This window comes from Chelonia mydas, chromosome 24 (assembly GCF_015237465.2).
Source record: "Chelonia mydas isolate rCheMyd1 chromosome 24, rCheMyd1.pri.v2, whole genome shotgun sequence".
Classification (NCBI taxonomy): Eukaryota; Metazoa; Chordata; order Testudines; family Cheloniidae; genus Chelonia; species Chelonia mydas.
Window position 1 is genome coordinate 13992131 of NC_051264.2, and position 71545 is coordinate 14063675.

Consider the following 71545-nt stretch of genomic DNA (forward strand, 5'->3'; position numbering starts at 1 on the left):
AGTAATTCTTCCACTCTACTCCATGCTCATTAGGCCTCAACTGGAGTATTGTGTCCAGTTCTGGGCACCACATTTCAGGAAGGATGTGGACAAATTGGAAAAAGCCTAGAGAAGAGCAACAAAAATTATTAAATGTCTACAAAACATGACCTATGAGGGAAGATTGAAAAAACTGGGTTTGTTTAGTCTGGAAAAGAGACAACTGAGAGGGGACAAGATAACAGTTTTCAAGTACATAAAAGGTTGTTACAAGGAGGAGGGAGAAAAATTGTTCTTCTTAACCTCTGAGGATAGGACAAGAAGCAATGGGTGTAAATTGCAGCCAGGGAGGTTTAGGTTGGATATTAAGAAAAACTTCCTAACTGTCAGGGTGGTTAAGCGTTGGAATAAATTGCCTAGGGATATTGTGGAATCTCCATCACTGGAGATTTTTAAGAACAGGTTAGACAAACACCTGTCAGGGATGGCCTAGATAATACTTAGTCCTTCCATAAGTGCAAGGGACTGGACTAGATGACCTCTCGAGGTCCCTTCTAGCCCTATGATTCTATTGTTCTAATGGGTTAAGTGCTGGTCTGAGGGCCACAAACAAAGTCTAGGTTCTATCCTGCCTTTTGCTCCTGGCTCACTGTGTGGCCATGAGCAAGTGATTGCCCCTCGCTGTACCTCAGTTGCTCCATAACAAGCAAAGTGTGTTTAATCTTGCCTTTTTTGGAACTTTGGCCATTGAGTACTAGCAGAGCTGGGATGCGAGGTTGGATGGGCCAGTGCTCTGATCCATTATAGAAAACCCTATCCCTGACTAGTGTAGGATTTAAGACGTGTATAAAGCAAAAATTAAATCAGACCCAGACCACTTGAGGGTGTACCTTGTAGTATCTCCCCTGTTCGAAGCATCCGCAGCTCTCCTGAGTCACACAGCCCTGGCCGTCAAAGAAGAAGCCATCGTCACATTGGCAGCCTTCGGCACAGGTCTCCGGGCAGTCTATGATGTTTCCAGCACAGGTGACAGTGCAGAGGTCAGCACAGACCTCATAGTGGCTGTTGGCAGGGCAGCTCACAGCTTAAATGGAGAGAGGAATAATTATTGGCTGGACAAATCTCATACCACTGGCTGGACAGATCTCATACTACAGGCTAGAGGGAGGAGACATAAAGGAGAGGAGAACAGCACAGGAAGGAGAGGACAAGGACACCTGAGGTTGTTGGTTCACACTGAAAGAGTCTATGAAGAATCCCAGAAGTCTGGAATTTTGTTCCCATAAATGCTGTCTCCCTCTCCCCTTTTGTCCCGCACCCAGCGCACCTTGGTTCCCTGAGCTCCATCAGTATCATGGACTTACGGCAGAAGGAGGGGCTCCTCCAGGGCGGGATGGTGACCTTAGCCTCTTGGCAGGCTGTCACGTAGCTGTGGATGTTCTGGCACAGGACCTGGGAGTCCCCGTTTCCCAGGCACACATCATACAGGCAGTTGCTCAGATACACACTGGGGCTGACCGTGCCGTGGCAGGCAGTGAAGGGGCCATCGGGGTCTGTGAGCAACCCGCAGTAGTGGTGCTGTTTGAAGACGTCCTTCTTCCTCTCCTCACAAACTGGACAGCTGTTCCCAGCACATCTGTCTGCACATGATGCTTCTGGGACCTGGACTTCCCAAGCAGAGCCAAATGCTGCCACATCAGAGGCTGTCCTGCCATTGGGGAGCAGGAACTTGCTGTCCTGCCTTCCACTGTAGTTCCCGCACAGGCCACACGTGTGGCCCTGGTATCGCTGTGGAACGGTGACTCTGGCCTGGTAAACCAGGTCGTAACTCACAATGAGGCCAAAGTCAGTTTGCACCAGGATGTTAGTACCATGCTGATATGCTTGGAGCCGCCTGTTGGCCATGATCACCGGGAGGTTGTGGAACACCCCATCTACCTGTCCAAGACAGAGCATTCCCCTGTGAGAAGGGGGAGTGGACACTGGGCAGGGGCGGGGACAATGCGTTTTCAGATTCTGCTCTCGCTCACACCATGGAGTAAACCCAGAATGACCCATGACTCCAGATTTCACTTTGGAATGACTTATCCTCATCTTCCAAGCTCTTGACATTATTACCCTGGCCTACATCTCTTCTCTCACCTCCCTATCCACCCACCTGCCTCCCTCCTTATCCTCTCTCTTTTCCATCCCTATCTCCTCCACCCGTGTTTCATCCACACCTCCTTATCATGACAACTCCTGCACTCAAAATAGTTTCTCACTTCTTTTCCATCTCCCCCTCTCTCCTAAACCCCACTTTTCTCATGAATCCTTCTCCATTCACCATTTCCCTCCCTCTCCTGTCTGAACCAATTTCCTATATGTCAAGTTCTATTTGTTCCAAGGTAAACTACAGGCCTCTCAGGGGAATTGATCTTGAGACAGATTCTTCAACAGAGAGGCCAATGGAGTTCCCATAGGGAGGAATTTCATCCCATGTTTGCAAAATATAAGGTATGTAGAGGGGGTTCCCAAATAATTAATATTAATAAATATGCGGTATGAATCAAGAAGAGAGGCAGAGAAGATACATCTGAGCTGCAGGACACTCAGCTTGCCCAACAAAAGCTCTCACATAGCAACATCCATGAGTAATGCTTTCTACCATCTCCAGTTTACTTCTGGGGGAATTCTGCGCCACTCGCAATGCAGAATTTGTGCAGAAATTAATGTTGTGTGCACAGAATTTCCTTCCTCCCCCCGAAATGGGCTGCAGAGCTGCTGGCCGCCACTAGGGGCCACTGGACCCAGCAGAGCCCAGCTCACAAATAGAAGACCAGGAGGAGGGGGAGGGAGCTGCAGGCTTCCCCATTCTCAGCAGGCCCTGAAGGAAGGAGGTGTGCAGGAAACTCCATACAAGTCTGGAACCCAGCATCAGGCTGGTTCTCCCTCTGGATCCCTGGGCTCTGAGGGGTAGGAGGAGCCGGTGTCTGGCTTGGGGGTCGCCACACAGTGGGGCTCTGGGGGGAGGGGTGTGGGTGTCTGGGCTGGGGGGGGGCCCTGTGGCTGGGTTCTGGGGGAAGGGAGGGGGCAGGAAAACAGGATACTGGATTGTCGTAGGGGTTTCTTTAACTCTCTACACCTGGTGGAATTTTTGTGTGGGTGTATTGTTACAGACATACTTGCTGACAGGTATTTTGAAATAAATTCCCAAAACAATTGAAACTGGCATGAGTATATAGTGTTATTTTGACAAATAAAATATGCAGAATTTTGCAGGATTATAAAATATTGTGTTCAGAATTTTTAGTTTTTTGGCCATGTAGTGAGGTGGGATGGCCTCCCGAGGACCCAGAGTGGGAGCACCCCCGCACTGAGCCCTGGTGGGCCGAACCAGGGCCTAGTTGCCCCTCCTCCAGGAAGTGTATGCAAGGAACAGGAAGCATAAAAGGTGGCCCAGAAAGCTTAGTGGGGAGGCAACCACCAGAGAGACCAGATGCTTCCTGTGGCCTCCTGAGCTGGGAAGCAGCAGAGGGTGCCGAAGGAGCAGAGGACTGGCCTGGGCCACCGGGGCCGCTAGCTGATTCAGACTTGGAGGAAGCAGACAACTGCCCCGACCGCCCAGACCACTTTCAGCCCTGACCCCGGAAGGAGAGGACGACTGGCCCGGACCACCGATGGACCAGATCCCCGAGGACTTGCTCGTGGTCCCGGAAGCCGCCGTCGACCTCGACCCCTCCTCACAGCAACAGGTACACCAAGAAGGGGAGTGTGGAAGTGGCCCAGCAGTAGTAGACCCCTGTCTGGCCGCAACGCTGACAGAGGGTGAGCCAGCGTGTTGTGGCGTGGATCCTTGCTGACCCAGTGACAAGGCGCTTTGTCACTGTCAGGACCCTGGACCGGGACGCAGTGGAGCGGGTGGACCTGTGTCCCCCCTGCCACCCCAACCTGGGGGGTGGCAGTCTCCCCTTCCTCAGACCAAAAGTCTGAGCTTCAGACTCTTTGCTGCCCCGCCTTGATCCAGGGCCTGGGCTACCTGACTGTTTGTTTCTTGCCCAGCCTGAGCACAGGCCTGGGCCTCGGCTGCAAGTGGAGACCGCTTCATTCCCCACAGCAGCCAGCATATCAGTAAAGTAGTGAGGCGGGGTGGCCACCCGAGGACCCAGAGTGGGAGGACCCCCCGCACTGAGCCACTACACTGCAGAATTCGCCTGCAGTACCAGTTGGCTGTGAGATTCCATCCCATCTGGCAGAGGATGACCTGGCTTCAGTTATTTACGCCTTTGTCACCTCTTGGCTGGACTGCAACAAGTGATACAGCTGTGGAAAGAGCCTTCAGCTCTTACTCCAGCTGGTGAAGAATGCTGGAGTTTGTCTCCTCAGAAGCACTGTCCACTGTGAACACATCACACCTCTCCTCCATTGGCCCCCCACAGAACATCAAATCCCATTCAAGGTCTCAGTCCTTATCTTTAATATATTCAGCTGCCTTCCAACAAGGGGAGATACTACATAATTAATTGGATCAATTTCCATGATGAAGACCCTTGTTCCAAAGCTCCTCAAGGCTTGAGCATAACCTTTGCCACCATCACCATAGCCTGCCTGTGATGGGGTGCTCTTGCCACACCAGCCCCAAAAGGACGAAGGAAGCTGAGTAAGGAACCAGTTAGTGTGATAAGCCACACGTGAGAGGATTAAGCTGGAGGAGCAACCTCTGACTGGAGGATGAAATTCAGCTGAGTGGGTGTGACCTGGGCTAGTATAAAGCCAGGAACCTGGCAACAGAAAGGGTGGCAGTGAGAAAGTTTGTGTATTAGAGCGGGAAGGAGGGAACCCAGGGAAGGAGTTGGACCCTGGGAGCCTGGCCCTGAGGGAAGCGCATACTCAGAAGAGAGAAGGATGGAGAAGAAAGATTGTGGGAGGCAGAGGAGGAAGCAGCCCAGGGAGACAGCAGCAAGGCTGGGGACTGATTAGACTATGGCTGCATGTTGTAGAGTCCCTGAGCCAGAACCCAGAGTAGTGGGAAGGCCCAGGTTCTCCTACCAGCCACTGACAGAGTGGCATTGCCTGGACAGCGGGTCCAGGGAGACCCTATCCCCCGGAAGGAGAAACCACATAGTGACCTGGCCAGAGGATGAGTCACAAAGAGGAAGCTGCAGCTCCTGGAGCAAGAGAGGGGCCCCAGAGTGAGAGAGAGGGAGAGACCGCAAGGGGAGACATTAGACATGGAAGAGAGCTAATTCCCAGAACAGTCAGAAGGAGGAGCCACCTGCAGTGAGTAGAGCACCCTGTGACACTGCCACAATGGCCACTTCTCCAGCGATCATGACATCCGTGACAAGGTTAATGCCATCAATAGAAACTCTCAGCGGCCAAATATGAGTCAACAGTGTAACACTGTTGCAAAAAAAGCGAACATCATTCTGGGATGTATTAGCAGGAGTGTTGTAAGCAAGACATGAGAAGTAATTCTTACGCTCTATTGCATGCTGATAAGGCCTCAAGTGGCATATTGTGTCCAATTCTGGGGGGGGCCACATTTCGAGAAAAATGTGAATAACTGGAAAAAGCCCAGAGGAGAGCAACAACAATGAATATAGGTCTAGAAAACATGACCTATGAGGAAAGATTGAAAAAATTGGGTTTGTTTAGTCTGGAGAAGAGAAGACTGAGAGGGGACATGATAACAGTTTTCAAGTACATAAAAGGTTGTTACAAGGAGGAGGGTGAAAATTGTTCTCTTTAATCTCTGAGGATAGGACAAGAAGCAATGGGCTTAAATTGCAGTAAGGGAGGTTTAGGTTGGACATTAAGAAAAACTTCCTAACTCTCAGGGTGGTTAAGCACTAGAATAAATTGCCTAGGGAGGGAATGAAATCTCCAACACTGGAGGTTTTTAAGAACAGGTTAGACATACACTTGTCAGGAATGGTCTAGTTATTACATAGTCTGGCTTGAGTGCAGGGGACTGGACCAGATGACCTATTGAAGTCTCTTCCAGTCCCACACTTCTATGATTCTATGATTAAGGATAAGGCTTATCTGTGCAGGAAACAGAGCTCTCTTGGAGGCCAGCCCAAGCCTGGAGAATGAACACCCACAGGAATTAAGGACCACCACAGACACCACAACCTTCTGCTCAAAGTGCAAAGCACAAAAGTGCATTTCTATGACCTTGTGTGATGGGGTGCACTCACCCCGCACTGGACGGGGAAGGGTTAACTCCTCATTGTGGGCTAAAGAAACCAGGATCCCACATCCTTACTAGGCGTGCTCCAAGTGCAGCACTAGTATAAAAGGGAGCAGCTCAGTCGGGGCTGATCGCTGACGGGGAAGGACACACCTCTCAGGTTCCAGTCTGGGAGCAGCTGGAGCCCCTGACCGTGGAAGCCAGAGGCGCCAAGACCCGGACAGATGCCTGGATATCTACCAACGCTCAAGAGGGATCGGAGTCACTGAGAACTGCATGTGCCGAGAAGCCCAGAAACGCGGACGACACTCTGACTACTGCTCCGAGAGACACTGAAGGAAGTGGCCCGGGGGGACTAGCTGTAGTCCTGTGGGAAGTCGGCATGTTTCAGTTGAAGCACCGCTGACTCAGTGGCCCTGTTAGGACCCTGGGCCGGGACCCGGTGGAGCAGGGTGGGCCTGGGTCCTCCTACCCTGGTACTCCACCCCCCAGATGGTTGCCCATTGGCTCTGGCTGCTAGTCCTCACTGCCCTGTGAATAATAATAATAAGGCCCATTGGCTCTGGCCACAAGGCCTTACTGTCCTATGGGTAAGAACAACCCTACCGACTCTGGCCACAAGGCCTTATTGCCCCGCAAGTGAGGGCACCTCTCTGACTATGGCCATTGGGTGGCACAGCCCTGAGAGGCATGGCAGTCCTATTGACTCCGGCCATTGAGAGAGAGGGCATCCATATCAACCTTTACCATCAGGTCTTCTAGCCCTGAAGAAAAGGGCTGCCAAATTCACTCTGACCACTAGACCACACTGTCCCAGAGGCAAAGACAATTATGTCGACACTAGCCATTTGGCCTTACCACCATGAGGTAGAAGGCAGGATCTGGAGGCCTTACCATGATGAGTCCCTGTTTGTTCTGCAGCAGGGTGAGTGTGATCCCATACACCTGAATGGACACCAACGTGGCCATGGAGACATTCCCACTGCCCCAGGATTCTTTCTCTACGCTGATAGTGAATGGTGTCAAGTGGCTGGCATCGGTGCAGGTCTTGGCCAGGATGTAGGTGCAGGTGCCTTGGAAGTCAAAGGAGACCCCATCGAAAGAGAGGTAGTGGGGATGGCCAGAGGCAGAACAGGTCGCAGATCCAAATGGGTGGCATTTCTGGACACCGTCCACCACCCTGCATTGCTCACCAGCGCTGCAGGAGAATGCCTTACACACAATCTCCCCACCAGCCTGACACAAGCACTGCTCCTCGCATGAACCGCTCGGGTGGAAGATCTCCCCGGCCTGGTAGTAAAGTCCTCTGTGGAGGCATCCGCACTGGGAAATGGGGACGCAGAGGTCACCACTGAGAACAAAGCTCTCGTCACACATGCAGCCTTCCTTACACTGGGTCGTGCATTGCACCGGGGCATAGAGGTTGCTGCATGTCAGATCGCAGCTGCTGCTGCATAATTCGTAGTGACTGTTCGGGGAACAGGACGGATCTGTAATTAGAACAAAGAGTTAGCTCACATCGTGCATTAGCAATGTGCACAACGAACCATCACGAGAAGATGCAACTTCATTCCAGCTCCTAATATTCTATTTCCTTGGTTTAGTTAAATAATTGAAGGAACCATCTGCAGTCGAGCCCCAGGTCTGAAGGACTGGCTGCCTCCAAGAGATCAGATGATGGGATACAGACAATCTCTCTCCAAGGCCTAAGGTTCCAGTTTGGGTCTTGGATTCATGGTTTCACTACTAGCTTTTTGTTTTGAATCCAGGTCAGTAGTGGTTAAAATTCATTCCCAACAGATGGCTTGTGTGGGATGAGTTGGTGGGTTCCCAGCCCAGTTCCTAATGGAAAAAAATCACAATTCCAAGCCACCCAGTCCAGGCTCTTATGATATCCCAGTCTCAGCAGGGAAGCCCGGGACTAGACAGGCCATGAAGTACACTACATCACTAGACAGTATTTATCTGGCCTGAGGTACACCACACTGATGGCGCATGTAGTGGGGACAGCTCCAATGGCCACTACCTGTGTTGTACCCATCCTTTGCAGAGAGGACATCTTTAAAAAATGTTCTGCAGAACAGGATAAGCGAGTGTTTCAATCAACATTTACCAGCCAACAAGAATTAACAATCCCCATGGGGCAATCAGTAGTGAACACAGAGGACTCACAGCAGAATTTCGTAGTCCTCCAGGGATGCACTATAGCTCCAGCTTCCTGACATGCCTCAGCATACTCAGCAACAGCATGACAAACGTTACTCTCCCGCCCACTGAGGATGCAATAGCCGTACACGCAGTCTACGAAGTATCCATGGGGGTCCACTTTGCTGTGACATCCTCTGAAAGGGCCACTCTTGTCTAGGATCATCCCACACTGTCCTCTGCTACCTCGTTGTTGTTTTTCAATAGCCTCTACACTTGCGCATGGGGGTATCGTTACTGCAGAGCATCCTGGGAGGTCGCCCACCTTCCAGCTCTGGCCAAAGCTGATGGGGTTTGGTGCCAATGTGCCATCCCTCATAAGCATGTCGTCCTTCCTGTCCATGTTAAAATTGCCACACAGACCACACACGGCTCCCGTGTAGGTGACTGGCAGAGTGACCGTGATGCGTCCTGACCACCTGGCATAGGTAACGCTGAGGCCAAAGTCTGTCTGGATCACTGTGGCCCAGCCCTTTCTATACATAGTGATTTTCTTATCAAGGTTGAAGGGAAGATTAATCAGGAAACCATTCACCTGTAAAAGCAAGACACATGGGATATGCAAAATCGCTCGCCTGTGGTGGAACCTCTCGCCCCAGCACAGAGCTCCGGCCCATGGCTATAATAATAATCTACCTCTTGAAATCTTTGTCCCATCTGGCCTGCTCACTCCTCTACAGCCTGCCTGAATCCCTGCTCTCCAGACTAAGAAGTATCCTCCAACCAGACTTTCATTTCCTCTGGCATTGGCTATTGCAGTTCCCTCCTCTCTGTGCTACCTGAGCCCCAGCTCCCGAGGTTCCCACACATACTGGATGCTATTGACACTTTCTCACACAGATGAAGTGTAACCACATCACTGCAGCCCTCTAGCTTCTCCACTCGCTGTCCATTCACATCAGAATCCAGTTAATATTTCACCTGTTTTTCAAAATCCTTCTATGCTCTTTCTGCAACCAAGTTCTGATCACAAAGGCGACTTTCCAGAAATGTTTTAGAAACTAGATGTGATTTCTGAAACTCACCATGATTTTGCCAGGGAATTGATTGCTGACCCTGATGTCGGTCTCATAAACCTTGATCTGTACAGGAGTAGTACTGTTCTCCTGGAAATAGACTTCAAAGTCTACCAGTCCCTCTGCCTTCTTGCACAGGGCCGTGAGCTGGTAGCGGCAGGTGCCTTTGAAGTCGTATCTCTGTCCATCAAAGGTGGCATAGTGAAGATTTTGTGCCACAGAGCAGGTGGCATAGCTGGAGGGGTAACAACCCCGTATGTCATTCACTAGCTGACACCTCTCTGAATGTTTACACATAGCAGCCACGCATTCAACTTGCCTAGTGGCTGCATTGCACATGCACCGTGTCCCACATGCCTCGTTGACCCAGAAGCTCTCATTGGGGGCAAAGGGGCGGCCCTCAAACAAACACCCACAGCCACCCTTGGGGATGCATTTGCCCTGGCTCAGCACAAAACCATCCTTGCATTGGCAGCTTTCCATGCAGGGGTCTTGGCAGCTGCTGGTGGCTGACTGGTCCACACACGTGGCTGGGCAGGCTGTTCCACAGAGCTGGTACTGGCTGTTCTCCAGGGGGCACTCCATGGCTGGGGAGTGAAGGACCCACAGATTTAGTAGCAAACCCTCTCCATGAAAAAGCAGTATTTAAAATATATCCAATCCCACTCATGTCATAAATATAAAGGGAAGGGTAACAACCTTTATGTATGCAGTAACATCAAATCCCTCCTGGCCAGAGGTACAGAATCACTTACCTGTAAGGGGTTAATCAGTTCAATTAACCTAATTGACACCTGACCAGAAGGACCAATGGGGAAAGAAGATATTTTCAAATCTGCGGGGGTGGGAGGAGGTTTTGTTTGTGCTCTTTGTGTGTTCCCTCTTGAGACAAAGAGAGAGACCAAGGAAGTAAGAAACCAATTCCTACTGAAATGATACATCTAAAATTACAGAAATGGTAAGTAATAGCAAGGAAATGCGTTAGATTATCTTTTGTTTTAGCTTGTGAATTTTCCCTGTGCTAAGAGGGAGTTTTATTCCTGTTTTTTGTAACTGTAAAGTTAAGTCCAGAGGGGAGTCCTTTTGTTTTAAATCTTTTTATTATCCTCTAAATATTTATTATCTATCCTTCAATCCTGATTTTACAGAGGTGCTTCTTTTACTTTTTTTCTTTATAATAAAGTTCTGCTTTTAAAAACCTGATTGGTTTTTAGTGTCCTAAAAACCCAAGGGTCTGGTTTGTATTCACCTTGTTTACCTATTTGGTCGGTATATTATTCTCAAGCCTCCCCAGGAAAGGGGGTGAAGGGGCTTGAGGGGATATTTTTGGGGGGACAGAGCTCCAAGTGGCCCCTCCCTGAATGTTTGTTTAAATCACTTGGTGGTAACAGCAATACCATCCAAGGACAAGGAAAGGAATTTGTGCCTTGGGGAAGTTTTTAACCTAAGCTGGTGGAATATAAGCTTAGGGGGTCTTTCATGTGGGTCCCCACATCTGTACTCCAGAGTTCAGAGTGGAGAGGGAACCCTGACAACTCACCTCAAGAAGAGTCAATGATGATCATCACATTGCAGGAGGTGCCTGGCACCTTAAAGGATCAGGCCCATAAAGGGATCATTGACTTAACATTTGGCATCATCAGCAGATGTTATATATTCACAGTGAGAGCCTCCGTAGAAATACCATAGACAGATAGGCAGAGATACTGTAGGTACAGTACAACCAAGAGTCCTCATATCCCAACCACTGCTCAAAGCACTAGGCCACACTCCCGCCTAAGGAGAAGAATAGAATGTAGGAGTGCTGACCCTCAGACCCGTTTATATAATGTTGGTGTTCAAATCTGTACTCACGGCATCTGGCCAGCTGCCTCCATTCCCCAATCCTGACCCCCTCCAGCTGGCAGGCGTCCGCATAGGCCTTCAGGGCCTCACACAGGGCCTTCCTGTAGCCGTCGTTGTGGCACAGATCATACACGCAGTTGTCCAAGTAGACTGTAGGATCCACCTTGGTGTGGCACTGGCTGAAGGGCCCATCTGAGACCTTGGCTATCAGGCCACATGAGGCCTCTTCCTTGTACTTTCTGGCTATGCTGGCGGCACAGGGCCTGCAACCTCCAATGCAATCGTGCCAGCAAAACTGATCCTCATCTTCCACTGCCCAGCTTTGCTCCTGGAGAATGTCACTGGGATCCGGATCCTCGGCTGGGGTCCAGAAGTCATCGGAGGGGTCCCCATTATAGTTGCCGCACAGGCCGCACAGGCTGTCGGAGAAGTCATTAGGGACAGTGACCCTCAGGTGGTTGTTCCAGTCATAGGACACCCTGAGGTTGAAGTCGGTGCGGAGGACGAGGGAGGTGCCACTCTGATAGAGCCGAAGGGCCCCATTGTTCAGGGAGATGGGTAAGTGGGCCCTGGTGTTATTCACCTTCATGGTAAGAAAGAAAGGGCAAAGGTCACAATCGATGGCATTAGTCTGTCATTTACATTTCATTCTGACCTCTGCTCAGATTAGCAATGAGCCCCATCCAAAATTTTCAGGGAAATTGGTCCCAGATTAGAGCCAGAAATAGTTTATAGCATCATGTTGGATAGAACTGGCTGGAGAAAAGTAATTCTTTATGGTGCAGGATTTCAAAATTTTGAAAATTGGTTCCATCCCAATTTAGAATAAACCTAATCAATTGCAAAATTTTCTCTGAAGGGAAACGGAGACCCAGCTCTGAGGCAGTCCTCCTGGCAAGATGCCAAAGAGCCAGGTCAGCAATCTGGGAGAAGGCCAGGTGGGTTTTGGAATTTGCATGGTTTCCATCAGAACATCATTGAAATTGGACCATCTCTTCAAAGACTGTTGATTGTGACAAATTGGCAACTACTGAATAAAAACGATTTCATTGGGATTTCGAAAGGACTAAGCCTAGGAATTGGTGAGGCCAACCATGGGGGAGGGGGACAGCGCGGGTTAGAGCTGTTAGGGAGCCGCCCCTGTCGGGGAGGGGTCTACCGTATTGCCAATCTCAAGAGATCAAAAATCATGAGTCAGACCCTAAAACTCATGAGATCGGTCCCAAGACATAAAGAGCTTTTTGAAAAAGGACTACACTGTGATTTTCAGACTGTCTTTTGATGTTAGAACTCTCCCTGCCCATTTCAGTGAGTGTCTGTGACAAATCGTGCTGCCCACTCTCCTAAATTTATAGGGGAAGGGGATTTTGGTCCCTGTTGCAGAAGCTGTCACCCCCACATTTGCCTGTCCCCTGTGCAATAATTAATCCTGTCCCCCAGTCCCCCCTTCTGTTCTCTCTGCACCCATTCCCCACCCACCCCATCAGTTCAGCCACCTCAGTAACCCCCGCATTGCCCACCCTCCATCAGTCCAGCCCCCAGCCCACTCCCCCAGTTCAGCTCCCCATTCTCCACCCCATCAGTACAGCTCCCCTCAGTTCAGCACCCCAGCCCCACCTCCATCAATCAATCCCCCCTGAGTTCAGTCTCAGCCCCTGCCCCCACCCCATCAGTCCCAGACTCCCACCTGCTCAATTCAGCCCCCCGCAGCCTCTCCTCTGCTCCTCCTGGGATTCTTCACACACACACCCCAAGTCCCAGAGAGGCCTGCAACGGGATGGGGGCAGCTCCTGGGGCTCTTCACCCCCATTTGCCCCTTCCCAGGGTGCGTGCTGCAGGGCTGAAGGGCATAGGAGTTGTCCCATCCCGTTGCTCATGGGACAGGGGAAGGGAAGGAGCAGAGCCACCCTGGACAGCTGGGATCTTTGCTCCCCATGCCCCCCAAATCATAGTGGTGGGTGGAGAGGAGCGACTTTGCTGGCTACCAGTGGGGCTGGACTTCACCATGGGGTTGGAGCTTCTCGCACCATCACCAGATGAACCCCAGCCCCCGGCAAAACCCTGGCACTTGTGAAAAAGCCACAAGACTGGCAATGCTGGGCCTGTGTCAGCTAGAGCCATTAGGGACCAGCTCCTGTGGGGGAGGGGGCCGCATCATAGAATCATAGAATATCAGGGTTGGAAGGGACCTCAGGAGGTCATCTAGTCCAACCCCCTGCTCAAAGCAGGACCGATCCCTGACTAAATCATCCCAGCCAGGGCTTTGTCAAGCCTGACCTTAAAAACTTCTAGGGAAGGAGATTCCACCACCTCCCTAGGTAACACATTCCAGTGCTACACCACCCTCCTAGTGAAAAAGTTTTTCCTAATATCCAACCGAAATCTCCCCCACTGCAACTTGAGACCATTACTCCTTGTTCTGTCATCTGCTACCACTGAGAACAGTCTAGATCCTCTTTGGAACCCCCTTTAAGGTAGTTAAAAGCAGCTATCAAATCCCCTCTCATTCTTCTCTTCCGTAGACTAAACATCCCCAGTTCCTTCAGCCTCTCCTCATAAGTCATGTGTTCCAGACCCCTAATCATTTTTGTTGCCCTCCGCTGGACTCTTTCCAATTTTTCCAGATCCTTCTTGTAGTGTGGGGCCCAAAACTGGACACAGTACTCCAGATGAGGCCTCACCAATGTCGAATAGAGGGGAACGATCACGTCTCTCGATCTGCTGGCAGTGCCCCTACTTATACATCCCAAAATGCCATTGGCCTTCTTGACAACAAGGGCACACTGTTGACTCATATCCAACTTCTCGTCCACTGTAACCCCTAGGTCCTTTTCTGCAGAACTGCTGCCGAGCCATTCGGTCTCTAGTCTGTAGCAGTGCATGGGATTCTTCCGTCCTAAGTGCAGGACTCTGCACTTGTCCTTGTTGAACCTCATCAGATTTCTTTTGGCCCAATCCTCCAATTTGTCTACGGGCCTCTGTATCCTATCCCTACCCTCCAGCGTATCTACCACTCCTCCTAGTTTAGTGTCATCTGCAAACTTGCTGAGGGTGCAGTCCACACCACCCTCCAGATCATTTATGAAGATATTGAATAAAACCGGCCCCAGGACCGACCCCTGGGGCACTCCACTTGATACCGGCTGCCAACTAGACATGTGGGAGACCGTGTCAAAAGCTTTGCTAAAGTCAAGGAACAACACGTCCACAGCTTTCCCCTCATCCACAGAACCAGTTATCTCGTCCTAGAAGGCAATTAGATTAGTCAGGCATGACTTGCCCTTGGTGAATCCATGCTGACTGTTCCTGATCCTGAAAGGGGTGGTAAGGGACTATTTAGAAAAGCTGGACGTGCACAAGTCCATGGGGCCGGATGAGTTGCATCCGAGAGTGCTAAAGGAATTGGCGGATGTGATTGCAGAGCCGTTGGCCATTATCTTTGAAAACTCGTGGCGAACGGGGGAAGTCCCGGATGACTGGAAAAAGGCTAATGTAGTGCCCATCTTTAAAAAAGGGAAGAAGGAGGATCCTGGGAAGTACAGGCCAGTCAGCCTCACCTCAGTCCCCGGAAAAATCATGGAGCAGGTCCTCAAGGAATCAATCCTGAAGCACTTACACGAGAGGAAAGTGATCAGGAACAGTCAGCATGGATTCACCAAGGGAAGGTCATGCCTGACTAATCTAATCGCCTTCTATGATGAGATTACTGGTTCTGTGGATGAAGGGAAAGCAGTGGATGTATTGTTTCTTGACTTTAGCAAAGCTTTTCACACGGTCTCCCACAGTATTCTTGTCAGCAAGTTAAAGAAGTATGGGCTGGATGAATGCACTATAAGGTGGGTAGAAAGTTGGCTAGATTGTCGGGCTCAACGGGTAGTGATCAATGGCTCCATGTCTAGTTGGCAGCCGGTGTCAAGTGGAGTGCCCCAGGGGTTGGTCCTGGGGCCGGTTTTGTTCAATATCTTCATAAATGATCTGGAGGGTGGTGTGGATTGCACTCTCAGCAAATTTGCGGATGATACTAAACTGGGAGGAGTGGTAGATACGCTGGAGGGCAGGGATAGGATACAGAGGGACCTAGACAAATTGGAGGATTGAGCCAAAAGAAATCTGATGAGGTTCAATAAGGATAAGTGCAGGGTCCTGCACTTAGGATGGAAGAACCCAATGCACAGCTACAGACTAGGGACCGAATGGCTAGGCAGCAGTTCTGCGGAAAAGGACCTAGGGGTTACAGTGGATGAGAAGCTGGATATGAGTCAGCAGTGTGCCCTTGTTGCCAAGAAGGCCAATGGCATTTTGGGATGTATAAGTAGGGGCATAGCGAGCAGATCGAGAGACGTGATCGTTCCCCTCTATTCGACATTGGTGAGGCCTCATCTGGAGTACTGTGTCCAGTTTTGGGCCCCGCACTACAAGAAGGATGTGGATAAATTGGAGAGAGTCCAGCGAAGGGCAACAAAAATGATTAGGAATCTGGAACACATGACTTATGAGGAGAGGCTGAGGGAACTGGGATTGTTTAGTCTACAGAAGAGAAGAATGAGGGGGGATTTGATAGCTGCTTTCAACTACCTGAAAGGGGGTTCCAGAGAGGATGGTTCTAGACTATTCTCAGTGGTAGAAGAGGACAGGACAAGGAGTAATGGTCTCAAGTTGCAGTGGGGGAGGTTTAGGTTGGCTATTAGGAAAAACTTTTTCACTAGGAGGGTAGTGAAACACTGGAATGCGTTACCTAGGGAGGTGGTGGAATCTCCTTCCTTAGAAGTTTTTAAGGTCAGGCTTGACAAAGCCCTGGCTGGGATGATTTGATTGGGGATTGGTCCTGCTTTGAGCAGGGGGTTGGACTAGATGACCTCCTGAGGTCCCTTCCAACCCTGATATTCTATGATCACTTTCCTCTCCTCTAAGTGCTTCAGAATTGATTCCTTGAGGACCTGCTCCACGATTTTTCCAGGGACTGAGGTGAGGCTGACTGGCCTGTAGTTCCCAGGATCCTCCTTCTTCTCTTTTTTAAAGATGGGCAATACATTAGCCTTTTTCCATCAGTTAGAGCCGTTGGGGAACGGCCCCTGTCGGGGAGGGGGCTGTGTTGGACAGAGCTGTTAGGGAGCAGCTGCTGTGGGGGAGGGGGTCACGTCAGTTAGAGCCGTTAGGGAGCGACTCCTGTGGGGTCGGGGGCTGCGTCAGTTAGAGCCGTTGGGGAGTGGCTCCTGTGGGGCAAGAGGTCTCAAGGAGATATCTAGAATGTTCTGGGGCCCCTGAGGCACCTCAGTTAGAGCAGGCTCTGTAAAGCAGAGTCCCTGACCTGCCTAGATGTGCCTCAGTTTTCCTATATCTTACAGCTGAGTCAACATCCTCCTGGATCCAGGAGTGGGGATTCTCCTCAGGTGGGGTCTCAGAGGGATCCCTGTTACATTAGAAATTACCAGGGAACTTGCAGAAGGATGGACTCAGCAGAGAATTGGGATTTGCCCACAATAGGTGGGGTGCCGGCCCTGCTCCTGCATGATGCGCCAAGGGAGACGTAATGCCCAAAGTCCTCAGGTCTACAATTTATCTGGAGTAGTACAGCAGGTCCCGTGTGCTTCTGACAGAGCAGACAGCTCCCCACACCGAGTCGCCCACTCCTCTCCCCTCAGTGCAGCACCTTGAGGCGCCATACTGAGGAATTGGGCTCAGTGCAACTCTGAGGGGACAGCGCCCCCGACTGACCCCCCCCATGCCACTCCCTGCCACACAGCACCCACTAGCACCACACTGGGCAATTGTGAGTAGCAGCGGGGTGGAGATGTGCGCCCAGCACTTACCCTCACAAAGCCGACCTCTGCCCTGGCCACTGTGATGGTAATTCCATCCACCTGGATGGTCACCAACCCAATGTATGAGACCTGCATGTTCCCCCTGTTCCCACTCTCAGCTGTGATATCAAAGGAGTGCGGGCCGCAGTCACACCCGCAGGTCTTGGCCACGGTGTAGGTGCAGGTGCCATGGATGTCATACAGTCGGCCGTCGAAGGTGTGGTAATGCAAGTAACCCGCAGCCCAGCACGTGGCCGCAGAAACTGGCAAACACTCTGGCTCCCCATCTATCATCTTACAAACTGTTCCTTGCTCGCAGAGGCCCACACTGCAGGATGGCGTCGGAATATCTAGCCGGAAAGACAATTGAAAGACAAGAAACACCAGACTAATCAGTTATATTGAAAAGCAGAGAAGGGCTGAGGGACAGTGGAAAAAATTGGAATTAAATTGAGTCTCAACAGAATCCCACAGCCTGTCTGTGAAACGGTCGAGATGATCGATCATTCTTTCCTTTCCTTTTTTTAAATTAGTCATGGTTATTAGGGTAGTGTCTAAGGCCCAACTGAGAATGGGACCCCACTTTGCTAGGTGCTGCGCAAACCCAGAGCAGCACACAGTCCCTGCCCCAAAGGGCTTACAATTGAAATAGACAAGACAGACACTGGGTGGGGAACGAGGGATAATGTACAAGCAGAGTGAATAACAGCATGTCAGTGCCATGATTTTTATTATTGATATTAATTATTATTTTATTTGAGTGGGTTTATGTAGGAGGGATCAGCTGTATGAAAAGTGAAGAGAAAGTGATGAGGGGGACAGGGCTGGGATGAAGAGGGTAAGAGGGGTAGTTGTGGAGTGAAGATGCAATCTATCTGTCCCTCATAATCCCCTCTATACTGCCTATCTATCCCCACATCCTCCCTCTATATCTATGTATCTATTCCCCATCACACATCTATCTATCCCCCCACACCTATCTATCTGAATATCTAGTGTCCCCTCTATAGCTATCTGTCCATCTGTCCCCCCACATCACTTACTATATCTTTCTGTCACCCTCTCTGTATCTGTCCATCTATATCTATCTGCCAACTGCCTTTATATCTGTCTATCCACCTATCACCTACCACACCCTCTATACTGATCTATCAACACACAAACATCTATCTAGTCCCATACATATGCCCTTTGCACCATTCATAGAATCATAGAATTATAGGACTGGAAAGGACCTCGAGAAGTCTTCTAGTCCAGCCCCCTGCACTCAAGACAGGACTACATATTATCTAGACCATCCCTCATGGGTGGCACAAAGGAAACAGAAACCTCTGACTAGTCCCCCGCTAGGAAATCACTGGCTTGGGTGGGACAATAGCAGGCTTACAGCCAGCAGAACAAGTTCCTACATCTCTGTCCCCGCAACATCCAATGCAGGTGGTGGAGCAGAGAGGGGCATGTCATGGGCAGCACAGAGCAGGCAAGGAGAGTGCCTGGGATGTGATGGGCTCTGACAGTGCTCAGCAGACTTATGACCCATAGGGGACCACAGTCAGTGGACTCAATTTAGAGCAGCCCCAGGCTACACCCAGGGAGAAGATCTCAGAGTGTGATCAGCTCCCTGAAAGCTGCCCACCTTATTCAGCTATACCTGAAGCTCAACAGCGCCGAGACTCTGGCCCAACAAGTCTTTCCATCTTTCAAGCTGAGATTCTGTAATATTATGGGTTGGGGTTTAAGACTAAATAAAGGTGGCAAGAGGTGAGAAGTGGGAAAAGACATAACAAAAACTACTTTACTTACTGCTTGCACCAATAGCCGGTGAGCCATACCCAGATTTGGATGCAATCCCAATGCTCAGAAGCCCAAAAGGAGATCTGGAGTGCTCCATGGTTTCTCTCTTAAACCCTTTGCCAAGGTTGTATTCAGCCCAAGAGAACCCTGTGCCTGGAATTGGCCTCCATGCAATGTTTTCCAAGGGTTCCTTATCAATGGTGATGCCACCAGATTCTGATGTTTTGGCTGTTATCATTGCGTAGTTCTCAAACCGGTCCTGTCCATGGATGTTATAGGTCTGGCAATAGCCAGAGACATCTGGGATCATCAGGAAGAAGGGATCGTACACGATTTTCCCTTTGCTTCCACCAGCACAGAAGAAGGCGACTTGGACCCCAGCACTAGCAGAGATATACAAGGGACTAGGGAATTTGACTTCAAATGTCACAACCTGCCCAGCAACCAGGTCCTTAGAGGCTCTCGCCCTCCCAGACTGATAATCAATGTGAGTGTATTGGGAAGCAGCCACATACACCAGGTCAAATTTGGGCTGGAAGGATAAGGGTGGTACAATGAATGTGGTGCCCCAGCCAGACACCGGCAGGAGCTGCTCACTCACGTAGTCACATTTGGTGTGCTTTGCAACACATATGTGTCCGCTATAGACGGCCACGGGATTCTGGGACACGATCCTGGTGCCGGATAAGTCATCACGGCTTTGCAGCTGGACGGCCTGGTAAGCTCCAAGTGGGATGACCAGTTTTGTCCCTGCTCTGTAGGCTTTTCTTTGGAAAGTGACAGCCCCTTTGAGGTAAACTTCAACAATGGTGGGATCCTTCCAGGCTACTACAGCAAATTGCTTATCGAGACCATCTGGCTTCCCCAGTGGAGTCACCACATAGTACTCTGTCCCGAGCCTCTGCACAGGGTACACTACAGTGGTATCAGCCGTATAGGTCTTATAGTTCAGAGCGAGGATGGAGATCTCATGATCAGCCCGGATGATGACCGTGTGGTCAAATTTGTTGCTTCCAGCCAGCTCCACAAACACTGGGATCATCACAGATACTGTCTGTTCGGGATTTGCAGTGATAGTGACCAAAAACTCTGCTTTATTTACTGAGATGGTGACAAACGTCCCAGGGATGTAGCCAGTGATGAATAACTTGAAGTCTTTACTGCCATAACTTGGTAAGTGATTCTGCATGAAGACTGTGATAAATTCTGTCCCTTGGGGGCCTGAGCAAGAGGTACGGGGAAGATCTGGAGGTTGAATAGCAGGGGCAGCACTAGAAATGCCTACGTAGAGGAGACAAATACAAAAGAGCATCACAAACCAGGACAGCAACATTTTATGAGACCTGCTCTTGTCGTTTGGTGCCAGCCTTCCTAGGGCTGATAACAAGGAGCACAGACACAGGAATGGGAGTCGGGGCTCCTGGCTTCTAACCCTGGCTCTGGGAGTGAATGTCATTGGTACATTTTACAAGGCCAACTGTACCTCCATCTCTTCCTCTCGTCTCTCATATTCAGTCCCCAGACGATTATGAGACCTAGTGCTGTCTACACGGGGACTTAGGTCAGCTTACCTATGAGACTCAGGAGTGAGGATTTTTCACATCCCTGACTCACATAGTTAAACTGGCCTGACTCTCTAGCATAGACCAGGCCTGGGAATGTCTTACCTTTTGTCTCAGGGTCCATCCACATTTCTCCTGAGAAGTGCATTTCCCGCAACCTCAACTGATTTTCCAGGGCAGCCAAACTTCAGCCGAGTCTACACACAGTGGTTGTCCCAGTATAATTATTTTGGTTACGGGAGTGATTTTATACAAATAGAGTCATATGCACATAATCCCTGTTTGGAGCCAGTTATATTTATATAAAGATGCCTGAGGTCCTGTCTACATGAGAAAGTTTTACCAATTGTACAAGTATTATTTTACTGGTGTAACCCGCCAGTGTGGACACCTGTATTCCAAAATAAGTGTCTTCTTTCAGTTTCATTTACACCCCTTCCCAAGCGACATTAGATAATCCAAAAAAGGACACTCTATAAGGCCATGTCTACACTACAGATTTCAGCCTGCATAGCTGTGTTAGTCAGGAGTAGGAAGAGGTGTCATACTTGACGAATATAGCTATGCCAGAAAAAGCCTCTCGTGTAAATACAGTTTATGCCAACAAAACTGCACTTTTGCTGGTACAGGCTATTTCACTTGGGCCAGATTTACACTACCATGGTTGGTCTACACTAGAAAATTAGATTGACCCAGCTATGTCTCTCAGGAGTGTGAAAAATCCACACCCCTGAGCAACATACTTAAGCCAACCTAAGTCCCTGTGTAGACAGCGCTAGGTTGATAACAGTGGGAGAACCCCTCCCGTTGCTGTCGATCTACACTGTGCCACTGTTGTGTTTTAAGTGTAGACATAGCTGAGTGTAGTGTGGAGATCAGAGTTTAAAGTGTAGAGTTTTGCTGGCATAAGTGTATCAGCTTGAAGTGTACAAATATCACACCCCTAATTGATCTAGCGATGCCAGCAAAAACCCCGATGTAGACACACCTTGTACTGGCAAGACTCCTTTTGCCTGAATAGCTTATGTTGCTCAGGAAGGTGGTTTAACTAAACCAACAAAAGAACTCCTTTTGCCAGTATAAGCGGCATCACCACTAGGGGGGTTGCCAGTCTGGCTGTACTGGCAAAACTGCACCGGAAAAGCTTTTGTTGTCCAGTAGCCCGAAGGCTAGTCTGCAACAAGCTATGCTGGCAAAAGCACTGTTTTGTTGGTATAATCCGGGTCCATCCTCGGAGTTCTTCACTAGTATAGCACATTGGTACAGCTATACCAGCAAAGTGCCCCTAGTGTAGACCTTGCCTAAGAGTGTCCATTCAGGGGATTATATTGGTATAACTTTATTGGTTTATATTCAAACCTCAGGTTATACCAAAAAATCCTGTGTAGACAAATCCTGATGCTAGTAAAGCTTATTTTTTGCCCAGATACTTACACTAGCACAGCCCTTTGTGTGCGTCCCTGTTATAGCTGTAAAAAGTTGCTTCAGACCCGTATAGCGTATTCCCTTTCCTGTATAGAAATAGCGGAATACCACAGGCCAGAAATATCCACCCAATAATTTCTGCATCATGTGGCATCTTGTGGACGCCCTTAACTCTGCCCCCTTCATAGACTGGTCATTGAATGTTTTGATGATGAATGTACACTCCAGAATACCACTTTTCATCCAAGCCCTGGTCTACAAACAGATTTTGTACTGATATAACAATGTTGGTTAGGGCTGTTATGCCAATTTGTCATACCAACCCCTAACGTGGACACAGTTCTTTCAACATGAAGGTGTCTTACTCCTCGTCTACACTACAAAGTTTTGCCAGCATAGCTGTCAGTTAGAAGTGTGAAAAAAAAAATCATACCACTTAGCCGACCTATGCTAACAAAACACCTGGTGTAGATTTACAACTATGCCAATAGAGTGGTGCTTCTGTTTGCATAGCTAATGTTATTCAGAAAAGTGGTAAAGCAGATCTCTTTCTGCTGCGTTACCACTAGGGGGCTCTTCCAACACAGCTATACTCGTCAAGGCGCTGTAATGTAGACAAGTTTATGCACTTATTCCCTGTCCCTGACAAGACACTAGGATAAGCACCTTTACGCAGGGAGGGATAGCTCAGTGGTTTGAGCATTTGTTCTGCTAAACCCAGGGTTGTGAGTTCAATCCTTGAGGGGGCCATTTAGGGATCTGGGGCAAAAATTGGGGATTGGTCCTGCTTTGAGTAGGGGGTTGGACTAGATGACCTCCTGAGGTCCCTTCCAACCCTGATATTCTATGATACTGTATCTGCACTAGGGAGGTTGTGTTTCTTTAGCTATAGCAGTATAAAGTGGTACAACCAGTTTGGGCAATCTAGGTGAATGGTTGGGGCTACTGTCTGGGTGGTTCGGTCCATATCCTTTTAATGATTCTTATTTGTGATCCTTATTGATGTATCTCCATGGCAGAGAAGAGGGACCAGTTCCCTCCTGCTTCACAGGGAATTTGTTTACCAGACACCCCCTGCAGGTTCAAAATACACTTGGAGCAGAGGATAGAGAAATCATATTTCAGTTACGTAACAAAATATACATTTGGTATCTATTTTTTAGCGATCTCGTGCTCAGAGCATGAGGACTGAGAGGCAGGTCTCCTGGGTTCTGTCCTTTGACGCTGAGTGGGAGTGTTGTCCAATGGAGGGGTTGGGAAGGAAGGGAACAGGGAAAGATGGTGGAAGGGAGGCTGGAGGGTGAGAAAGACTATCAAATATATTGTACTTACCACCAATAGCTGCTGAGCCATATCCAGCCTTGTCTGTAATCCCAACACTCAGGACACCAAATGGGGAGCTGGGGTTCTCTATGGTGTGGTTGCTAAACCCACTTCTCAAGTTGTATGTAGTCCAAGAATATGCTGTGCCTGGAATAGGCCTCCACAGAGTAACACGTAGTGGTTCCGCATCAATAGTAACAGCAGCAGTCTCGGCCGTCTTGGCTACAATCACGGCATAGTTCTCAAACAGGTCCTGTCCATGGATGTTATAGGTCTGGCAATAGCCAGAGACATCTGGGATCATCAGGAAGAAGGGATCGTACACGATTTTCCCTTTGCTCCCACCAGTGCAGAAGAAGGCGACTTGGATCCCAGCACTAGCAGAGATGTACAAGGGACTAGAGAATTTGATTTCAAATGTCACAACCTGCCCAGCAACAAGGTCCTTAGAGGCTCTCGCCCTCCCAGACTGATAATCAATGCGAGTGTGTTGGGAAGCAGCCACATACACCAGGTCAAATTTTGGCTGGAAGGATAAGGGTGGTACAATGAACGAGGTGCCCCAGACAGACACCGGCAGGAGCTGCTCACTCACGTAGTCACATTTGGTGTGCTTTGCAACACATATGTGTCCGCTATAGACGGCAACAGGATTCTGGGACATGATCCTGGTGCCGGATAAATCATCACGGCTTTGCAGCTGGACAGCCTGGTAAGCTCCAAGTGGGATGACCAGTTTTGTCCCTGCTCTGTAGGTTTCTCCTTGGAAAGTGACAGCCCCTTTGAGGTAAACTTCAACAATGGTGGGATCCTTCCAGGCTACTACAGCAAATTGCTTATTGAGACCATCTCTGTTCCCCATTGGAGTCACCACGTAGTACTCTGTCCCGAGCTTCTCCACAGGGTACACTACAGTGGTATCGGCCGTGTAGGTCTTATAGTTCAGAGAGAGGATGGCGATCTCATGGTCAGCCCGGACGATGACTGTGTGGTCAAATATGTTGCTTCCTGCCAGCTCCACAAATTCTGGGATTTGTATCCATGTTGTCTCTCCCAGATTTGCCCTGACATTGAACCTAACACCTGCTTTGTTCACGGAAATGGTGACGAACGTTCCAGGGGTGTAGCCAGTGATGAACAACCGGAAGTCTTTACCGCCATAACTTGGTAAGTGGTTCTGCATGAAGACTGTGATAAATTCTGTCCCTTGGGGGCCTGAGCAAGAGGGATCTGGAATTTCTACAGATGATACTGTGATGGAGATATTAGCAACACCTGTAGAGACAGAAAGACGGAGGAGATAGGCATAAAACCCTGTCCCAATTCTGTCCACTCCCACCTTATGAGACACCCTGTTTTTATTCAGTATCAATTTTATGATGGAGACTTTATTACGGCAGTATTCCAACCCTAAACATGCAAAAATCCTGAGACAGCTGCCAAAAAATCATGAAATTTGGCTTCAAATCCTTAGCTGGTTTGTTTTTAAATAATTTTAGTGCTCTGTTTCTCTGCCTCCTGTTTTCTGACCCTGAGGTCACACTTTTTCCACTGTTTTATTCACAACCACTTTTTTTAAATGGAAGCTGTCATAAAAATAAAGGGAAGTGTAAACCCCTTTAAAATCCTTCCTGGCCAGAGGAAAAATCCTCTCACCTGTAAAGGGTTAAGAAGCTAAAGGTAACCTCGCTGGCATCTGACCAAAATGACCAATGAGGAGACAAGATACTTTCAAAAGCTGGGAGGAGGGAAAAAAACAAAGGGTCTGTGTCTGTCTGTATGACGCTTTTGCAGGGGACAGAACAAGAATGCAGTCTTAGAATTTAGTAAGTAATCTAGCTAGGTATGTGTTAGATTATGATTTCTTTAAATGGCTGAGAAAATAGCTGTGCTGAATAGAATGAATATTCCTGTCTGTGTGTCTTTTTTGTAACTTAAGGTTTTGCCTAGAGGGATTCTCTATGTTTTGAATCTAATTACCCTGTAAGGTATTTACCATCCTGATTTTACAGAGATGATTCTTTTTTACTTCTATTAAAAGTCTTCTTGTAAGGAAACTGAATGCTTTTTCATTGTTCTAAGATCCAAGGGTTTGGGTCTGTGGTCACCTATGCAAATTGGTGAGGATTTTTACCAAACCTTCCCCAGGAAGTGGGGTGCAAGGGTTGGGAGGATTTTGGGGGGAAAGACGTGTCCAAACTACGTTTTCTCAGGAATCCAGATAAAGTTTGATGGTGGCAGTGGAAGTCCAAGGGTAAAATAGTTTGTACCTTGGGGAAGTTTTAACCTAAGCTGGTAAAAGTAAGCTTAGGAGGTTTTCATGCAGGTCCCCACATCTGTACCCTAGAGTTCAGAGTGGGGAAGGAACCTTGACAGAAGCTGAGATTCTCCTATAATTCATTGATTTCAGTAGCTGGGTTTTAAGAAACCTGTCAAATACTCTTCTGCATGGGTGTGTCGATAGAGGCTCAAGCGGGTTGAAAATGAAACCATTTGACTCTTGGATATTTCCATGACTAAAAGTATCACATTCTCTCTGCCCTACTCAGTCCATTAACATTGTTCTTTTTCCTGAGTATTCAGACGACTGCCTCGCATTCATGAGAATGTTCACAAATTTCCAATGTCTCACAAAGTTGCGTAGAATAAGACTGGCCTAACATGCGTGCTCATTACCCTGTCTATTGTCTGTCTTGTGTCACAGAGGCTACAGGACCTGTTACTGTCTCACAGCTAAGGGAGTTCAAGTGGTACAGGCCTGTGATCTTGGTACGGAAGGTAAGCAGGCCATTTGTCTGGTTTTAAGCCAGACAGTTCTGTTTCTCTGGGGCTTGTCCTCTGTCCAATACTGAGGCAAAACTGGGTCTGGTTTTCTCCAGTATCACGGACTGGGGATGCCATTTTGAAGAGCACACCAGTCCATCCCTGCCAGCGTGAACTCGCATGCACCATGCATGACAGGTCACGGCAGCAGGGGCAGCCCATGTCATTCCTGGGGATGCTCATTGCCTACCCTAGCTGAAGGTCTAAGGTTTGACCCCCCTCCATCAACTACCTGCATATATGGCTGCTGTTATTTGTCCAAGTCCCATTCCCCTACCCCTCTGAGCCAGTCAGCCCCCTATACACACACACAAGGCTAGATTTGAAATCATGCCCAAGAAAGGTGAAAGGCCCTTTATTGAAGGGCCCATGTTTGGTCCATCCACCTGCAAACAGTCAGGGCACACCCTGACCGTTGTGAGGAGCAACACATTGCTCCGTCCAAGGACGAGGACCAGATATGAACCCTGGGAACTTGATTAAAGGTGGGAACTTGATTAAAGGACAGTAATCGTGGGAAGCTTCCTTGGCTTGGCCTTAAGGCCTGAGAATTAAGAATGTAGTAGATAGAAGCTGAAAAACAAGAATATTAATCAATGTCATGCATTCCTTTGCGGTGAAAGTAGGTAATGTGCAGGGGGGAGAAATATAATAAAGGAGAAGGTGGAAAGCTGACAGGCAGCAGCCCATTTCAGCTGACCAGCTTGCTTGCTTGAATAAATCTGTGTTCTGTCTCATCATTGAACCGCCACAACTGGCGCCCAAACGTGGGGCCCTCAGCACTCACCTCGCCCGGCAAGGGTTTCAGACGCGTCACTCATCCGCTTCGTGGATCCCGGTGAGTATTTTTCGTTGTGGTAAGTATGGGAAGTTCCCTCTCTGCTTTGCAAGTGCAACATCGCACTGAGCTACAGTATTTGCTGCGTAAGGCTCAGCATGTCTGCCCCACTCGAGAACTCACTCTCCTGTTACAGGAGGTGAGTGCCCAGTGCCCGTGGTACCCTGAAGCTGGAACCCTTAAGCTAGCGGACTGGGAGCGGTTGGGCCAGACATTGCATGAAGAGCCTCGGGCGCCCGTGCAGGCTTTACATGCCTGGCACCTCTGCCGCGATGCGATACAGCGTGTCGCCTCGGACAGGCCCTCCGTCGCGAGGCTGGTGATCTCGCCACGCCCGTCGGCTCCTGCAGTCACCCCCCCTCCTACCGATGCAACACAGTGTGTCGCCTCGGAAGAACCTTCTCTCGCGCCAATAGAGGGACTGCCAATTCCGCCACCGCCGTCGGCTCCTGCAGCCATCCCTCTCCCTGCTTCGCCCCCAGTGCCTTTTTTACCACCGCCTCCCTTACCTTCCCCGCCGGAGCCGGTGTGTGATTACCCTCCCCCCCTAGGACCCCATGCTTCGGGGCCCCCCACGGGGTCGTCTGCATCTGCTCAGAGGCTTTCGCTGGTGCAACAAATGGTTCACGCAGCGAAGACTCGCTCAGATCTTACAGCAGAGGAGCTGGCTGAGCTGGTCTCAGTTTGTCCGGTGACCTGGCAGAATGACGACCAGGGCAACCCGGTTGGAACCTGGGTTACATTGCCTTACTCGGTGGTTAGAGAGGTAAAGAAGGCGATTCGCGAGTTCGGTCTGACTAGCACGTTTGTGCGTGGTCTCATTGAAGGGCTAGGTAGTGGGTACTCCTTGATCCCTGAAGATTGGAAGGCGCTGTTGCGCATGATGTTGTCACCCAGTCAGTATGTTATTTGGGTCAGTGAGTATCGGCAGGAGGCGGACCGTCAGGCCCAGATTCATAGAGCAGCAGGTGTTAATGTTATTTATGAGCAATTGGCAGGGGAGGGACAGTTTGCTACCGTTGAGCAGCAGACCCAACTCCCTCAGGTCTTCTTCCCTATCATTTCCACCTGCGCCCAGCATGCTTTCCGGAGGGTCCCGGATTCAGGCAAGCCTACAAAAAGCTTTGTCAGTATCCGTCAGGGTGCATCAGAGTCCTTTCTGGATTTTACCAACAGATTGCAGGAGGCTATCCTCCGACAGGTGGATAATGCTGTGGCCGCTCAGGAGATCCTGTTAAAATTGGCGGTTGAGAATGCGAATGAGGATTGCCGCCGTGCTCTCCAGACGGCGCAAGTCTCTGGCATTTTAGAGCTCTCAGACATGCTACGGGCGTGCCAGAACATCGGCACACAAGCCCATACGGCTGGAGTTCTGGCTGCCGCCCTGAGAAAAACCGGGAGGGCAGGGAAGCGTTGTTACCGCTGTGGTAAGGAGGGTCACTTTCAGCGGGAGTGCCGCTCATCTAAGGCACCCGCTCGACCCTCAAAGAAGTGCCCCAAGTGTGGGAAGGGCTATCACTGGGCTAATCAGTGTCGTAGCGGGTCGGGAAACCGCGCAGCGGGTACCCCCCGAACCCAGGGCCAAACGGGGGTGTTTCCCACTCAGACAACCGTTCCTCTGCCTTAAAATCCATAGACTCTATGAGGGCGGCGACTGCTGGAAGTGCAGGGCTTGATTTGATCATGCAGGAGGACACTGATTTTCGGCTGCCAGGGGAGGTCTGCGCCATACCTACTCAGGTGACGGGACCTCTCCCTGCCGGCTTTGTGGGTCTCGTTCTCCCTCGCTCTCATGCTGGGAAACAGGGCTTTTTTGTCATCCCCGGGGTCATTGATGCCGACTACACCGGCATTATTAAGGTTCAGGTGTGGACTCATCTTCCACAGTCGCTCCCGCGTGGACGGTCAATTGCACAATTGATTTTAGTCCCCTATCAGGTGCCAGCTGCCGAGGATCGAACTCGGGGCGGAGGCGGCTTTGGATCAACGTTGTCTCACTCGCCGTCTCACAGCACGTCCTCTCCACTTGTTGCTCTGACAATGTCAGTCCGCCCCTCGAAACCTCAGTTAACACTTCTCTTAAATGATGTTCCCTTCACAGGGCTGGTGGACACTGGAGCTGACGTTACGGTGATTCGTGATCCGGAGTGGCCGGTTAGTTGGCCTACGGTTCCTTCTAAAGAGTTGTGGGGGATCGGGGGTAGTAAACCCGGGCGACAGAGTTTGTCTTGGGTCACGGTCTCTAAACCGGGAGGCCGTGCCCTTGCTACTATCCGCCCCTTTGTGCTCCCTGTCCACCTCAATATTTGGGGCCGTGATTTACTTACAAAGCTGGACACCACCCTCGATATTAATATCTGATGGCTCAAAACCCTCCCTCACCCACATTGCCCTCCGCATTACCCTTGGTATGGCAATCCTTAGAGCTCGTCTGGATTGACCAGTGGCCCCTCCCTCTAGAAAAGCTGAAAGCGCTTCATTCGCTTGTGCAGCAGCATTTGCAGGCACAGCGCTTGGAGTGCTCTACTAGTCCCTGGAACACCCCGGTGTTCGTTATTAAGAAAAAATCTGGTGCTTGGCGGCTGTTACATGATTTAAGGGAAATAAATAAACGCATCCAACCTATGGGCCCCTTGCAGTTTGGCTTACCAAATCCAAATTTAATTCCTCAAACCGATCAGCTTTGTGTGTTAGATTTAAAAGATTGTTTTTTCACCATCCCCCTTTGCCCGCAAGATCGCGAAAAATTCGCGTTTACGGTGCCACAATATAATAATCAGCAACCCTCTCAAAGGTATCAGTGGAAGGTCTTACCCCAGGGAATGCAAAATAGTCCAACCTTGTGTCAGCTTTTTGTGGATCGGGCCCTCACCCCTTTTCGTGCCCGGTACCCTACGCTAAAGGTCTACCATTATATGGATGACATTTTGCTTAGTGGTCCCCAGGTCACGGAACAACAGATTGAATCTTTGTCTCAAATTCTCGGCCAAAATGGCCTGTTGGTGGCACCAGAAAAAATCCAACGCTCTTATCCCTACCACTACCTCGGCCATAAGGTTTTACAAACCTATGCTGCTCCGGTTCGTCCGGCACTAACTCTACCTCAACCCCTAACCCTTGTTAAATTACAACAGATTTTGGGTCATTTAAATTGGATTCGGCCCTATTTTCGTCTCCCCACCTCAATGCTGCAGCCGTTGTTCGAGCTCCTACGTGGAGCCCGAGCACCGGGTGCAGTTATTGCCATCACTGAAGAGCACATTGCCTGCATTCGACAAATTAATGCAGCATTGAGTCAGCAGTTTGTGGACAGACCCCCTGAGGTCCGTCCCCTACGGTTGATTCTTCTTGCCACCCCTCATACGCCCACTGCGGCTTTGTTTGTACCCCGTACGAATACAGCCGTCTCTATCATAGAGTGGCTGTACCTCTCCTCCACTCCTCCTCGGAATATTTACCCCTATCTAGATGCCCTGTCTGATCTTGTTCGTAAAGCCCGCCACCGTGCAGTGCAACTCACTGGCACTGATTTAGTTGATATTGTGTTCCCCTTGTCCCGTAGTGAATTTGATTACTTGTGCCACACCTCTTTGGCTTGGCAGGTTGCTCTTTGTGATTATGTGGGAGAAATTTCTTATAACCCCCCAAAAGATCCTCGGTTGGTAATTACCCAAAAGGTGCCTCTAATTGTTTATCGCCTTAGCCACTCTCAACCCATTGTTTCTGCTGTTACTCTTTTTACTGATGGCTCTTCACATCGAGGTGTTGTCACCTATCAATCCGGTGACCCCCCTCGCTGGCATTCTCGTTTTACACTGCCTCAGCGTTCCGCGCAGCGCTCGGAACTGGCTGCTGTTATTTTGGCCTTTCAACTTTTTGCTGATTGTCCCTTTAATTTAATTGTGGACACCCATTATGTTTATCAAGTGATTGATCATTTGCCCCTTGCCCTCATTACCCCTCAGGTCGATGCGGACCTCCTTCGCCTATTTTTGTCTTTGCAATATCTTATCTCCACTCGTAATTTTCCTTATTTTGTTGCTCACATTCGCAGTCATACCCCTTTGCCTGGGTCACTCACTGAGGGCAATGCGCGCGCCGATCGCGCGCTACGTGGTCAGGTAAATTCTCTTTTTTCTGACCCCATTGAAAGCCATGCCTTTTTTCATCAGTCTGCCTCTGTTTTGGCCCGGCAGTTTCACATTCCTACTGATCATGCACGTTCCATTGTTCGTTCCTGCCCCCACTGTGCCGCTGCTGCCCCTACCTTTTCTTATGCCGTTAACCCCAGAGGTACCGCAGCGAATCAGCTGTGGCAAATGGATGTTACTCACGTGCCACAATTCCGCCCCTATTCCTTTTTACATGTTTCTGTTGATACTTATTCGGGATTTCTCTGGGCAACCCCGCAGCGTGGGGAAGCCACTGCCAAAGTGATTCACCATTTGCTAGCCTGTTTTTCTGTTATGGGTCACCCAAGCCAGATTAAAACAGATAATGCCCCAGCCTACTGCTCCACAGCCCTCTCCACCTTTTGTGCCCGATGGGACGTCCGTCTTAAACACGGGATCCCTTATAATTCCACGGGCCAAGCCATTGTTGAACGTGCCAATCGCACGCTCAAAACCTTGCTTGATAAACAATTAAAACAAGGGGAGCTGCGTCTCCGAACCTTAGGAGACATTCAACAACAAATGCATATCCTTTTGTTTACTTTAAATAATTTAACGCTGAACGCAGATCAGCAGACCCCCGCGGATCGGCATTTTCACAAATCTGAGGTACTGGAAAGACCGCGTGTCTTTTACCGTCAGCTGCCTGATCCGCAGTGGCTGGGCCCAGTACCTCTAATCACTTGGGGTCGGGGATATGCTGCGGTGTCTCTCCCTGCAGGACCGTTGTGGGTTCCAGCCCGGTGTGTGCGACCGGCACTGAAACAGCATGGCATGGCGCCAGGGGCTGCCGAACCCCATACCGGAGTTTCAGCTGACCTTGGAGGAGAACGCGGTGCCTCCCGGGTCAACAACGGCGGGACGGAAACGGAAGAGGCGTAGCGCCCCAAGCCAGCCCGTGACATGGGGAGCAGTAAAAGCATTGGTCGCGGCGGCTCAACGAAGACTGGCAGCAAACCAACAGCCAGAGACTCCTGAGACCTTGTTTGTGGCGATTCTCGCCCAAATCACTGCTAACTCTGTACTGATTGTATGCCTTTTGTGCCTGCTATTTCCTGTAGGGGTTGGCTCGGAAGCGCTTCCCCCGTTACGGGCCCGAATGACGTATAACATATGGGAAAGACTGGCTTCAATAGCAAATGTTACCCACTTTTGTTTGTCTAATTCTGTAGAAGCCGGAGAATTGTTAGGTACATGCCTTATTCCAGTATGTCATCACCCTGAGGAGATAGGGAATGAGACGATGCTCGCTGCTTACGCGAATCTCTCTTCCCAGTACTCTGGCATGGCTAATTGGGGCCCGGCCTACTAAACCTTGCCTCACACGGCTATAGCCCTCCACACACCGTACCCGGCCGGGGCCAACGATGTCACCTGTGCGCGTGTGGTTAACTGCACTAGTACAAGCCATCTCTAGGCTGGCTGCGACAACTTTTTGGTTATGCTGTGTTTATAATCATTGGGCTTATTTTTTGCTGCTGCTGTGTACAATGTATTCCCTCTTTGCTACGGCTTTGTAGAGATACGCCCTGGCAAGCTCCCCGAGTTATGTCCTTGTCTGTTTGGGAGTTAAATTGCTCGCAAAAGCAAATTGACGGCTCCCATGAGAGGGCCGAGTATAATTAAACAAAAAGGGGGAGATGAAGGGCCCATGTTTGGTCCATCCACCTGCAAACAGTCAGGGCACACCCTGACCATTGTGAGGAGCAACACATTGCTCCGTCCAAGGACGAGGACCAGATATGAACCCTGGGAACTTGATTAAAGGTGGGAACTTGATTAAAGGACAGTAATCGTGGGAAGCTTCCTTGGCTTGGCCTTAAGGCCTGAGAATTAAGAATGTAGTAGATAGAAGCTGAAAAACAAGAATATTAATCAATGTCATGCATTCCTTTGCGGTGAAAGTAGGTAATGTGCAGGGGGGAGAAATATAATAAAGGAGAAGATGGAAAGCTGACAGGCAGCAGCCCATTTCAGCTGACCAGCTTGCTTGCTTGAATAAATCTGTGTTCTGTCTCATCATTGAACCGCCACACTTTATCCTGTCTCTGATCCAGCCAGTCCCCTGAACCTGGGGCCAGAATGAAAATGTTGCCCTCAAGGTGAAAGTCCCCATACCCCATTCCCTGAGCCAGCCAATCCCACCCACCAATCTGGGGCGAGGTTGGAACCAGCACCCTAGAAGCGAGAGGCCCAGTATCCCATTCCCTTAGCCCCTGAAATGTTGACCTCAGTATCTTATCTATGATCACTCAGACAGTCAATGACAACTCTGGGAACAGAGACCAGATTACCCGCAAAGCTACTTGCCCAAGGTTCCTTTGTCTACTTCTGCAGCTGCTCCTACCAGCTGGAGTCTCTGGCAATTGGGGCAAGGGGAGAAAGGAGGCACCATCTACTGCCCCCAGAATGGGAGGGGTTTTTCTTCTGCACAGTTCTGGACCCATGGGGTGCTGTGTGGAGTGGTGGCCCCAACTGGGTCCCATTTTTCCCCACCCGCATCAGAGTCACTGTCCCTGTTTTCTCAATTTTGCCTCTTTCACAAGCATCCTCCATCAAATCATCTACAATCACTCTTCTTTCTCTCTGCAGCAAGGCTAGTCTAAGGATTAGGTCAAATCCCCTCTACATGTAACAAAAGGAAATGTATACAGCAGTTCTTTAATCAGCAGCTGACAACATCTCCAATGAGAGGAGTGCCACCTTGGAAAGAAACCAGGACCCAGGGGACAGGTTCCCCCACATACTTCTTCCTGAGACCTTCTTATTCATGATTTTGCTCTTTCTTTGTTTCCTCCCTTGTGAGCCACTCCATCAGGCTTTATCTTCAATGGATTATTTACCACTTCCCTCCACTTCTCTGTTGTTGCTCCACAGAGGTGTGTCTTTGGTCACCTTCATTTTCCCCCTCTGCTCTCTAGGGCTCCGGTTTTTACATGTGAAATTTAAGCATTCCCTAGAGATATAAGGACTTAGGAACCCATCCATGGGACTGGATGTGCTGCATCCGAGAGTGCTAAAGGAGTTGGTGGATGTGATTGCAGAGCCATTGGCCATTATCTTTGAAAACTCATGGCAATCCGGGGAAGTCCCGGACGACTGGAAAAAGGCTAATGTAGTGCCCATCTTTAAAAAAGGGAAGAAGGAGGATCCTGGGAACTACAGGCCAGTCAGCCTCACCTCAGTCCCTGGAAAAATCATGGAGCAGGTCCTCAAGGAATCAATTCTGAAGCACTTAGAGGAGAGGAAAGTGATCAGGAACAGTCAGCATGGATTCACCAAGGGCAAGTCATGCCTGACTAATCTAATTGCCTTCTAGGACGAGATAAATGGCTCTGTGGATGAGGGGAAAGTGGTGGACGTGTTGTTCCTTGACTTTAGCAAAGCTTTTGACACGGTCTCCCACAGTATTCTTGCCAGCAAGTTAAAGTATGGGCTGGATGAATGGACGATAAGGTGGATAGAAAGTTGGCTAGATTGTTGCACTCAACGGGTAGTGATCAATGGCTCCATGTCTAGTTGGCAGCCGGTATCAAGTGGAGTGCCCCAAGGTTTGGTCCTGGGGCTGGTTTTGTTCAATATCTTCATAAATGATCTGGAGGGTGGTGTGGACTGCACCCTCAGCAAGTTTGCAGATGACACTAAACTGGGAGGAGAGGTAGATACGCTGGAGGGTAGGGATAGGATACAGAGGACCCTAGACAAATTGGAGGATTGGGTCAAAAGAAAACTGATGAGATTCAACAAGGACAAGAGCAGAGTCCTGCACTTAGGACTGAACAATCCCATGCACCGCTACAGACTAGGGACCGAATGGCTCGGCAGCAGTTCTGCAGAAAAGGACCTAGGGGTTACAGTGGACGAGAACCTGGATATGAGTCAACAGTGTGCCCTTGTTGTCAAGAAGGCCAATGGCATTTTGGGATGTATATGTAGGGGCATTGCCAGCAGATCGAGGGACGTGATCGTTCCCCTCTATTCGACATTGGTGAGGCCTCATCTGGAGTACTGTGTCCAGTTTTGGGCCCCACACTACAAGAAGGTTGTGGAAAAATTGGAAAGAGTCCAGCGAAGGGCAACAAAAAAGATTAGGGGACTGGAACACATGACTTATGAGGAGAGGCTGAGGGAACTGGGATTGTTTAGTCTGCGGAAGAGAAGAATGAGGGGGGATTTGACAGCTGCTTTCAACTACCTGAAAGGGGGTTCCAAAGAGGATGGTTCTAGACTGTTCTCAGTGGTAGCTGATGACAGAACAACGAGTAATGGTCTCAAGTTGCAGTGTGGGAGGTTTAGGTTGGATATTAGGAAAAACTTTTTCACTATGAGGGTGGTGAAACACTGAATGCATTACCTAGGGAGGTGGTGGAATCTCCTTCCTTAGATATTTTTAAGGTCAGGCTTGACAAAGCCCTGGCTGGGATGATTTGATTGGGGATTGGTCCTGCTTTGAGCAGGGGGTTGGACCAGATGACCTCCTGAGGTCCCTTCCAACCCTGATATTCTATGATTCTATTATTCTATGATCAACTGTCAATGGGATTTCTGCCCCCTCTGTGCCTAAATTGCTTTGGAAAATGAGATTTAGGCTCCTAAAAAAGTTAGGTGTTGCAAATATGGGTCAAGATGACTATACGAATGCCTGTCACCAAGGCCTCAGAGCACTGCCATGGTGTCTGAGAAAATAGGCACACCCTTGGGTGATATCCTCTGCTCCCATGGTCTTTCCTGTCCCTGCTGAGTGGATGACTCTTATATCTACTTCTACCACGTCCCCCAAAAGCTGCAGGCTTAACTAAAAACAGCTTAAGAAGTGCTCCTGTCTCCAACAACCAGATACCCAGTTCCCAATGGGATGCAAACCCCAAATAAATCCTTTTTACTCTGTATAAAGCTTATACAGGGTAAACTCATAAATTGTTCACCCTCTATAACATTGATAGAGAGGTATGCACAGCTGTTTGCTCCCCCAGGTATTAATACTTGCTCTGGGTAAATCAATATGTAAAAAGTGATTTTATTAAATATAAAAAGTAGGATTTAAGAGGCTCCAAGTAATGACAGACAGAACAAAGTGAATTACCAAGCAAAATAAAATAAAACACGCAAATTTAAGCCTAATACAGTAATAAAACTGAATACAGATAAAATCTCACCCTCAGAGATGTTCCAAGCCTCTTTTACAGACTAGACTTCCTCCTACTCTGGGTCCAGCAATCATTCACACCCCTGTAGTTACTGTCCTTTGTTCCAGTTCTTTCAGGCATCTCTTTGGGGTGGAGAGGCTATCTTTTGTGCCAGCTGAAGACAAAATGGAGGGGTTTCCCAGGGGCTTATATAGTCTCTCTCTTGTGGGTGGAAACCCCTCTCTCCCCCTGTGTAGAATCACAGCTACAAGATGGAGTTTTGGAGTTACATGGGCAAGTCACATGTCCATGCATGACTCAGTTCTCTACAGGAACGTTCCCAGGAAAACTCAGATGTGGACTGGCATCTATCAAGGTCCATTGCTAGCCAAGTACTTCCATTTATTTGAATAACCCCTTCACACTATGTTGACCAAATCTGCCTTAGGTACTTTCTACAGCAAACACTTTAAATACAAGCATAGAGCCAACGCTCATAACTTCAGATATAAAAAAGAAACATACATACAAATAGGATGAATACATGCAGTAGAACATAACCTTTGCAGAGATATGTTACATGGCATATCTAGCATAAAACATTCCAGTTATGTCATATTTACACTTATAAGCATATTTCCATAAAGCATTATGGGGTGCAATGTCACAGGTCCCTCAATGCCTACTGGCCAAGATAGTCAAGGACTCAACCCTGTCCTCTGGGTGTCCCTAAACCTCTGACTGCCAGAAGCTGGGATTGAATGACAGGGGTTGGATCACTCAGTAAATTGCCCTGTTCTGTTCACTCCCTCTGAAGCATCTGGCACCGGCTACTGTCAGAAGAGAGGATACTGGGCTAGAGGGACCACTGATCTAACCCAGTATGGCTGTTCTTATGTCTAGTCCTATCTGATGAATTTCTATGAGTTTTAGCCAATTTGTGATATCATGTGGAAAGTGGCAAGGCAAAATCTATGGCTCTGGGTGAACTTTGCTTTAAGATTTGGGTTCGTTGCTAGTTCCAGTTGCTTCATCGCAAAACTCAGGAGGGATAAATGACATGAAAAGGCTGAGCTTCATGCAGAGATAATTTATATGGAAAGACGTACAAATATCTGTGATATTGTTGAATACTCACTCCATAGCATGAATATCCAGGCCCAGAGGTGCAGGATGATATTTGCGAACCCCATGGCTAAAAACAGAATGAAAATACATCAGAAATTAATTAAGAACACAGCTACATTTTGTGTACCATTGTGAAATGTGAACAGACGCTTCCAGGCCTGTGCATTATATACAAAGAGTGCAGCCTAGTGACTCTCTGAGTGAGTAAATCTTTCACCGGCTCGTTCATAACTATAACATTTTAATCACGGAAGCTGGTTGAAAAAAAATCATGAAATACATAAACATTTGGAATTTAAAAATAATTTTAACCAGCTCCACCAATAATGTTGGTTAAATATTTGTTATCTATCTGTAACCACTGAAGTAGCTTAACAAAGATTTTGGTGGGAATTACCTTAGGTATTTTTTAAAGCAATTAATTTAGAACACAAACACATTTTGTGTCACATTTGTGAAATGTTGACAGAAGTGTTCTGACAAGTATATCACACAGCAATAGTGTAGGTTAGTGGTGTAGGGGAGAGATCTCAACATTGAGGTACAAACAGATATTCATAAAATTCTTATAACTGTTTTATTAGGTTGTTTGCACCTTTACTGAATATTAAGTTACATCTACAAGTACTTTATAGTCAAGGCACTTATAACAATACCATACTATATTTAGGGGGCTCAACCCCCTGCTCCTCCTTTCCCCTGGGGCCCCGCCGCCCTGATCCACCTCTTCCCCCGGGGATCCACCTCCCTGCTCCACCTCTTCTCCTGGGGCTCAACCCCATGCTCTTCCTTCCCCCCTGGGGCCCCAACACCCTTATCCTCCTCTACCCCCAGGGCTCCACCCCCTGCTCCTCCTTTTCCCCGGGGCCCCGCCGCCCTGCTCCTCCTTTCCCCCCAGGGCCCCACCACCCTTATCCTCCTCTACTCCCAGGGCTCCACCCCCTGCTCCTCCTTTCCCCCGGGGCCCCGCCACCCTGCTCCTCCTCTTCTCCCGGGGCTCCACCCCCTGCTCCTCCTTTTGCCCCGGGGCCCTGCCGTCCTGATCCTCCTCTTCCCCATGAGGCCCCACCTGTTGGTCAGTCTGAAAGCTGGAGCCCAGTGACTATATTCCCCCACTGTCCCCCTGTATGGAGCTGGCCAAGCCACTGGCCCAAGCCCCTCTCCCCACCTTGGAGCTAGCCTGAGCCCCTCTTGCCCCCATGGAGCTGGCCCGAGCCCCTTTCCCCTTAGCAGCAGCAAGCCATCTCACAAGAGCAAGTGACGGGAGGAGAGTGGGGAGAGGAGGGAAGGGAGCGAGTGGGGGGCGGGGTCTTGCAGGGCAGAGGCAGCATGAGGGTAGGGATTGGGGGTAAGGGGCAGTGCGGGGTCAAGGTCTTGAGGAGAAGGGGCAGCGTGGAGGGGGAATTGGGGGGAAGGGGTGTTACATCATGTGCTGCTCCCGGGGGCTCGCAAGCGAAGGCACATGGCAGCAGCAGTGCGTGTTGCATCACAGTGGGGCAGAGGGGTGGGACGCCAGGGCCCTGCCCACTCCAATCCCCATGTCCGGGGGCAGGCCCTACTGCCCAGGAGCTGGCGGGCCAGACCCGGACTGGGAGTGCGGCCAGTGCTGCCAGCCGGGCCATGGTGGGGAAGCTGGTGCTGCCCGAGGGCCCGAGGTGCTGGACAGGAAGCAGTGCGGCAAGCGGATGCTGGACAGCCCCAACTCTGACCTGCCGCCCAGCCCCAGCCACTGGCTGCTGCTGCTGACCCTGAGCGTACTGCACCCCCGCCAGGCTGCCCGAGCTGGACGCTGCGAGCCAGGCACTGCTGGTCAGTAGAGCCCTGCACAGTGCTATATGCATCCAGTATATACTGCTGGTGAGTAGAGTCCTGCACTTAGGACGGAAGAATCCCATGCACTACTACAGAATAGGGACTGAGCGGCTAGGCAGCAGCTCTGCAGAAAAGGACCTAGGGGTTACAGTGGACGAGAAGCTGGATATGAGTCAACAGTGTGCCCTTGTTGCCAAGAAGGCTAACGGCATTTGGGGCTGTATAAGTAGGAGCATTGTCAACAGATCAAGGGATGTGATCGTTCCCCTTTATTCGGCACTGGTGAGGCCACATCTGGAGTACTGTGTCCAGTTTTGGGCCCCACACTACAAGAAGGATGTGGAAAAATTGGAAAGAGTCCAGCGATGGGCAACAAAAATGATTAGGGGGCTGGAGCAGATGACTTATGCGGAGAGGCTGAGGGAACTGGGATTGTTTAGTCTGCAGAAGAGAAGAATGAGGGGGGATTTGATAGCTGCTTTCAACTACCTGAAAGGGGGGTTCCAAAGAGGATGGCTCTAGACTGTTCTCAGTGGTAGCAGATGACAGAACAAGGAGTAATGGTCTCAAGGTCCAGTGGGGGAGGTTTAGGTTGGATATTAGGGAAAAAAATTTCACTAGGAGGGTGGTGAAGCACTGGAATGTGTTACCTAGGGCTGTGGTGGAATCTCTTTCCTTAGAGATTTTTAAGGTCAGGATTTAGTTGGGGTTGGTCCTGCTTTGAGCAGTGGGTGGGACTAGATGACCTCCTGAGGTCCCTTCCAGCCCTGAGATTCTATGATTCTATGATCCACTATCCACAAAAATGGTCCGTGGCTATCCACACCCACTGCAGACTATGTGGCTCTGGGGAGAAGGATAAAGGTCTTTGAGGCACAAGTCGTGTTCTCGTCCATCCTCCCTGTTAAAGGAAAAGGCCCAGGTAGGGACCATCAAATTGTGGAAGTGAACGCATGGCTACGCAGGTGATGTCAGAGAGAGGGCTTTGGATTCTTCGACCATGGATGTTGTTCAGGGAAGAAGGATTGCTAGGCAGAGATGGGATCCACCTAATGAAGAGAGGGAAGAGCATCTTCGCAGGCAGGCTGGCTAACCTTGTGAGCAGGGCTTTAAACTAGGTTCACCGGAGAATGGTGACCTAAACCCAGAGGTAAGTGGGGGAGTGGGATACCAAGAGGAAACACAAGGAGGAGGGTACAAGATGGAAAGCCTCCTGATTCATACTGAGAGAAAAGGGCAATAGGCGAGTTATCTTAGGTGGATGTATACAAAGGCAAGAAGCCTGGGAAACAAGCAGGAAGAACTGGAAGTCCTGGCACAATCGAGGAACTATGACATAATTGGATTAACAGAAACTTGGTGGGGCAGTTCACATGACTGGAGCACTGTCATGGATGGGTATAAACTGTTCAGGAAGGACAGGTATAGGAAGAAAAGTGGAGGAGTTGCACTGCATGTAAGAGAACAGTATGATTGCTCAGAGCTCCAGTTTGAAACTGGAGAAAAGCCTGTTGACAATCTTTGGGTTAAGTTTAGAGGCGAGAACAACAAGGGTGATGTTGTGGTGGGCATGTGCTATAGACCACGGGATCAGAAGGATGAGGTAGATGAGGCTTTCTTCGGACAACTAACTGAAGTTTCCAGATCACAGGCCCTAGTATTAATGGGAGACTTCAATCACCATGACATCTGATGGGAGAGCAATACAGCAATGCACAGACAATCCAGGATGTTTTCGGAGAGTGTTGGGACAACTTCCTGGTACAAGTGCTGGAGCAACCGACTAGGGGCCATGCTCCTCTTGACCTGCTGCTTAGAAACAGGGAAGAATTGGTAGGGGAAGTAGAAGTGGGTGGCAACTTAGGCAGCAGTGACCATGAGATGGTTGAGTTCAGGATCCTCACAAAAGGAAGAAAGGAGAGTAGCAAAATACGGTCCCTGGATTTTAGAAAAGCAGACTTAGACTCCCTTAGGGAACTGATGGGCAGGATCCCCTGGGTAGCTAATATGAGGGGGCAAGGAGTCCAGGAGAGCTGGCTGTATTTTAAAGAAGCCTTATTGAGGGTGCAGGAACAAACCATCCCGAAGTGCAGAAAGAATTGCAAATAAGGCAGGCGACCAGCTTGGCTTAACAGTGAAATCTTCGGTAAGATTAAACTCAAAAAGGAAGCTTACAAGAAGTGGACATTTGGACAGATGACTAGGGAGGAGTATAAAAATATTGCTCGAGCATGCAGGAGTGTAATCAGGACAGCCAAGGCAAAATTGGAGTTGCAGCTAGCAAGGGATGTGATGGGTAACACAAAGGGTTTCTACAGGTATGTTAGCAACAAGAAGAAGGTCAGGGAAAGTGTGGGACTCTTACTGAACCCTAACCCTAACCCTAACCCTCACCCTTACTGAATGGGGGAGGCAACATAGTGACAGAAGCTGTGGAAAAAGCTGAAGTACAGATAAGGTCAGCTCCCAGACTGCTGCACTGGGCAACACAGTATGGGGAGGAGGTGAGCAGCCCTCAGTAGTGAAAGAGTTTGGTTAAGAACTATTAAGAACTACAGAACTATTAAGTATTAGTAGTTAATAAACTATTAATATTAACTGCTATTAAGAACTATTTAGAAAAGCTGGACTTGCACAAGTCCATGGGTCCAGATCTAACGCATCCAAGGGTGCTGAGGGAGTTGGTCAATGTGATTGCAGAGCCATTGGCCATTATCTTTGAAAATTTGTGGCGATTGGGGGAGATCCTGGATGATTGGGAAAAGGCAAATATAGTGCCCATATTTTAAAAAGGGAAGAAAAAGAACCCAGAGAACTACAGATGGGTCAGCCTCACTTCAGTCCCCGGCAAAATCATGGAGCAGGTCTTCAAGGAATCCATTTTGAAGCACTTGGAGGAGAGGAAGGTGATCAGGAACAGTCAACATGGATTCACCAAGGGCAAGACATGCCTGACCAACTTGATTGCCTTCTGTGATGAGATAACTGGCTCTGTGGATATGGGGAAAGCAGTGGATGTGATATATCTTGACTTTAGCAAAACTTTTGATACGGTCTACCACAGTATTCTTGCCAGGAAGTTAAAAAAGTATGCATTTGATTAATGGACTACAAGGTGGATAGAAAGCTGTCTAGCTTGTTGGGCTCAATGGGTAGTGATCAACTGCTCGATGTCTAGTTGGTAGCCAGTATCAGGTGAAGTGCCCCAGGGGTTGGTCCTGGGGCCGATTTTGTTCAACATCTTTATCAATGATCCGGATGATGGGATAGATTGTACCCTGAGCAAGTTCGCAGATGACACTAAGCTGTGGGGAGAGGTAGATATGCTGGAAGGTTGGGATAGGGTCCAGACTGACCTAGACAAATTGGAGGATTGGGCCAAAAGAAAACTGATGAGGTTCAACAAGGACAAGTGCAGAGTCCTGCACTTAGGAAGGAAGACTCCCATGCACCGCTACAGGTTGGGGACCAACTGGCTAAGCAGCAGTTCTGCAGAAAAGGACTGGGGATTACAGTGGACAAGAAGCTGGATATAAGTCAGCAGTGTGCCCTCGTTGCCAAGAAGGCCAACGGCATATTGGGCTGTATTAGTAGGAGCAATGCCAGCAGATCGAGGGAAGTGATTATTCTCCTTTATTCGGCACTGGTGAGGCCACACCTGGAGTATTGTGTCCAGTTTTGGTCCCCCCACTACAGAAGCGATGTGGACAAATTGGAGAGAGTCCAGTGGAGGGCAATGAAAATGATCCCACCACTTTGCCACCATGTCAAGGTTCCTTCCTCACTCTGAACTCTAGGGTACAGATGTGGAGACCTGCATGAAAGACCCCCTAAGCTTATTCTTACCAGCTTAGGTTAAAAACTTCCCCAAGGTACAAACTTTGCCTTGTCCTTGAACCGTATGCTGCCACCACCAAGCGTGTTAAACAAAGAACAGGGAAAGAGACCCCTTGGAGACATCTTCCCCCAAAATATCCCCCCAAGCCCTACACCCCCTTTCCTGGGGAAGGCTTGATAAAAATCCTCACCAATTTGTACAGGTGAACACAGACCCAAACCCTTGGATCTTAAGAACAATGAAAAATCAATCAGGTTCTTAGAAGAAGAATTTTAATTAAAGAAAAGGTAAAAGAATCACCTCTGTAAAATCAGGATGGTAAATACCTTACAGGGTAATCAGATTCAAAACATAGAGAATCTCTCTAGGCAAAACCTTACGTTACAAAAAGACACAAAAACAGGAATATACATTCCATCCAGCACAGCTTATTTTACCAGCCATTATACATAACAAAATATAACACATTTCTAGCTAGATTACTTACTAATTTAACAGAAGTTCTGAGTCTGCATTCCTGATCTGTTCCCGGCAAAAGCATCACACAGACAGACAAACCCTTTCCCCCCCCTCCAGATTTGAAAGTATCTTGTCTCCTCATTGGTCATTTTGGTCAGGTGCCAGTGAGGTTATCTTAGCTTCTTAACCCTTTACAGGTGAAAGGGTTTTGCCTCTGGCCAGGAGGGATTTTATAGCACTGTATACAGAAAGGTGGTTATCCTTCCCTTTATTTTTATGACATGCCCCCCAAATCACAGATAGGGTGAAAACACTGGCTGTGATTTCTTCCTGGAGCTCTTGGAGAAAACAGAATTAATAAGACACACGCACCTCTAAATATACTACTAACTGCACAAAGACTAACAATATTTTCCACATCTCAAGGACTATTTTAACCAGTTGATTCTGGGAAACTTTCACGGGAGAGTGCATCAGCCACTTTGTTAGAAGCTCCTGAAATGTGTTGTATGTTGAAATGAAAATCTTGGAGAGCTAAACTCCACCGAATAAGCTTTTTGTTCTTTCCCGTGGCGGTATGAAGCCACTGTAGCTCAGCATGGTCGGTTTGCAGGTGGAAATGCCATCCTCAAACGTATGGGCGTAGCTTTTCCAGAGCGTAGACAATGACGTAACATGCCTTTTCAATGATTGACCAGTGGCTTTCCATCTCAGATAGCTTCTTGCTGAGAAACACGACAGGATGGAACTATTGATTTGGTCCTTCCTACATTAAGACTGCTCCCACACCACGCTCGGACACATCTGTGGTTTCTAGGAACAGTTTGTCAAAGTCTGGGGCCCGTAGTACAGGGTCAGACATGAGTGTCGCTTTAAGCTGGTTAAAGGCCTTCTGACACTCTTCAGTCCAGTGAACTGCATTTGGCTGTTTCTTTTTGGTTAGGTCTGTCAGTGGGGTGGCGATTTGGCTCTTTTGCGGTACAAATCACCTGTAATATCCGGCCAAGCCTAAGAAGGATTGGACCTGTTTCTTTGACTTTGGAACAGGCCACTTTTGGATAGCATCCACTTTGGCCTGTAGGGGGTTGATAGTTCCTTGACCCACCTGGTGTCCAAGGTAAGTCACTCTGTTTAGACCTATTTCAGAGTAGCAGCCGTGTTAGTCTGTATTCGCAAAAAGAAAAGGAGTACTTGTGGCACCTTAGAGACTAACCAATTTATTTGAGCATAAGCTTTCGTGCATCCGATGAAGTGAGCTGTAGCTCATGAAAGCTTATGCTCAAATAAATTGGTTAGTCTCTAAGGTGCCACAAGTACTCCTTTTCTTTTTGTTTAGACCTATTTGACACTTCTTAGCCTTAACAGTTAGCCCTGCCTCCCTTACGCGATCAAAGACTTTTTGTAGATGTTACAGGTGTTCTGCCCAGGAATCCGAAAATATGACCACATCATCAAAGTAGGCGACTGCATATTCTCCTAATCCCGCTAGGAGACCATCTACAAGTCTTTGGAAGGTGGCGGGTGCATTCTGCAGCCCGAAAGGTAGTACATTAAATTCATACAGCCCGACACATGTGGTGAAGGCTGACCTTTCCTTGGCGGATTCATCTAGCGGTACCTGCCAGTACCCCTTGATTAAGTCCAAGGTAGAGATGAACTGGGCCCGTCCCAATTTCTCCAATAGTTCATCTGTGCGTGGCATTGGATAGTTGTCTGGGCGAATTACAGCATTTAGCTTACGGTAGTCCACGCAAAAACATATCTCCCCATCTGGTTTGGGAACTAGAACCACTGGAGGTGCCCATACCTTGCCAGAGGGGCGGATTACACCCATCTGTAGCATATCCTGGATCTCCCATTCTATAGCAGTTTTAGCTTGGGGAGACATCCGGTAAGGTTGGGCCTTAATTGGGTGAGCATTACCTGTGTCAATGGAGTGGTGTGACTGTTCAGTCAGTCCTGGGGTGGCTGAGAACGTCGGCGCGTAGCTAGTGCACAGCTCCTTGATCTGCTGTCGCTGCATACGCCCAAGGGTCATGGAGAGGTTCACCTCTTCCACGCCACCATCACTTTTCCCTTCGTAATAGACACCTTCAGGCCATTCAGCATCATCTCCACCTTGGGCTGTAAACTGACACACCTTTAATTCTCTGGAATAAAAGGGCTTTAGAGAATTAATATGGTACACCTTAGGCTTTTGGTTGGAGGTGGGGAATGCTATGAGATAATTAACAGCTCCCAGGTGCTCTTGGACCATGAATGGCCCTTCCCACGACGCTTCCATTTTATGGGCCTGGAGCGCCTTTAAGACCATGACCTGGTCTCCTACTTTGAAGGAACGCTCTTTGGCATGTTTATCATACCAGGCTTTTTGCTCTTTTTGAGCATCCTGTAGGTTTTCTTTAGCAAGGGCTAAAGAGGTTCGGAGGGTGTTTTGTAGGTTGGTTACAAAGTCCAGAATGTTAGTTCCTGGAGAAGGTGTAAACCCCTCCCATTGCTGCTTCCCCAACTCTAATGGCCCCTTAACCTCGCGGCCATATACAAGTTCAAATGGTGAAAACCCTAAACTGGGATGGGGTACAGCCCTGTAGGCAAAGAGCAACAGCTGCAACACTAAGTCCCAATCATTGGAGTGGTCATTTACAAATTTACGTATCATGGCTCCCAAAGTTCCATTAAACTTCTCCACCAAGCCATTTGTTTGATGATGGTAAGGGGTGGCAACCAAGCGATTCACCCCATGAGCTTCCCAGAGGCTTTCCATAGTTCCTGCCAGGAAATTAGTTCCTGCGTCTGTGAGGATGTTGGAGGGCCAACCTACCCTGGCAAAATTGTCTGTTAGTGCCTGACACACACTTTTAGCCCTAGTGTTGCTTAGGGCTACTGCTTCCGGCCATCAGGTGGCAAAATCCATGAAAGTCAGCATGTACTGCTTTCCTCTGGGTGTCTTTTTTAGAAAAGGACCCAGAATATCCACAGCTACTCGCTGAAATGGAACCTCAATGATGGGGAATGGCTGGAGAGGGGCTTTGACCTGATCTTGGTGTTTTCCCTCTCTTTGGCACACCTCACAAGACCGGACATAGGTAGAGACATCCTTGCCCATTCCCTCCCAGTGGAATGACCTCCCCAAACGGTCTTTGGTCCTGTTCACCCCAGCATGGCCACTAGGATGATCGTGGGCTAAGCTTAATAGCTTTACCCAGTACTTAGTTGGAACTACCAACTGTCTCTGAGGATGCCAGTCTTCCTGGTGTCCACCAGAAAGAGTTTTCTTGTATAAAAGTCCTCTTTCTACAACAAACCTGGATTCATTAGAAGAGCTGAGAGGCGGTGGGTTGCTCCATGCCACTGTCCAAGCTCTCTGGAGGCTTTCATCTGCTTCCTGTTCAGTCTGGAACTGTTCCCTTGATGCTCGAGACGTCAGTTCCTCATTGGATTGTGGACCTAGGCTTGGTCCCTCTGGAAGCGATGTAGGGGATGGGGCTGTTTCCGTTGACTGTGAACCGCCCTCCACTGGTGCACTATGTTGGGGTTCAGGCTCCGGCTGAGCCTCTTGTGTAGGGTTATCTGCTGCTGTCAGTGCAGGTTCGGTGGGGCCCTCTGGTGTTGGTGTTGCAAGCACTGGATTCAGTGCTGGCACTGGTTCTGGGACTGGCTCTGTCTGGGTTTCTGGGACTGTATCCACTACTGCTGTTGCAAACATTGGCATGGGATCCAGTTCCATCACCTCTGACCGGGTCTTGGTAGAAGTTTCCGGAACAGAGCTAAGCGTGACAGCTTGCTTAGCCTGGCTGCAGGTGACCATTCTCACCCTCTTGGCTAGCTTCACATGATTGGCCAAGTCTTCCCCCAACAGCATGGGGATGGGATAATCATCATCGACTGCAAAAGTCCATGTTCCTGACCAGCCCTTGTACTGGACCGGCAACTTGGCTGTAGGCAAGTCAAAAGAGTTTGACTTGAAGGGTTGAATCGTCACTTGGAGCTCTGGGTTGATTAAATTGGAGTCTACTAAGGAAGCATGGATAGCCGATACTTGTGCTCCGGTGTCCCTCCATGCGGTGACCTTCTTCCCGCCCACACTCACAGTTTCCCTCCGCTCTGAGGGTATCTGGGAGGTATCTGGGCCTGAGGACCTCTGGTGTGATTCTGGTGCAATGAACTGTAATCGGTTGGGGTTCTTGGGGCAGTTGGCTTTTACATGCCCCGGCTCGTTACATTTAAAACATCGTCCAGCTGACGGGTCACTGGGGCGAGGTGGGTTGCTGGAGAACAGGGTAGTGGGACGATAAGGTGTCTGGAGTGTACCTTGGGGTGTAGTTGGGGCCTCGGGCTGCCCCCGGTAATAGGATGTGGTCTGGGGTTGTCCCTTCTGGTATCCGCTCAAACTGCGACCAGGATTGTTCCTTTCTCCTCCCTCCACCCATTTTGTTCCTATTTGTCCCACCTCTCTGGCGGTCTGGGACTGCTCGTATTGATCAGCATAATAAGCAAGACTTCCTGCTGAGTCCATTTTCTTATCCCATAAACACTGTTTTATATCATCCTTGGACATATTTAGGAATTGCTCCCGTATCATCAAATCCTGCATTCCTCCAAAGCAAGTTACATCCCATCTGTTGAGCCATTTATCAAACAGATCTGTCATCTGGTTTACATAAGCCACATTACTTAGTCCAGGTCCTCTCTTAAGGGCTCTAAATTTTACTCTGTAAGTTTCAGGTGTAACTTGAAATTGCTTTAAAACCAAATCCTTGAATTTATTATAGTCAGAAGCCTCATCAATAGGCATCTTATTGAATATGTCCAGAGCTCTTCCAGTCAATTTTGCGACCAATGAGGTCATCTTGTGAGCTTCAGGAATTTTATGAAGTGTACACAGTCTCTCAAAGGTGAGAAAATATTCAGCAATATCACTGGATTCATCATACTGTGGACATAGTCGCTCCCATTTGTGGATTGTTGGGTACGGATTGTTCGGGTTATCCGGTATATTCTTCTGAGCCTTTGCCTTCTCTATCTCCAGTGCATGCTTCCTCTCTTTTCCCCTCTCCTCCATTTCTTTTTCCCTTGCCTCCATAGCTCTCCTGTGGGCAGCCTCCTGGGCTTTTTCTGCCTCTTTCACTGCCTCCATAGGTCTCTGGTTCTCCTTTTCTTTCTCTTTTGCTTCCAGTCTTGTCAATTCCAGTTTGTGTTGTGCCTTGCTTTCTGTCATCCTAGCCTCTCTGTTTTTAACTAACTTTACACCCGAGAGTTAGAAAGAAAACAACAAAAGAAAAAAAAACCTGGCTTGTAAAATTTTGCTGTGCTGTAACCTGATACCTATGTTTTGTTTTATTTTCTGATAGCTTTTCTCAGCCTACAGAAAAATCCTTTTCTTATGCCTGCTGCTCTGTCCCCCAGGCAGAGAGACAGAATCTACAGCTGCAATCCTCTTTTACACAACCTTTTAAAATCCTGCTGTGCTTCTGGGTCAAAATGATCCCATAATGATCCCACCACTCTGCCACCATGTCAAGGTTCCTTCCTCACTCTGAACTCTAGGGTACAAATGTGGAGACCTGCATGAAAGACCCCCTAAGCTTATTCTTACCAGCTTAGGTTAAAAACTTCCCCAAGGTACAAACTTTGCCTTGTCCTTGAACCGTATGCTGCCACCACCAAGCGTGTTAAACAAAGAACAGGGAAAGAGACCCCTTGGAGACGTCTTCCCCCAAAATATCCCCCCAAGCCCTACACCCCCTTTCCTGGGGAAGGCTTGATAAAAATCCTCACCAATTTGTACAGGTGAATACAGACCCAAACCCTTGGATCTTAAGAACAATGAAAAATCATTCAGGTTCTTAAAAGAAGAATTTTAATTAAAGAAAAGGTAAAAGAATCACCTCTGTAGAATCAGGATGGTAAATACCTTACAGGGTAATCAGATTCAAAACATAGAGAATCTCTCTAGGCAAAACCTTACGTTACAAAAAGACACAAAAACAGGAATATACATTCCATCCAGCACAGCTTATTTTACCAGCCATTATACAAAACAAAATATAACACATTTCTAGCTAGATTACTTACTAATTTAACAGAAGTTCTGAGTCTGCATTCCTGATCTGTTCCCGGCAAAAGCATCACACAGACAGACAAACCCTTTGTTCTCCCCCCCCCTCCAGATTTGAAAGTATCTTGTCTCCTCATTGGTCATTTTGGTCAGGTGCCAGTGAGGTTATCTTAGCTTCTTAACCCTTTACAGGTGAAAGGGTTTTGCCTCTGGCCAGGAGGGATTTTATAGCACTGTATACAGAAAGGTGGTTACCCTTCTCTTTATTTTTATGACATGGGTCAAGCAGAGTGAGGGCGGGTGTATCAACCCAAGCTGGGAATCACACCGCCCAGCTGCTTAATCTCTCTGGACTGCAGTTTGGCATCTGTAAAATGGGGCTAATACCAGTTTCCCACCTCCCAGGTGTGTTGTGAGGATAAATACATTATGAGGTGCTCTAATACTGTACTAATGGGGGCCACATATGTACCTAAGACAGATAGATCAGTAAGGGGAAGTATTGAGTAGTACTGGATATCAATAAGACCTTCCACAGTCAAACTAGTTGAGATCAAAATTATATAAAGGATACCGGCACCTAATTGGTCAGAGCATTGGGGAGCTACTCTCTAACTGGGGCTAGTATGAAATTTCCCCCACAGGCCAGTTGTGGCATATTTGTCCATCATGGGGCACAAGATGGACTACGATTCTGATTCAGTGCAGCAATTCCTACATTCCTCTGGCCTTTAAATAAGCAGCAGCTATTGAAACACTGGAGAACAGCCCAAAATCTCTTACCTTCAGCCCCTCTCAGTGCTGCTGATTTATCTCTGAGAAGCAGCAAGAGAGAGATTTGTCCATTGCATCTCCCTCTCTCTGTCTTTCACTGTCTCTGCCTCTCCTCTTTATACAGAGAGCAATTGGCAAGCCCCAGTTCCACTGAACCCACTGGTAAAACTCCCACTGACCAAAGTTTGAGCTCCTAACATCCAAGATCCAAACAATGTGACAGGTGGAATCAATATCTCAAAACTCTGCACTGTCATCGCTGGTATCAACTCTTATCTCAAAGGATATTGGGCAACATCCATTTGTCAGTGTGGGGGTGGAGGACAATGCTGGAACTACAGATTCTCACTTTCCTGATACTACTTGCAGGGTATGGGGCTCTGAAGTGCCTGGGAGCAGTAATCAGTCTCCAGACAGATAGCTTATAGGAAGGTGTGAGGAGCAGGGCCTCTCTGCTTTAGGGGGCAGCCTGCTTTTTCTCTCTCTGATGTTGATTTCTTGTCTGCTATCATTCTGAATTCTAAGAGAGAAAGTTGTGTTACACTGCAACCTTCCACCAAGAGCATTTGTGCTGTTCTCTAATGTCTGTGTGTGTGGGCCATGAGCACAGCAATCAGGAGGCTGGTGGTAATTAACTAAACCAGGGGTTGTGGCAGTCCCATGCCAACTCCTGAGCAAAGATTACAGGGATCTGCAGCGTTACCCCTGCCAGGGGAGCGTGAATCAATATGCAAAGTGCTCTGTGGCCATACACCAGGGAGCTGGCTATGGACTGTCACAGGTTATCTTTGTGTTAGCCTGGCCAGAGAGGGCTGGAACACTGCTTCATAGGGGCAGCAAGCTATCCCTTTGGGTGCAGACCCACCCCCCTGTGCATATGCCTTGCTGTAGCTGAGAGTAGTAAACAGCCAGACGCCCAACAGGAGCGGGAGGTGCAAATCTGTGGCGCGACAGGACGCCGAACTGCACGCCCTCGACCAAGCCATGCGTCCACATCAGGGGCTGGCAGGAAACACACATGGGGGAATTCTGCCGATGGTGAGCCCCATTGTCATTAGGGACACCACAGAAGGCTCGGGGATGCTGATCACGGGAGTATTGGAGGGTATTCGTTTTGATCAATTATTGGGAAATGATATAACAGGGTTAAACCCAAAGATTTGGGGGTGACAAGGGGGGCAGAGGCACACAAAAAACTCCCCAGGTGTGCCCTGATAGGGTGCATCTACACTGCATGGTTCTTTCGGTGGCGTGTAGTTTACATACAGCTCTTCCCCACCCCACCCCAGCCTGGGTATAAATCGCAGCGTAGGCAGTGAGGCAAGGAGTAAGCCTGTGGAGTAAAGACACGCCTGAAGGGTGTGGGGGTGCACCCCCAGAGTACAGACCCTACATGTTGGCTACTGGCCCAGGTCGTGCCAGCCCGTCTGCACTGCTGTTTTTGGCAGTGTGGCGTCCTTCTGCCGGAGCCGCTCCCCGCTGCAGGGGAAGAGCCCAGCGGCGCTGGCAGGCAGAGGGAAAGCGGCTCGACCTTTCCCTGCTGCCTCCCCTCTGCCAGGGTCTTTCCCTGACACATGTAGTGACACGCAGCCTGCTTTTCACTGTGGTGTTTAGCTACACGTGTGCAACATGCTGCCGAAAGTGGCATGTAGTGGAGACGTAGCCACAGTATGCTCCAGAGGGAAAGGTACAGCTGATGGGTTTTTAAACTGTTCTGTCACATATTTTGAACATTGATTTGACTCCTGGTCCGGCTCAGCACAGCAGGATGAACTAGATGACCTCTCAAGATCCTCCATTAGATATCATAGAATCATAGAACCATAGAAGATTAGGGTTGGAAGAGACCTCAGGCAATCATCTAGTCCAATCCCCGTCCAATCCCCTGCTCAAAGCAGGACCAACACCAACTAAATCATCCCAGCCAGGGCTTTGTCAAGCCAGGCCTTAAAAACCTCTAAGAATGGAGATTCCACCACCTCCCTAGGTAACCCATTCCAGTGCTTCACCACCCTCCTAGTGAAATAGTTTTTCCTAATATCCAACCTAGACCTCCCACAATGCAACTTGAGACCATTGCTCCTCATTCTGTCATCTGCCACTGAGAACAGTTGAGCTCTATCCTCTTTTGACCCCCCCGTTCGGGTAGTTGAAGGCTGCTATCAAATCCCCCCTCACTCTTCTCTTCTGCAGACTAAACAAGACCAGTTCCCTCAGCCTCACCTTGTAAGTCATGTGCCCTGTCAGGGTCCCCCCCTGCCCCAACTCTGAACTCTGGGGTACAGATGTGGGGACCCGCATGAAAGAAAGACCACCTAAGCTTATATTCTATCAGCTTAGGTTAAAAAGTTCCCCAAGGTACAAATTCCTTTCCTTATCCTTGGAAGGTATTGCTGCCACCACCCAAATGATTTACACAAAATTTCAGGGAAGAGTCACTTGGAATCCCTATCCCCCCAAAATATCCCCCCAGGCCCATACACCCCTTTCCTGGGGAGGCTTGAGAATAATATACCAAACAATTGGTTAGCAATGTGAGCACAGACCAGACTCTTTATCTTCAGGACACTGAAAATCAATCAGGTTCTCAAAAGAAGAACTTTATTTATAAAGAAAAAGTTAAAGAATTCCACCTGCAAAATCAGGATGGAAGGTAACTTTACAGGGTAAATAAAAAGATTTTAAACTCAGAGGATTCCTCTCTGGCTCAGCTTCACAGTTACAAAAACAGGAATAAAACTACCTTTATAGCATAGGAAAATTCACAAGCTAAAACAAAAGATAACCTAACACATTTCCTTGCCTTGCTTACAATTTCTGTGATTTTAGATGGTATATTCCAGGCATATTTTCAGGAGATGTTGTACCTGCTTGGCTTCTCTCTCCATTGGAAGAGGGAACAAACAAAGAGAACAACAAACAAATCCAAACAAATCCAAAGAGAACAACAAACAAGAAAACAACAAACAAATCCTTACCTCCTGCAGTGTATTGGAATAGGGTGGCAGCCCTTGAAATAGTTCCAGCAGCGCTCACCACGTTCTAGGGTTTTGAAGCAACCAGAAACCAGCCAGAGCGACAATGTGCCTGTAGCTCGACCGTGCATTTAGCGAACGTCAGTATCTGAGCTCTAGTCATGCCTATGTGGCTTCTCCATAGGGTTTTTGCTAGCTTCCAAATTATACAACACGGTGAGCACTGTTATGGGGCTAGCCAGCCATTTAAAGGCACACTACCCTCTTTCCCATACTCTGCACAGACAACTGTAAATGTCTCCTCTCTGCCCCAAAACTAGATTAGCCAGAGCGAGTCCTCAGATGGGGCTCGGAAAGAATTAGCGCTGGTGATTGAACCTTCGTGGCACCACTATATTCTATGGACCATGTTTCTGATCCAGTGAAACAATTACATTCCTCCAGCTATTAAACAACAGCAGGTACTGAAATGCCAGAGAACAACCCAAAATCTGTCTTCTGCCCCTCAGTGCTTCCCAATTACCCTCTGAGAAGCAGCGAGAGAGAGATTTTTCCAATCTCCCTCTCCCTGTCTCTGCTTCTTTCCTTTATATCAAGAGCAACTGCAAGGCCGTAGATGCTGGTGATTGCTTTTCTCACCAAGTTTTCAGGAAGCATGTTTCCATTCAGACCCCATGCTATCCTGCCAAACTATGAGTGTACTTGGCTCTCCGGTTAATTAATGACAGAGCCAGGCCTTGATTCTCTCAAAGGGCATGTCTATGTGGCAATAAAAGACCTGCGGCTGGCTCGGGTCAGCTGACTTGGGTTTGGACTGCAGGGCTGTACAACTGCAGTGTAGACATTCCAGCATGGGCTGGAGCCTGGGCTCTGGGACCCTCCCCCCTCGCGGGGACCCAGAGCCCGAATATCTACACTGCAATTTGGTAGCCTCACGAACTCGCGTCAGCTAAGACGGGCCAGCCACAGGTGTTCTGTTAAAGTGTAGACATACCCAAAGAGACAAAAAAGGCGATCCCAGATCTTCCTCTTTGCAGATATTTGCATGTTTGAACTCTAATCTGAAGCATCAGCAAACCCAGCTAAATTGCTACGCTGTTTGAATTGAGGTCAATGACTTCTCAGATATTGACTAATTTCTGGTAAATTCTGTAACTATCCCACACGCTGCCAAGTCCTGATTAGTCAACACGCCCCTGCTTGAACCCCCCCTTGCCAAACAACTACAAAAGACATTTCACTAGTTGAATCCCAGAGATGCTCAGTTCTTTGGATCCCCGGAGAAGGAAATAACTTATTTTCGCTGGCCTGGTAAATTACCGCTGGTGTTACGGGGCTTATTTCTTTACCCTCTCACTTCCCTGGTCCTTCTTGCATGAACAGAGAGCAACAATACCCGAAGTCCAAAAGTGAAAACAATTCAATGTTTATTGGGTTGAACTTCCAGCAAGCTTAAATCCAAGTTCCTTTTTCCTTATTTTCAAATCCCAACTTACTTCCTGTTTGCCCCTAATTTATATAGTAATAGTCTTAGCTATACCTTAACCAATCATTCTACTGAAATTTACCTAACCAATCCTAACATATTGTAACATGATTAGCTAACCAATTATATCCCACCACCTTAATTAGTTTACACCCAGCAAAATTAATGATACAGCAGACAGAAACAATCACAGAACCAGACAGAGACCATGCAAATAAACAATAGCAAAGTGGGAACTATAATAACAAAACAATACAGAAGTAAGGATTTTACAACTACATCTATAAAGACATAAAAGTTTCCCAGCTGTGTCTATTGATAAGTGACTTCTTACCAAACAGAAAACTATCAAACTAAATTTCCTTTTACATCTTCTAGGCGCTTCCCTTTCTCTGGAGGTGATAGATTGGATCACCTTTTTAACAGCTCCATAGGGACAGGCCCATGGCCTCCCTGGCTCCGAGTCTGGACTTTTGGCACCAGCGACCCCTGTGTCTCTCCATGGCCCCTGCAGCGAACCCAGCCATGCCAGATGCCTGCGGCAACCAGGTACGGGCCCTTCATGAAGCAAGGCTCTCAGGGAGCATTTACAGTGGCACCAGCAGTCTTTGCAAAACAAGCTCAGCCTTGATTACCGCCTGGCTACAGAAGCTGAACGGCCTTAGGTCAGCACAGGGAAATAAAGGTTAAAGCACGGACCATTCTGGTTCTGTCTCCGGCTGATCTCCTGGGTCAGCCCCCACGTGTCCCCCAGCTGCTTCCCCAGCCCTCTCTCCCCACACCTCCCAATCCCTTGGTCTCCCGCTGGGGTCAGCACTCAGCTTCCCTGCCGAGAGGCGGGGAAATCTACCTCCCGGTGGGGCCTTGGTTGCTTGTGTCAGGGGCTGCTGGCCCCTCACTAACCCTTAGGGGGTCTGTGGTTGGCCCTCTCCCAGGACCAAAAGAAAGGGGAAGGGTAGATGGGAAATCAGGACCTTGAGACTGACAGTCTCCAGGGGCAAGGGGGGAGAGGCCAATGCTCCATGTCAGCCTGATTGACAGGACAGGCAGGCCAATGAGGGAGTCAGGAGTGCAGGGTCCTGTCCTCCCTGTGAGCTGGAGCTGCCAGGGGCCAGAGCTGGAGCCGGAGCTGAGCTGGGGAGTGAAGCCGCGCCGGCCAGAGCATTGCCAACCTTCTAATTGCACTAAACCGAATGCCCTAGCCCCGCCCCTTCCCCGAGGCCCCGCCCCCGCTCACTACATTCCCCCTCCCTCTGTGCCTCGCTCTCCCCCACCCTCCCTCACTTTCACTGGGCTGGGGCAGGGGGTAGGGGTGAGGGCTCCGTCTGGGGATACAAGCTCTGGGGTGGGGCCGGGAATGAGGGGTTTGGGGTGCAGGACGGGGCTCCAGGCTGGGGGATGGGGCCAAAGGAGTCGGAATGTGGGAGGGGGCTGCGGGTTGAGGCAGGGGGTTGGGGTGCAGGAGCGGGTACAGGCTCTGGGCTGTGGGTGTGGGCTCCAGGGTGGGGCTGAGGAGGAGGGTTTTGAGGTGCAGGAGGGGGCTCCAGGTATGGGGGGTTCAGGGTGAGGTAGAGGGTTGGGGCATGGGCTTACCTCGGACAGCTCCAGTGAGTGGTGCAGCAGGGCTAAGGCAGGCTCCCGGCCCGTCCTGGCTCCGTGCTGCGTCCCAGAAGCAGCCAGCAGGTCCGGCTCCTAGGCTGGGGGGCCAGGAGGATCCGCGAGCTGCTCTTGCCTGCAGGCACTGCCCTCCCAGCTCCCATTGGCCACAGCTCCCAGCCAATGGTAGTGCAGAGCCGGTGCTCAGGGACAGGGCAGCGTGCAGAGCCCCGCCTAGGAGACAGACCTGCTGGCCGCTTCCGGGGTACAGCGTGGAGCCAGGACAGGTGTGGACTAGCCTGCCTTAGCCCCGCTGCACCACTGACCGGACTTTTAATGGCCCAGTCAGTGGTGCTGACCGGAGCCGCCAGGGTCCCTTTTTGACCGGGCGGGGTTGGAATGGGTTACCTAGGGAGGTGGTGGAATCTCCATCCTCATTGGTTTTTAAGGCCCAGCTTGACAAAGCCCTGGCTGGGATGATTTAGTTGGAGATTGGTCCTGCTTTGAGCAGGGGGTTGGACTAGATGACCTCCTGAGGTCTCTTCCAAACCTAATCTGCTATGATTCTATGAAATTAAGAGGGGGAAACTCAAAGCTATCGGGGGACCTTTCTGGCAGTACAATCTATGTCTTAGGCTCTGTGTAAGGGGTCCCCTTACTAAAACTCATTGGGATTTTGGTTGGCTAGCTCCCAGGACCAAAAGAAAGGGGAAGGGTCAATGGGAAATCAGGACCCTGAGACTGACAGTCCCCAGGGGCAATGGGGAGAAGCCAATGCTCCAGGTCAGCCTGATTGACAGGGCAGGCAGGCTAATGAGGGAGTCAGGAGACCAGGGGGGTCCCGTCCTGCTAGTGAGCTGGAATTGCCTGGGTCAGACAGAGTGGGGCCGAGCTCAGGAGAGAGCAGGGGCCCGAGTGGAGCGGGGGAGCAGGGCCGCGCCGGCCAGAGGGGCCAGAGAAGCAGCTCAGGGAGCAGGTCAGTGCTGGGAGCAGAGCCACAGAAGCAGCCTGCAGAGCAGATCTGTGCTGGGAGGGGGAGAGCTGCAGCAACTGCAGCCAGAAGGGCCAGAGAAGCAGCCCAGGGGGTTGGAGGCAGAGCAGCAGCAGAAGCATCAGTGGTGAGGCAGAGTGGTGGAGCTGGGGCTGGAGCTGGAGCTGGGGCTGGAGCTGGGGCTGGGGCTGTCCGGAGCCGGGTGTGGTGAGCAGCTGGTGAGAGCGAGGGGTCCCTGGGCAGCGGGCCCAGCGCAGGGAGACACCCCCAGCCAAGACGCCTGGCAGGCCAGACTTGGGTGGGGGATTGTAACCCCGACAGGGCGGGGGCGACGCTGGGAAGAAGGGTCCTGCCACCTAAAGCCTGGAGTCGTGTGGCCACCGCCAGAGCAAGTGTCCGACCCGCAGCATCCCTGCAGCACAGCCAGGGCCTGGGCAGGGGCCTGGGACGTGTGAGGAACAGACTGAACTGCCCTGACATCCCAGAGACGCTGGCTGTGACGTCCCCATGCCACAGAGCTGGGCGACGGGTTTTCCTTTCACCTTTCCCGTTTTTTCCTTATTTTTTTAATTGGTTGCTGTTTAATAAATTGTATTTGCTTTGAACTATTTGTAACGATCAGTGGGTCAGGGAAGCATCCAGTGCAGAGAGAGCACCCGGAGTGGGGACACCCTAGCCCCTGCCCTAAGTGACCACGACAAGGTTGGGGGTGGAGCCCCCCAGGAATCCTGGGCCCAGCCCTGTTGGGGTTACGAGGACTCTGCCACACAGGAGATGGAAGGGGAGCCCTCGAGGTCAGGCAGGCCTCTGGGTAAAGGGAGTGGGAGCGAGGACTCAGATCCTTTCGTTAGACCATTTCACTGGGGTCGTGTATAGGCCAGAAAAGTTCCCCATAATAGCGGGACCATCCCCCGCTTACATGTGGGACAGTCTCCCAAGGAAAGGGCTGGAAACCCCAATGCTTGGAACTTTTAAAAGGAGATTGGGCCAAACGTGCTCTAAGGAGCAGCCCTGCACACTGGCAGGGAGATAGAATCATAGAATATCAGGGTTGGAAGGGACCTCAGGAGGTCATCTAGTCCAACCCCCTGCTCAAAGCAAGACCAATCCCCAATTAAATCATCGCAGCCAGGGCTTTGTCAAGCCTGACCTTAAAAACTTCTAAGGAAGGAGATTCTACCACCTCCCCAGGTAACACATTCCAGTGTTTCACCACCCTCTTGGTGAAAAAGTTTTTCCTAATATCCAACCTAAACCTCCCCCACTGCAACTTGAGACCATTACTCCTTGTCCTGTCCTCTTCTACCACTGAGAATAGTCTAGAACCATCCTCTCTGGAACCACCTCTCAGGTAGTAGATAGACTGAGGCAGGGTGCTCCCCGAGGGCCGATCCTGCACTGGGATTGTGATTTAGTGCCCTGACGTGTAACTCCTCCTCTTGCCCCAGTAGTGTAGATCCTGCTGTTAGTACAGCTGTTTGCAGGTGCCCTTGTGTTCAGCTGAACCCTTGCACCCAATCCCTGAGTACAAGCTGTATTGTGAGCATGCAGTCTGACCCAGCTGTGTGCGTCCCAGGGTGCGTGGACTGTGAATTCCTGGCACTCAGACCCTGCTATATGTATCTCAGAGCACTGGTAGTGTCAGTGCCGTGGTGTGATGAAGACGTTATGCTCGGAACCTGAATCCTGAAAATAGTGCCCTGGTGTGATGGTAACTCTGGGCTGTCAGTGTGAATCCTGCACTTTTGTAGGCAGTGGTGTGGTAGCCATGCTGGTCCCAGGATATGAGAGAGACAAGGTGGGTGAGCTAATATATAGAATCATAGAATTATAGAATATCAGGGTTGGAAGGGACCTCAGGAGGTCATCTAGTCCAACCCCCTGCTCAAAGCAGGACCAATCCCCAACTAAATCATCCCAACCAGGGCTTTGTCAAGCCTGACCTTAAAAACTTCTAGGGAAGGAGATTCCACCACCTCCCTAGGTAACCCATTCCAGTGCTTCACCACCCTCCTAGTGAAAAAGTTTTTCCTAATATCCAACCTAAACCTCCCCCACTGCAACTTGAGACCATTACTCCTTGTTCTATCATCTGCTACCACTGAGAACAGTCTATAGCCATCCTCTTTGGAACCCCCTTTCGGGTAGTTGAAAGCAGCTATCAAATCCCCCCTCATTCTTCTCTTCCACAGAATAACCATCCCCAGTTCCCTCAGCCTCTCCTCATAAGTCACGTGTTCCAGTCCCCTAATCATTTTTGTTGCCCTCTGCTGGACTCTTTCCAATTTTTCCACATCCTTCTTGTAGTGTGGGGCCCAAAACTGGACACAGTACTCCAGATGAGGCCTCACCAGTGTCAAATAGAGGGGAACGATCACGTCCCTCGATCTGCTGGCAATGCCCCTACTTATACATCCCAAAATGCCATTGGCCTTCTTGGCAACAAGGGCACACTGTTGACTCATATCCAGGTTCTCGTCCACTGTAACCCCTAGGTCCTTTTCTGCAGAACTGCTGCCGAGCCATTCGGTCCCTAGTCTGTAGCGGTGCATGGGATTCTTCCGTCCTAAGTGCAGGACTCTGCACTTGTCCTTGTTGAACCTCATCAGATTTCTTTTGGCCCAATCCTCCAATTTGTCTAGGTCCCTCTGTATCCTATCCCTACTCTCCAGCGTATCTACCTCTCCTCCCAGTTTAGTGTCATCTGCAAACTTGCTGAGGGTGCAATCCACACCATCCTCCAGACCATTTATGAAGATATTGAACAAAACCGGCCCCAGGACCGACCCTTGGGGCACTCCGCTTGACACTGGCTGCCAACTAGACATGGAGCCATTGATCACTACCCGTTGAGCCCGACAATCTAGCCAACTTTCTATCCACCTTATAGTCCATTCATTCAGCCCATACTTCTTTAACTTGCTGGCAAGAATACTGTGGGAGACAGTGTCAAAAGCTTTGCTAAAGTCAAGGAACAACACGTCCACTGCTTTCCCTTCATCCACAGAACCAGTTATCTCGTCACAAAAGGCAATTAAATTAGTCAGGCATGACTTGCCCTTGGTGAATCCATGTTGACTGTTCCTGATCACTTTCCTCTCCTCTAAGTGCTTCAGAATTGATTCCTTGAGGACCTGCTCCATGATTTTTCCAGGGACTGAGGTGAGGCTAACTGGCCTGTAGTTCCCAGGATCCTCCTTCTTCCCTTTTTTAAAGATGGGCACTACATTAGCCTTTTTTCCGTCATCTGGGACCTCCCCCAATCGCCATGAGTTTTCAAAGATAATGGCCAATGGCTCTGCAATCACATCCACCAACTCCTTTAGCACTCTCGGATGCAACGCATCCGGCCCCATGGACTTGTGTACGTCCAGCTTTTCTAAATAGTCCCGAACCACTTCTTTCTCCACAGAGGGCTGGTTACCTCCTCCCCATACTGTGCTGCCCAGTGCAGTAGTCTGGGAATTGACCTTGTTTGTGAAGACAGGCAAAAAAAAACATTGAGTACATTAGCTTTTTCCACATCCTCTGTCACTAGGTTGCCTCCCTCATTCAGTAAGGGGCCCACACTTTCCTTGACTTTCTTCTTGTTGCTAACATACCTGAAGAAACCCTTCTTGTTACTCTTAATATCTCTTGCTAGCTGCAACTCCAGGTGTGATTTGGCCTTCCTGATTTCACTCCTGCAAGCCCGAGCAATATTTTTATACTCATCCCTGGTCATTTGTCCAATCTTCCACTTCTTGTAAGCTTCTTTTTTGTATTTAAGATCAGCAAGGATTTCTCTGTTAAGCCAAGCTGGTCGCCTGCCATATTTACTATTCTTTCTACACATCGGGATGGTTTGTCCCTGTAACCTCAATAAGGATTCTTTAAAATACAGCCAGCTCTCCTGGACTCCTTTCCCCCTCATGTTATTCTCCCAGGGGATCTTGCCCATCAGTTCCCTGAGGGAGTCAAAGTCTGCTTTTCTGAAGTCCAGGGTCCGTATTCTGCTGCTTTCCTTTCTTCCTTGTGTCAGGATCCTTAACTCAACCATCTCATGGTCACTGCCTCCCAGGTTCCCATCCACTTTTGCTTCCCCTACTAATTCTTCCCAGTGTGTGAGCAGCAGGTCAAGAAGAGCTCTGCCCCTAGTTGGTTCCTCCAGTACTTGCACCAGGAAATTGTCCCCTACCCTTTCCAAAAACTTCCTGGATTGCCTGTGCACCGCTGTATTGCTCTCCCAGCAGATATCAGGGTGATTGAAGTCTCCCATGAGAACCAGGGCCTGCGATCTAGTAACTTCTGCAAGTTGCCGGAAGAAAGCCTCGTCCTCCTCATCCCCCTGGTCTGGTGGTCTATAGTAGACTCCCACCACGACATCACCCTTGTTGCTCACACTTCTAAACTTAATCCAGAGACTCTCAGGTTTTTCTGCAGTTTCATACTTGAGCTCTGAGCAGTCATACTGCTCTCTTACATACAGTGCAACTCCCCCACCTTTTCTGCCCTGCCTGTCCTTCCTGAACAGCTTATATCCATCCATGACAGTACTCCAGTCATGTGAGTTATCCCACCCAGTCTCTGTTATTCCAATCACATCATATCTTTTATTGGAGCAACTTCTGTTGATGAGAGAGAGACAAGCTTTGGAGCTTACACAGAGCTCTTCCTCTGCGCAGATTCCTGAATGTCTGGCTGGCTCCTTAGCAAACTAACCGCTCGATTCCCTGGCCCCTAAACTCCTAACTTGCTTTGGATCTAAGAAACCAGACAGCTCTGTTAGTGCGTCTGAAATTCACAAGCTCAGCCAGCCCTGGGCTAGTTAATTCTGTCTCTGTCTCTGTCCTGGCACCCAATAAATGAGAGAGGAGAGGTGGGTGAGTGTAGTGGGGCAGCTGCCCCATTCCTGCAGAACAGGGGTTAAAGCAGCCCTGGAGAGGGCTGGGGCTCAGAAAAGGAGTGAAAGCAGCTGAGGGAGTAGCTGACCACAGGTGTGGCCAGCTTAATTAGGGCCCAGCTGGCCCTTATAAGAGGGCTGGGGGCCAGGAGCTGAAGAGTCTCACTCTAGCCCTGGAGTGGGAAGGGCTGTCTGTCTGAAAGCAAGGTTCCTGAAGCAGAGCAGTGCTGGGGAAGAGCAAAGGGAGCTGGGGAGCACCAACCTGGTAAACCCCCAGGCTGCAGGCCTTGTTAAAGGCCAAAGCAGGTACTTGGGTTGCAGAGGTGCAGCCCAGGGATAGGCAAAGGCAGCAGGTCCTAACCTCTTGCCAATGATGAGTGGCTATTGCATTCTGAAGTCTGCCCCAGTGAGCGGGGCTAGATGATGACTGGCAGTAGCCACTGAGGCAAGGTGGGTTTAGAGAGTTGAGGGTTCCCCTGGGAGGGGAAACCCAGAGTAAGGGGGTACTGCTGGGGGCAGAACCCCAAGGTAAAGAGGCACCAGGGTCCAGGAGGGACACGGGGCCTGAGGCAGGCGAGACGCCCCATGGCAGAGGATGCTCTGAAGGCTGGAAAGAGTTAATTCTTTGACAACCAGCAGGACGTGCTGTGCCAGTGAGTCTTCACCTCGCTACAGTGAGGTGATCTCTTTTACTGGACCAACGTCTGCTAGTGAAAGAGACAAGCCGTCTCAGACCTGAAGAAAAGCTCTCTGTAAGCTCAAAAGTGTGTCTCTTTCACCAACAGACGTTGGTGCAATAATAGATATTCTCTCACCCACCTTGTCTCTGTAATATCCTGGGACCAACATGGCAACAAGAACACTGGAAACCCAATAAATAACTCATCATCAGCTGCAAGAGGCCTATTAATGATCAAATCACTTGCATGGGTTGTGTGGTGAGAGTGGCCGGTTCTTTGGAATTTCAGAAGAAAGTCAAGAAACTCCTTTCTCTCCCCTTGGTTAATTACAGCTGGCCTCCTGATGGCCAAACATGCATCAGTCAAAGCCTCTGTGAAGTGGGAGGATCCTGAGGAAGAGCTCTGTGTTAGTTGGAAAGCTTGTCTCTCTCTCCTACACAAGCTGGTCCAATAAAAGATATTACCTCACTTTGACACTCTGGAAACTTCATATTCACCACTGTTGTCAAGGTTCCTTCCCCACTCTGAACTCTAGGGTACAGATATGGGGAACTGCATGAAAGACCCCCTAAGCTTATTCTTACCAGCTTAGGTTAAAACTTCCCCAAGGCACAGATTTCTTTCTTGCCTTGGGAACCAGCTTAGGTTAAAAACCTGATACACTGCCACCACCAAGCGATTTAAACAAAGAACAGGGAAAGAGACCCCTTGGAGACGTCTTCCCCCAAAATATCCCGCCAAACCCTACACCCCGCATTCCTGGGGAAGGCTTGATAACGATATCCTCACCAATTGGTACAGGTGAACACAGACCCAAACCCTTGGATCTTAAGAACAATGAAAAATCAATCAGGTTCTTAAAAGAAGAATTTTATTTAAAGAAAAGGTAAAAGAATCACCTCTGTAAAGTCAGGATGGTAAGTACTTTACAGGGTAATCAGATTTAAATCATAGAGAATCCCTCCAGGCAAAACCTTAAGTTACGAAAAGACACAAAAACAGGAATACACATTCCCTCCAGCACAGGAAATTTCACAAGCCAAAAAAAACCAAAGAAAATCTAACGCATTCTCTAGCTAGATTACTTACTAACTTTACAGGAGTTGGAGAGCTTGCATTCTTGATCTGTTCCCAGCACAGGTATCACACAGACAGACAAAACCCTTTGTCCCCCCCCCTCCAGATTTGAAAGAATCTTGTCCCCTCATTGGCCATTTTGGGTCACGTGCCAGCTAGGTTACCGTAGCTTCTTAACCCTTTACAGGTGAAAGGATTTCGCCTCTGGCCAGGAGGGATTTTATAGCACTGTATACAGAAAGGTGGTTACCCTTCCCTTTATATTTATGACACGCCCCCAATCACAGATAGGGTGAAACACTGGCTGTGATTTCTTCCTGGAGCTCTAGGAGAAAACAGAGTTAATAAGACACATGGATCTCTAAATATACTACTAACTGTATAAAGACTAACAATATTTTCCACATCTCAAGGACGATTTTAACCAGTTGATTCTGAGAAACTTTCACAGGAGAGTGCATCAGCCACTTTGTTAGAAGCTCCTGAAATGTGTTGTATGTCAAAATCAAAATCTTGGAGAGCTAAACTCCACCAAATAAGCTTTTTGTTCTTTCCCTTGGAGGTATGAAGCCACTGTAGCGCAGCATGGTCGGTTTGCAGGTGGAAACGCCATCCCCAAACATATGGGCGTAGCTTTTCCAGAGCGTAGACAATGGCGTAACACTCCTTTTCACTGATTGACCAGTGGCTTTCCCTCTCAGACAGCTTTTTGCTGAGAAACACGACAGGATGGAACTCTTGATTCAGTCCTTCCTGCATTAAGACTGCTCCCACACCACGCTCGGACGCATCTGTGGTTACTAGGAACGGTTTGTCAAAGTCTGGGGCCCTTAGCACACAGGGTCGGACATGAGTGTCACTTTAAGCTGGTTAAAGGCCTTCTGACACTCTTCAGTCCACTGAACTGCACTTGGCTGTTTCTTTTTGGGTAGGTCTGTCAGTGGGGCGGTGATTTGGCTGTATTACGGTACAAACTGCCTGTAATATCTGGAAAAAAGAAAAGGAGTACTTGTGGCACCTTAGAGACTAACAAATTTATTTGAGCATAAGCTTTCGTGAGCTACAGCTCACTTCCCTAAGAAGGATTGGACCTGTTTCTTTGATTTTGGGACAGGCCACTTTTGGATAGCATCCACTTTGGCCTGTAGGGGGTTGATAGTTCCTTGACCCACCTGGTGTCCAAGGTAAGTCACTCTGTTTAGGCCTATTTGACACTTCTTAGCCTTAACAGTTTGTCCTGCCCCCCTTATGCGCTTGAAGACTTTTTGTAGATGATCCAGGTGTTCTGCCCAGGAATCCGAAAATATGGCCACATCATCAAGGTAGGCGACTGCACATTCTCCCAATCCCGCTAGGAGACCATCTATATGTTTTTGGAAGGTGGCAGGTGCATTTCGCAGCCCGAAAGGGAGTACATTAAATTCATACAGCCCGACACGTGTGGTGAAGGCTGACCTTTCCTTGGAGGATTCATCTAGCGGTACCTGCCAGTACCCCTTGATTAAGTCCAAGGTAGAGATGAACTGGGCCCGTCCCAATTTCTCCAATGGTTCATCTGTGCGTGGCATTGGATAGTTGTCTGGGTGAATTACAGCATTTAGCTTACGGTAGTCCATGCAAAAACATATCTCCCCATCTGGTTTGGGAACTAGAACCACTGGTGATGCCCATGCCTTGCCAGAGGGGCGGATTACACCCATCTGTAGCATATCCTGGATCTCCCGTTCTATAGCAGTTTTAGCTTGAGGCTAAGTGACCCCGCTCAGTTCAGACTTGAAAGGGGGAGAGATGTGAAGAAGTGGGGGGTTTTCTTGTTTTTTCCTTGTTTTTTCCAATGGTTTGCATGCAGAGGGGTTCGGGACTGGAAAGATAGAGCAGGCAGAGCCCACCTGGATGCAGGGGAGTCTTGGATGTGCTGTGCTGAGGGAAGCCAGACCTGAGGGCCCTGAGAGTTTCCTGTGCTGGGTTCAGACGCTCAGTAAACCCTCCTGTGTTACACTGGCTGAGAATTGCTCCGGTCTGGAGAACAGGGGGCATTATTCCCTCTGGGAGTGGAGGCCCCAAGGGTCCAGAGTGAGTGGACTCCCTGAGGGGGTCCATGGAGCAAAACAGGCATGCTAAGGCTCAGAGAAGTACGGTTCCCGGAGGTGGAGAGGCTTAACCCTTAAGAGAGAGTGGACCCCCGAGAAGGGTTTGAAAGATTTGAAAGTATTTTCTTTCCTTATTGGTCCTTTTGGTCAGGTGCCAACCAGGTTATTTGGGCTTCTTAACCCCTTACAGGTAAAGATACAGTACAGCTGCCCAGGAGGAATTTTAGGCTACCCTTATCTGTATGTTTATGACAAGGGCTGTCTCACTGAAGGGGGTTCCCCCCAGGGACCACACGGGGCCAAGAGTGGGCACGACCTGGGAGTCCCTGACAATTTCTAAATGAAACATTTTTGATTTTTGGGGTTAAAATGACTTTTTGTTTCAAAACATGCTTCAAACACAGATATTTAAAAATACCAGAAATGGAAAGAAACACTCAAAATTATTATTTTTTTTTATTTCTCTGAAGTGCCAGCAAACTGAAACATTCATTATTTACACTGCTCTAGTTTACAGGCACTAGTCCAGACATCTTTTAGTTTCATAGCTTTCAAGGATAGAAGACATCATTATGATCATATAGTCTGGCCTCCTCTATAACACAGCGCAGAGATCTTCCCCAAAATAATTCCTGGAGCAGATCTGTTAGAAAAACATCCAATCTTGATTTAAAAATTGCCAGTGATGGAAAATTCACCGTAACCCTTGATAAATTGTTCCAATGGCTAATTACTCTCACTGTTAAAACTTTACACCTTAGGCTGGAGGTTTAGGTTGGATATTAGGAAAAACTTTTTCACTGGGAGGATGGTGAAGCACTGGAATGCGTTACCTAGGGAGGTGGTGGAATCTCCTTCCTTTGAGGTTTTTAAGGTCAGGCGTGTCAAAGCCCTGGCTGGGATGATTGAGTTGGGGATTGGTCCTGCTTTGAGCAGGGGGTTGGACTAGATGATCTCCTGAGGTCCCTTCCAACCCTGATATTCTATGATTCTATTTCCAGTGTAAAATTGTCTAGCTTCAACTTCCTGGTAGTGGATTGTATTGGACCTTTCTCTGCCAGATTGAAGAGTCCATTATTAAATATTTGTTCCTCATGTAGGTACTTATAGACTGGGATCAAGTCACCCCTTAATCTTCTCTTTGTTCTACTAAATAGACAGCTGCTGAAGTCTCTCATTATAAAAGTGTGTTTTCTATTCCTTTATTCATTCTTGTATCACTCTTTTGAACCCTCTCCAATTTATCAACATCTTTCCTGAACTGTAGACACCGGAACTGGAGACAGTATTCCAACTGTGGTTCCATCAGTGCCAAATAAAGAGGTAAAATAAACTCTTAACCTTCTCTTTGATGAAGATTGAGCTCCTTAAGTCTTGCTCTATTGGCCCTCTTCTTCAGGCATCCTTGTAGCTCTTTGCTGAAGCCTCTCCAACTCTGCCCTCAGTGATGTAGCCAGCTTGTTAACTCCTGCACATCTGTTGTCTTTCTTCTCCCCCAAGGCCCATGTAGCACCCAAGTTTATTGATTTACACAGACATATGAGCTACCATGGGGAATACAAGTGAAGACATTCCATTTGAGAAACAGACTTTTCTACCTCTTGGGCTGAACTTCATCCATACTCATGAGTTTTATTAGCAGAATGCATTATTATTATTATTACCTCTTTGTACTGTGGTTGCATCTGGGAGCCCTTGTCATGGACCATCACTCCATTGTGCTCGGCTCTGTACAGACATGGAACAAAAAGACTGTCTTGTTCTTTTCCACTGGGTCAGGAAATTACGTTAAGATAGAAAGAAACAGGCTGTGATAATAAAATCACTGGATGAAGTTTGCAAAAATTAGTTTATTGCTTCACAATCGTATCTGCAGGTTTATTTGTTTTTACTGACAATCAGAACAAAGTCGTTTTCTCGTTTCATACCCTAGAGGACACAGAAAGTCACGAGGGCTACAGTTATGGCAGTATGAGCAATTCCTAGCTAAGATGGCAGCAGGGTCCACTCCAGGGAGGGAAGATGCTTCAGCAGCCAGGATTTTGTTTAGATGTGACTAGAAGACAAAAACAGGAGAGGAGTGAGTCAGCCTCCTTCAGGACTGGGAAGATGTCTCAGTAAGATTCCTTTGCAATGAATTCATAGATTTTAAGGCCAGAAGGGACCATTAGGTCATGTAGTCAGCACAGGCCAGGGAATTTCCTGCAGTGTGGAAAGAACTACACTAGGCTGCCGTGTAAGGGGATGCTTTCACGATCAGTAGCTTGTGGCTGGACTGCAGTGTGTCTTTTAGATGGCTGGTCTGTTGAGCTATAAAGACTAGCAAGCGATGGAGAATCTACCTCACCCCTGGGTGAGGTGCTCCAATGGTTAATTATTCTCTCTGTGGAAAAAGTTGCATCTTATTTCTGATCTGAACCTTTCTAACATCGTCTTCCAGACCCTGGGACCTGCTCTGCCTTTGTCTGCGAGATTAAGAAGCCCTCTGCTATCAGAAATCTCCTCCCCAGGGAGGTACCTATAGACCATCAAAGAAAGATCAGAGGAAAGGGCAGCATCTGCAGAGCCACTCACCACCCGGAGAAGTCTCTGGCCTTCCAGGCATTGATGACTTCAGTGATGTTCCCCGCGACCCCCCCGCTGGGCAGCCGCAGGTCGTCAGAGACGTCGCCGTTGAAGTTCCCGCAGGGTGCACACAGCTTGTTAGACAGGCTCTCGCCGACTCTCAGCAACACCTCTCCACTGGGACTGAACAGAACCTGCAGTCCCGAGGCCTGGACCACGGCCACGCCGCCCTGAGACTCGTGCACAGACACAGCATCGGAGATCTTCGCCGGGAGAGGCACTGCACGCCCATTCACCTGGAACACACAGACTTAGACCAGAGGAGAACTGGGAAACGTGGGGGTGAATGGCAGGGACTGAGCTACAGTCCATCGGCCCCATTACATGGCAACAAGATCTAGAGTCTAGGGGCCACAGTAACTGGCAATGGGGACTAGAGTCTTTGGACCACATTATAAGGCAATAGACTTAGACTGAGAGGTGCAGAAAACACTAAGACTGACGGAGGAGCCAATCAATAAACAGTGCCCTGGAGAGCAAATTGTTCCAATTCTCTCAACACCCAATGAAGGTGCTCTGATTTGCATAGGCAACTTGATTGGCAAACGTCCCTCCTGCCTTCAGTGTTATTGACCTGTGAGCAATTGTGTCTCTTAGTGGGAAAAGTCAAGAACTCTGGAGACTTTATGGAAATGATTTAATTCCCTCATGTGAATATTTGGTGAATTCGCTTATTTGAATAAATGACCACAACCCTAGGGGGAGGGATAGTTCAGAGGTTTGAGCATTGGCCTGCTAAACCAAGGGTTGTGAGTTCAATCCTTGATGGGGCCATTTAGGGATCTGGAGCAAAAATAATTGGGGATTGGTCCTGCTTTGAGCAGGGGGTTGGACTAGATGATCTCCTGAGGTCCCTTCCAACCCTGATATTCTATGATTCTAAGAGAGAGACAAGGTGGATGAGGTGATATCTTTTATTGCACCAACTACTCTTGGTGGAAGGGACAAGCTTTCAAACTACACAGAGTTCTTCTTCACGATGGTGTAGCTTGCAAGCTTGTTCCTTCCACCAACAGATGTTGGTCCAATACAAATGATCACCTCATCCACCTTGTCTCTCTAATATCATGGAACCAACATGCCTACAGCAACACTGCAAACATCTTCTTCAGGTTACTGAGTTCCGAATGTGACATCATGATACTGCCTCGGATTCCTCCCTCTGTCCCATGGGGGCAATCTCGCTCCCCCAGTGGACAGGGCCCCCCAGGATGGGGTGGTCTTTCCCTCAATGGCCAGGTGCCCCAGTGAAAGGAGGGATCTCTCCCAGGGACCCTACTGGGTCACAAAGACCCTTCCTAAAACAGTTCCCTGCCTCTCCTCCAACATCAGAGGTGGGACACAACAGGGGTGAAGGGGTGGCTGGGAGTCAGGACTCCTGGATTGCTTCCCCAGCTCTGGGAGGGGAGTGGAGTCTAGTGGGCTAGAACAGGGGGGAAGTCCGGACTCCTGGGTTCTAATTCAGTCTTTGCTACTGAATAATTGTTTATCCGTAACTCATGTCATCCGCCACAGCCTGTACATCACGTCCTGTCAACACAGGGGGCTCATGAGGCTGAGTGAATTAATCTTTGAGCTGCCCAGATCAGCCCCAGTTAAGAGGATCAACATCACTGTAATTTCTAGTCTTTTCATCATTTTGGTGGCAGCTGAATGAGCTTCCTGCCCCTTTGCCTCAGGCTGTTCTAACGTGGTCCCCTCTTACCCAGGTCTCCTTGTTCCTTTTCACAGCTATGAAAGCATCTTGGAAGAAAATGTAAGTGGTTGTCCCAGCCATCACTGCCCCGTCGCTGCATGCCCTGACGTCCACCACCACCCTGAACCAGGAGGGGGCGCTGTCATTGCAGAGAGAGGCCAGCTCGTAAGCTCCACTGTGGAGATCTCCTCCAGAGGCACCGTCGAAGGAGGTGAGCCGGGCTCCGGGGAGCAGCGTGCACCGGCCTTCCTGCTTCACGCAGCCGCGCACCCCGTCCTGGAGCGCACAGATCTCCTTTTCGGGGCAGCTGTGTGGCTCGCAGACGAGTCCGCCTGAGGCCTGGCAGGTGCACTTCTCGGAGCAAGCGCCGGAGATGATGCTCTCCCCGGCCTGCAGAGAAATTCCCAAACAACTTTGTCACAGGAAAGCAGCAGGAGAAAATTCCCAGGATGGGATCAACTCAAAGCTCCCTCTCATTATTTAAATTACAGTAACATGCTGACGTCCCATTGCGCTGGGTGCTGTCCATATAAATAGTGAGCAATTCTCCCTGCTCCAACCGAGACCAGGGTCCCATTGCGCTGGGTGCTGTACATAGACATAGTAAGACACAGTCCCTGCCCCAAAAGGTATGTCTTTACTGCAGAGTTATCTTGGGAGATCTTTCTTCCTCTGGGGTAGCCTCGACCAGGAGTGAGCAGCCACACTACAAAACCCTACCCCAGTGTCACCCCGATGCTGTGTCCCCCCGATGCTGAGCTCCACCCTGTGTGCTCTAGGTGTGCCAAATTTGGGAATTTTGGTAATACTTTATCAGATCTACATGCGCCTCAGTTTCCCTCGGTGCTTTGTACTACTGTGCACTGAGTGTAAAGGGAAGGGGTGAGGTGTTGGACTCATGTAGCCACCTGTTTGGAGGCCAGAGTCAATAACAAATGGAATAAAGTCGAGGCATATGAACGGAGGGTCTGGAAGAGACAATGGAAACCCCAGAGGCCGGGACATTCACCTGCTCTGACCAACTACCAAGAGACAGGAATTTAGCTGCAGTGAAGCAGAGCAAATGCCTGAGTAGGAGAATGAAGGGGAAAGGTGACAGGTGGCTGGGTGCAGAGCTTAGCTCACAGGGGCTCTCTCCTGAGATGGAGACAAAGGGAGAGAGACAAAGAGAGGAAGCAACATGGTTTCTCCAGCAGCATGGCTCAAGGGAGCCCAGGCATTCGCCAATCTGAACTCTGCCGTGACCTTTGCTTCTCTGGGCTAACCCAAGGCCTTTCAGATGCTGTAGCCAGGG

The 71545-nt window shown here is 49.1% G+C and overlaps 1 protein-coding gene across 1 annotated transcript; it reads right to left on the reverse strand.

The window, feature by feature from the left end:
- Positions 1-842: 842 nt before the first annotated feature.
- LOC122463789 (IgGFc-binding protein-like) lies at positions 843-50292 on the reverse strand. Its single transcript, XM_043535587.1, has 11 exons — positions 50163-50292; positions 37223-37279; positions 23135-24400; positions 18825-20096; positions 17031-17371; positions 11230-11803; positions 9385-9962; positions 8327-8894; positions 7049-7644; positions 1344-1917; positions 843-1063 (listed from the first exon to the last, which is right to left on the reverse strand). Exons 2-11 carry the CDS (start codon positions 37275-37277, stop codon positions 843-845), a joined length of 6045 nt encoding a protein of 2014 aa, XP_043391522.1. The 5' UTR covers positions 37278-37279; positions 50163-50292.
- Positions 50293-71545: the final 21253 nt, after the last annotated feature.

Excerpts from the sequence above, each read along its gene's own strand:
- LOC122463789 (XM_043535587.1), bottom strand. The coding sequence starts at position 37,277 with ATGGGGTTCGCAAATATCATCCTGCACCTCTGGGCCTGGATATTCATG. Across the intron at positions 24,401-37,222 it reads CTGGATATTCATGCTATGGA|GTGTTGCTAATATCTCCATC; the intron begins GTGAGTATTCAA and ends CTGTCTCTACAG. Across the intron at positions 20,097-23,134 it reads TGGCTCAGCAGCTATTGGTG|GCATTTCTAGTGCTGCCCCT; the intron begins GTAAGTACAATA and ends TCCTCTACGTAG.